Source organism: Podarcis raffonei, chromosome 16, assembly GCF_027172205.1.
Source record: "Podarcis raffonei isolate rPodRaf1 chromosome 16, rPodRaf1.pri, whole genome shotgun sequence".
In the NCBI taxonomy this organism is placed as follows: domain Eukaryota; kingdom Metazoa; phylum Chordata; class Lepidosauria; order Squamata; family Lacertidae; genus Podarcis; species Podarcis raffonei.
In genome coordinates this window covers 14,467,049-14,536,929 of record NC_070617.1, presented here as the reverse complement: position 1 = coordinate 14,536,929, position 69,881 = coordinate 14,467,049, and the positions used below count along the sequence as shown (strand labels likewise).

Genomic DNA, 69,881 nt, shown 5'->3' with positions numbered 1-69,881 from the left:
TCAGCGTGACCTTAACTCCTGTTCTGTTCTTGCAGTGGATGAATGAATTTGAACAGTTTGTTTGCATTTTGTAATTTTGACTATAATATTAATAAACATGATCTGTTCTGTGCACATTGATATTCAAAGGTTGTTGCCGTCTCAGCCTGACCTACCTTGCAGGGTAGGATGTAAAGGGAGAGAACCATGTCTGCCACCTTGCAGGAAAGGTGGGCTTATCATGTACAAATGTCCAGCTTCATAGCCAGCATCTGACTTTCCAAAAGCACCAGCCTGGCTGCAGTTAGAAACGAGTGGCGGTGCAGATAGACCTAGGATCTGATGCATTACATAATGGTGTCTTTTATATCTGCAGACGCATCCATTCTCAATTGATGCCCAGAGTCGGGGACCGTCTGCCTGCTTACCCTTATTTAATTTCTCTCCTTCTAAAAGCCTTAATTTGAAACAGAAGGCAGTTGTTTACAACCTTGCCAGGGGTCCAGCAAGGCCCCTGAAGGGAATCTAACACAGGGACATAAGGAGAGCCTGGCTGCTTCTGCTGGACCACACCAAAGGCCCGTCTAGTTCAGCATCCTTTCCTCACAGTGGCCAAGCAGGCGCTCCAACGGGAAGCTGGGAAGCAAAGCCAATGGTCAAGAGTAGGGTAGGGGCGCCATGTTTCTAGAAGGAAAATTCAGGACACAAAAGTTGTTAAGCTTTTTTGGGGGGGAATGAAAAATCGCACTAAAATGCTGATGGAATTTCACGAAGACTTAAAAACAAAAGATCAGAAACTGACGTAAAAAAAGTGGAGAAGTGAAATTAAGGCTGGAAAATTGAGAACCAGGAAAATCAAAACGGACAGATTCACCTGTCCCTTGCATGGGGTGGGGTGTCTTGACTTTTCCCACTTTTTTTTGCTGTGGGAAAGAGAAACCAGATCTTCCAAAAGCTATGTGAAGAGAATAAAACGTAGCACATGTGCATTGCAAAGCTTGCAGGAAACTATTGAGGCTGCCTTTGCTGGCAGGTGGTTAATGTTACTGCTGGGGGCGGGGGGCGGACTGGGGAAGTGAGCCCCCACTCAGCTCTTCCAGAGAAGTGGAACATTTGTCTCATATCTTCCCCATATAAGCTCTCCCTGTCTGCTTAAGCCACGTGCTTGCAATTCCACATAACTTGCGAGAGCTTCTAAACACTGAAGTGTTTAGAACTTTTCATTTGAGCGTGCAGGATTGAACCCCTGAACCTCTTTCCAGTGCCATGGCTTGGCCCAGAAAGACATTTGATTTGACTGATTATCTCTACACTGCTCCCCCAACAACGACACCGCGCTCAACGCAGCTCCAGATAATTACAAAGCACTGAAAATTAGCAAGCAACCTTTCTATCAGAGTAACCGTACTGAGCACAATAGCACAGAATTAAAGCAATGCGGGTGGCGCTGTGGTCTAAACCACTGAGCTTCTTGGGCTTGCCGATCGGAAGGTCGGTGCTTCGAATCCCCACCATGACGGGGTGAGCTCCCTTTGCTCGGTCCCTGCTCCTGCCAACCTAGCAGTTTGAAAGCACGCCAGTGCAAGTAGATAAATAGGTACCGCTGTGGCGGGAAGGTAAACGGCGTTTTCCGTGCGCTGCTCTGGTTTCGCCAGAAGCGGCTTAGTCATGCTGGCCACATGACCCGGAAAAACTGTCTGCGGACAAACGTCGGCTCCCTCGGCCAGTAAAGCGAGATGAGCGCTGCAACCCCAGAGTCATTTGCAACTGGACTTAACTGTCAGGGTCCTTTACCTTTACCTTTTAAAGTGATTCAGTTAACATGGAATGTTTCTTGGGGTGGTATGTGGGGACAAATTGTTATATGCATTTTCAGAAAACGAAAACTCAACGCTCCCTCGCAAGCAGCAGCACATTGTTACAGAAAGTAATGGTGACAGTGCCTCTGAGCATATAGTCACCTTGCTTTGGGGAGAGGGGGGATCCCATGCTTCTCTGTTCTGAGAATCCTTTACATTATAATGACACTTTTCCTTCTTGGACCGCAAGTGGCGTACATGGTTCTCTTCCCCTCTCCCAATTTTATCCTCACAACAGCCCTGAAAGGTAGGCTTGGGCTGAGAGATACTGGCGGGTCCAAGGTCCCCAGTGGTCTTCCATTTCTCAGGCCAGGGATGCTGAGTTGCGCCCAACATTGGAGGGGCCCATTGCGCATGCATGACGTCACACGTACGATGTCCCCCAACCCTTCTTGAGCAGGGGCAATGGGTCCCTTAATCTGGAAAAGGTGAGGTACACATAAAACAGCCTTCTTGGTAGTAATTCTGGGTTCTCTGTTCAAATGAGAACCAATTTGCTTGGAAGTAAATCCTTCTGAAATGAATTGGAAATGCTTCTGAGTGAGCCCGGTTAACAAACAGGCCTTCTCTTGCCCGTGGTTCCTCATTGTAGCCCACAACTGTTTCTCTTCTGCCATCTGACCTACGCTTGGGATGCAAACCACCCCCTTCCAACCTCCAAGGGCACAGGATGGGCAGGAAGCATTTCTGTGTGTCTGTTGAGGAAATTCTTTCTGTTGTTAAACAGCAAACAAAATTCTTTCCCACAATTTTTCATTTGATGGGTGAATGTCTCAGTTTTGGTTTCCCTCCACATTTTCACGGCGGTTTGTGAATGCTGTTTTTAAAGGGCTTGTGAAAATTCAATTTAGGATGAATTTCTCCTGCTATGCACATTTTTTTTTGGTATGCAATTTTGCCCATCATACACATTTTTCGCAAAGCAATTTCCTCTAATATAGTGCAATTTTTCTGCATGCTAATTTTTGGCTTTACATGCATAGACACACATTTTACCCCAGCGCTTCTGTTTTGGTACATGTCACTTGGCCCGAGAACTGCATTGCCATATTCTGAGAACCGTCAAGGTTTGCTGGGTTTGAATGAGGTAGGCTTGCCTTCAAATGCGAACAGAATCAAATTTGTCTTTCATTTCTAGGTGAACTGTGTTTATTTCTAATGAGCATCTAGTCTATATTAAATCTAACGCTACGTTCCAGAGAGGCAGCTGTGCTAGCCTATTCAGGCAAACAAACACAGAAAGAGCCTTGTGGCGCTATAAAACTAAACTCTTTATTGCGGCTGAAAGCTTTATGCCACAGAATAACTGTGGATGTTTAGGTCTACAATCCACCGACCATCAGTGATTTGACACAGACAGATACTATCAAAAGAGCTCAGTGGGTAATGAGGCTGGTTTTTAGGCCTGAGAGTCACTGTCCTGGGTCAATTCGTCAGGATTTGTCCCCTTACATTGAACAAAAGCATTTCCCAGGCATTTGTAATTTCCCCTTACATTGAGCAAAAGCATTTCCCAGGCATTTGTAATTTCCCCTTACATTGAACAAAAGCATTTTCCAGGCAGTCAACAGTTTTGGTAGGAATCAGCCACATGCTGGCAAATTCAGGTTGCGCAATTCAGGCTGATTTGGAGCATTTGCACAACAAACTCCCCCCCCCCGCCGCAATTCCCCCCAGACTTCTTTTTATAAGGAAAACGATAGGCAATGCACAATAAATTGTGGGATAGCCGTTGCTTTGATGCTACGCCATCTAACATGCCCACAAACAAATCAGAACAAGTGCTAGATAAATTGCCACGGTTGTCTTAGCCTCCCCGCAAACTTTGTGCAAACAAGGCAGGATAAATGCTCATGAAAACAGATTGTCTGGAAATGGCCTCAGCTGTGCCTTAGATTGTGTCGATCTCTAAAGGCTACAAGGCAGTTGACATGAATGCCTCACTTACCTTCCTGAGCCCTGACTCAGATTCTCGGATCATAGCCCATCCAGGTGAGATGCCTGCTGGCCTCTCTGGTTCCTTTGAGACCCACTGAAGACTTGCCTGGTCTCCAGCCGAGGGCTTTTGCTCTTTCTGGGAAGTCTGGTAGTGGGAGCAAACAGCAGACTGGAAGAAGAAGGGAAAAACACCCACCCAGCACTCCAATAAACCATCCTCCTCTCCTTCGCTCCCTCTGCTGGATACGAGACCAAGAGTGAGACTCCTGGCTTTGTGGGAGGATTTTAGAAGGTTGTTATGGAATTGACAAATACGAAATGGATTAGTAGCATAGGAAGTTGCCTTCGGCGGAGTCAGACCATTGGCCCATCTAGCTCCATATTGTCTGCACTGACTGGCAGCAGATCTCATCAGGGTTTCAGGCAGAGAAGCTGATCCTAACCCTATCTTGAGATGCTGGGGTTGAACCTGGGGCATCCAGCATTTAAGCTCCACTGCTGGCCTATGGCACTTCCCAGCTTTTTTTAAAAAAATCCTTACTTTAAAAAAAAGAAAACCACAAATATACCTCTGCTTTGGTAACTGGAAGCAGAAAGGCTGACTTTTGTTTAGAAGGCTGGGTGTGAGAAGGGGTGTAGCCATGGGCTTAGTGTATTTTTATTTATTTACTTTATTTGGGGGGCAGCTGCCCCTGGCTACACCCATGGTTGCAGCCTTGCGGTTGAGCATCAGTCGGAACTGGGACGTGGGTGGCGCTGTGGGTTAAACCATAGAGCCCAGGGCTTGCCGATCAGAAGGTTGGCGGTTCGAATCCCCACGATGGGGTGAGCTCCTGTTGCTCAGTCCCAGCTCCTGCCCACCTAGCAGTTCGAAAGCACGTCAAAGTGCAAGTAGATAAATAGGTACTGCTCCGGCAGGAAGGTAAATGGCGTTTTCATGCACTGCTCTGGTTCGCCAGTAGCGGCTTAGTCCTGCTGGCCACATGACCCGGAAGCTGTACACCGGCTCCCTCGGCCAAGAAAGCGAGATGAGCCGCAACCCCAGAGTCGGCCACGACTGGACCTAATGGTCAGGGGTCCCTTTACCTTTATCAGTCGGAACTGACACCGATGCTAACTTGAAGAACTAGACCTTGAAGAAATTGTGCTTGAGCTTGCTTTTCATAGAATCATAGAATTGTAGAGTTGGAAAGGGACCCTGACAATCGTCTATAATAATAATTTATTTATACCCCGCCTCAGCCACTTTGGGCGGCTTCCAACAGAACACTAAAATACAATCTAGTCCAACCCTGAGCAATGCACAAATATGCAGCTGTCCCATACTGGGATCGAACCTGCAACCCTGGTGTCATGAGCACCACACTCTAACCAGCCCATTCCTTTCCCCTCAAGTGCCATGTTTATTTTTAGCTGTGAACAGTCTTAATGCTATCCCCCTGCCCCGCAAGCCTCTCTGAGAGCCTTTGGCTAAAGGGGCGATTGATTTAAATAAATTAAATAAATATGGTTAGGCCTTAGTAGGAATCATTACAGTCAAACCTCGGTTGTTGAATGCAATCCATTCTGGAAGACTTCCGACTTCCGAAATGTTCAACACCCGAGGCACGGCTTCCGATTGGTTGCAAAAGCTTCTTGCACTCAAACGGAAGCTGTGTCAGACGTTCAGCTTCTGAAAAACGTTCAAAATCCGGAGCATTTACTTCTGGGTTTTCTGTGTTCGGGAACTGAAATGTGTGATAATGGAGGCGTTTGGGAACCGAGGTATCAGATTGCTTCATCTTATTAATAGGAGGTGTTTGTTCAGTCTAGTGATATTTGTCCGGCTATTTACTTTTTGCTACGTTTTGCAACTGCCGGCGTGTTATCCTGGAATGTTGCTGCCTGACATTTTATGGTGCAGAATTTATCTGATGTTGTGAGCTGCTTTGAGCATAGCTTGCCACGGAGAAGCAGCATTCAATTAAAATGATGCTTCTGGTGAATTCCTTGTAAACTAATATGCCTGCCTTGGTCTAAGCTAGTCTTCCCCCTATGTCATACCCTCCAGTTGTACTGGGGCTGATGGGAATTGTAGTCCAAAATATCTGGAGAGCACCAGGTCAGCACAAGCCAGGATATGCTGAACAGGTGCAACAGAATATGTGACTTGTCCATTCTTTAACAGTTGTGTCAGTGAAAATTTCAGCCCACGTTAGTTGCACTTCCTAAAACAGTATACAAACCAAAACTCTGCAGGTTTCATGATGCAGTTCTCCATCCAAAGACTGTGTACAAAAATATTTAATTTTGTTTTTAAAGAAATGCTGTTAGAGAAACAAATACAGGTAAGGCTGGAACAATGGGAAACTGAGAGAAACCAAAATTGGCAGACATCAGTAATGTGCCGAATTGAACTAAAAACTGGGAAAATAAGAAACTGAGTGAAACTGAAATGGACATATCTGTCTATTCCTGAGGACAAATAGATCTGGCTTCAGCTTCTTTGGGGAAGACCTTAGCTTGGCAAAGCAAACCATGGTGCCCTGTGCATCTCTGATCTTCCAAACCATGGTTAGCTTAAGCGTATGGTGAGGTGTAGCATCGGTGACACTGAGACAGAGAAACAACAATAAAAAGTTAGGTGAGTGGATCTGCAGGCCAGAAGCCCATTTCCATAGTCACTGTACAAAGCAGAGCAGACAGGAAACAGCTGTGAGATTTAAAATATCTCTCCTTTGTACAGAGTAGTGCTGTATGTGGGAACTCGCTGGAACACGGGCCTAGATTAATGGGGTGAGCTTGCCATAGAACACAGCTGGGCCTTTCATGGGGAGAAAAAGGTCTTAGCCGTAGAGAAGGGCTGCAGAAAACAGCGGAGATGAGAGTGTTTTATTTTCTCCTACATTTCTTTGCTCATTTCCCATTGGCAGGGCCTGTGTGCTCTATTCATATCCAGGAGCCTGGCTGGATGGAACCCCCAATTTGGCAGGCAGAAAAGCTCCACTTTCTTTTATTTTCACCAAAGCAATTTTTCCTGGCCTTTCTGCCTTTGTAGAAAGTTATTGGTGGAAGAGAGAAGGGAGTTTTAAGGTTTGATTTCTCATGGTTAGGAATTGGGGGGGGGGGGGGCCGGCGGCAGCGGCTTGATTTTGCTTGCATTTTAATGAGGAACTATGCAATTCACACATTTCTGACCTGAAAGCACAACTATACCTCAAATTCCACATGTCTCTGATTTTTGCAACACACTTAAGAGCCAGCCTGGTTTAGTGGTTAAGAGCAGTGGACTCGTAATCTGGTGAACTGGGTTTGATTCCCTGCTTCTCCACATGCAGCTGCTGGGTGACCCTGGGCTAGTCACACTTCTCTGAAGTCTCTCAGCCCCACTCACCTCACAGAGTGTTTGTTGTGGGGGAGGAAGGGAAAGGAGAATGTTAGCCGCTTTGAGACTCCTCAAAGGGAGTGAAAGGCGGGATATCAAATCCAAACTCTCTCTCTTTCTCCAACCCAACCATGTGTGCAAAAATGCACATATTAGGGGGTCTGTGTGCATTAAAAAATGCACACAAGGGTGAAAAATCACACCCAAAAAGGTATTACGTTAGGAGAAGATTGCTTGGGATAAAAGTGCATATTAGTCAAAACTTCACACAGAAACATTATCGGGAGAAATTTGCACCAAAATACTGACGAATCTTAATGAGCATTAAAAACAAAAATTGCAAATCACTGCAGCAATGTGAAGAACAGAATGTGAGACGGGGGGACGGGGACGGGGAATGAGATACTGAGAAAAACTGAAATTGATTGATCTATCCATTCCCTACTCATGGTCGAGAGTAAAATATCTGAATGTTGCAGCACTTCCAGGCTCCTCTGTGGCTGAGAGATTTAGCCAATGGTAGGTGGAGACGTTTGAGAATGTAGTTTGATCTTCATTTTTCAGCAAACCAGCCTGATTATTGGGCTACTAGATTGGACTAGCCCAGTAGTCCAATAGTAGTCTTCAGCTTCCTCCAGCCCCAGCATTGACAGTGTGGTGTAGTGGTTTAGTGGACTCGTAATCTGGTGAACTGGGTTCCCTTCCCCGCTCTTCCACATGCAGCTGCTGGGTGACCTTGGGCTAGTCAGAGTTCTCTGAAGTCTCTCATCCTCACTCACTTCATAGAGTATGTGTTGTTGGGGAGGAAGGGAAAGGAGAATGTTAGCCGCTTTGAGACTCCTTAAGGGGAGTGAAAGGCGGGGTATCAAATCCAAACTACTACTACTACTACTACTACTACTACTACTACTCTTCTTCTTCTTCTTCTTCTTCTTCTTCTTCTTCTTCTTCTTCTTCTTCTTGCCAATGTTCAGGGGTGATGGGAGTTGTAGAGTCTTAGAATTGTAGATTTGGGAGAGACCCAAAGGATCAGCTGGTTCAACCCCCTGCAATGCAGAAATCACTGCTAGCCCTGAATCTCCCAACATTCAGTGGTACCAAATGACCCAGCTGTGGTTTAGTATTATCAGGATGTGAGGAAACTGGTGGTTGTAGTCCAACAACAAGTGGAGGTCACAGGTTAAGAACGTAAGCATAGCCCACAACTGTTTCTGTTCATTGCCACTTAGGAATTAGTAATGAATGTCCACTGTGGGGAGCTGGATGCTGACGGCCTGGCAGCTTTTATGCATCTGTGTTCCCTGGTAGGGAGGATGGTGGCAGAGGTCCCGAGTGGCACTGCCCAACCCCCTCTGGGTCCTGAGATATGCCCAACCCTGCCCACTGCTGGTGCCAGCTTTGAGATTAAAAAAAAAATTAAAGTGGCTGCCCAGTTAAACTGCATGCCCTTTTAATCTCTGAACAGGTTTCCTTTGGTTCTGCTGATTAATTGACTCAAATTTACAGCTCTGGAAATTAAGGTCTTGCCCCTACACCGCAAGCTTCAATCCCTTGCCTTCCCCCTTCAAGCTTGCAGGTTTGTTGAGACAGCTTAGAGTTTTCTGTTCACTGACCTTGACCACCTTCGCAGGACTACAAGTCAGCAAAGTTTGTGATGTTGTCATGACCATCACCTGTTTGACCAGCCCCTGTACGCAACAGAGCAGGTGGAATCCCTGATCCCTCAAACTGTGCATGGAGGTGGCATGCCTTCACAGAGAAATGACAAAAAAGGACACCAAATAACATCTCTGTTTCCCCTGGGTCACTTTTGTGAGCACCAAGCATTGGCCCCAGGTACTTGAACTCCCTGCCTTCATAGTGGGGCTAGGAACTTGCTGCTTTTCTGTTTTAAAAAAATTGATTTGAATTAATTTTATAATGAAATGATTTTAGAATGTTGTATTATTTTATTGTTGTTAGCTGCCTTGAGCCTGGCTTCGGCTGGGGAGGGCGTGATATAGATAAAAAATTATTACTACTATTATTATTATTAAAACAAAAGCCAAGAACCCATGGGCGTCTTTGAACCTACTACAAAAAAAGGCTCTGCTCATCAGTCTTGCTCAGCCATGCACAACTTGTACTATAGAGTGGTCATTCAGTATACCTTGCGGAGAGTAAAGACCCAGCTAAGGTCATTGATGGCAGGGGAGATGTGCTTTCTGAGCGTGCACAGAAAAACTGCATTGGAAAAAAGGAATTTGAGAAGGAAGTGCTGAAAAGGTTTTCAGCAAATCCAAGAAAACTTGTTCTAGTTTAATTAAACAAACAAAAAGATGAAAAAAGGCATGTTCTTTGTAATTTTCCAAAATATACTTGACAACGACATGAAAGCTACTCCCTGATGTTAATTTTTTTATTTAGCTTCCCAGTTTTCAAATGACTGAATATTTTTACAGATATTTTTCTGAGCACTTGGGGTGAAAATAAAGTAATTTAAAACAACTGTTGTTGTGATGTTTCATTCCGAATCTGCTAGACAGAGCCAGAGAGAGGGTGATGACAGGTGGGTGTTCCTGCCCCCCTAACATAAATGCTGGCTATGCCCATGCAAGAACATCGGGAATTTTGCACCCCAAATGCCGGTTTCTGCATCGTTTTGCCACAAGCAAAAAGGCTCGGCCTGATCTTCTGCCTGTGCCCAGAGAGAGATGTGCTGCAATTGATTTCTTTGTTTTATTTGGTCCATTCATGTCAATTTCTGACGCTCCCTCGTCCCTCCTCCCTCCCTCCAGAGGATGCTCAAGGCATGGCGATTCCCAGCAGATGGCCAGCGGCTTCCTCTGCCCCCATCTTAGCACAGTCCAGGTTCCTGGGGCATCTCCTGGCCCACCTTCTGCAGCAAAACCTGCTCATGGTCCTTGGTAGGGAGATGTTGCTCTGGCACCTGTCTGTTGGGGGATAAAAAGGCAAGACATTGTCAGGGCATCTCAAGGCAGCTGCAGACTGCAGGGGCCATAGATTTGGACCAGGATCTCCTGCTCCTCCCCACCCCTCCCTTTAAACTCAATTTTATTTTTGTTTTACTTTGCTTACATGGCAGCTTTCCCTCTCAAAGTCAGCCTTAAGTTGCATCATAAATGAGCAAATGTGAATTTTCTGCAAAGTTGTGTCAAATGGGTCTGCAGCCAGAATCAAATGGGCCGTTTTTGCCCCTTTTCATGCCGCTTCCGGGTATGTGGCAATGTGTGCTGTCATTGTCACGCATGCCTTGACCGTGCATAAATGGGGAGTTGCCTGTGTCAGTTTGCATTTCTTAGTGCAGAAAGTATTGATCTGATGCGTGGAGATCTTTCCCATTCTGATTAATACAAGAGGGTTCTAGAAGCTACTAGAAGCTTCTCTGTGTGAGAGAAACAGGCAGAAGGTTCATGATTGTTTGGGTTATACCTTCTGGGAAGCTGGTTTGAACTGGTTCTCTTATCTCTTTCAATTAAGGTCATGCTGACTATAAATACAGGCCAGAAGGAGCCTGGGTTTTACTTTATCTTTCTATCTCTCTTCCTTCTGGTGTGGTGTTCTGTACATAGTGTGCTTAGTGTTAAGTTTCAGTTGTGTTATAAGTTTTTGTAAGTGCTGCAACTGAGTTTCTTATGGACTGTGCCAATCCTGAATGTACTGGATTAGTGACCATTACCCTGCCTTCAGTAGCAGTACAACTCTGCTGGATGAAATACAATTGCCTCTGGGACTTCCGGGTTGGTGCCTCCGGCAATGGCGGAGCTCCTCCAATCAGGAGGAACTTGCTCCGTGGAAAGCAGGGTCTGACCGCCACGGCGAAGGTGGAGACCCACTGAAATCACAGGCGGGAGAAGCTTGTGAACCTGGGATTCGGCTGGCACCTTTTGTGCCTCCCCTACTCACGGGGAAACCCTGTTTGGGGATCCGGAGCGACGTGGGGTGAGTGGCGCGGTGCTTCGAATTGACTGCTTCTTTCACGGAGTGAAGCCGTATTGCTGTTGCCGGAGAGCGGTGACTTTTTCCTGTGGACAATTGGATCTTAAACAACTACCCGTGAGTAGAACGGAAAATTGGATCTTTAAATACCTTAATTTGGCACCGAACGGGAAGGTTTTAAACAGGAAGTCCGCCTTCCTCTTTTGTAAATAGATTGAAGCAAAGATGTGACAAGCTAAAGTCTCGGAAAGCCTTTGGCAAAGGATTAAATTTCCATCGGTTTAAATTATCAAACCCCCCTTGGAAGCAGGAGAAGAGGGGGGAAAATTTGGACCTACCGAGCCTGCAGGAGAGAGTGAAAAATCAAATTACCACTGCTCTGAACCTGGAAACGGGCTGCCAGAAAGAGTGACGTTTTGGGAGAGTTCATTGACTGTGAACAGAACGTATTTGACAGCTAGCTAAACAAGAGAAATATATTGTTTCCATTGTCCTCTTCTGCGTTTAAAAAGGAGGAAAAGTAACTGAAAATTACTGAAACTATCTTTATTGCTTGAGTTGTGCTTGAAAGGATTGATACAAGTGGAGATTGTTTCCCTCTAGAGGGAGCTTTTGAAACTGTTACAGGAGTGTAACTGGGGAATCTCCAGCTGCAAGATAAGAAATTGTGAGAACCAGGGATTCACCTTGGACCATTTAAAAATGTTGACAGGAGAAGCCATAGTGACTGCATTATGTAAGATAAGCTATTTGCTGGAACAGCTTCATAAGAAGACGGATGATATGACTACTAAAATTGACAACTTGGGACAAAAAGCGATTAATTTGAGACAAAAAGTGAGCACCAACACAGAAATTATTCAGGACTTGGTACAGGAATCTACTTTGGCAGGACAAATTGTGGAGGAGAAGGAGAAAGCTGTTGTTGTCGAACCTAAAGTAATACAAGTGGGATCCTCAGCCTTACAGAAGCAAATTGAGGACTATAAGTTGAGGCCTTCTATGATTGAATCTAGAAAAAGTCAGATTTTGAGGATCGGAGCCCGGCTTGGATTGGAGAAGGAAAGTTGGAAAGATCCCTCTATGCAGGGATTAACGGACTTTTGGGACATGGACTTGGGTCTGGAGGAGATTGGAGTTCTGGGGGCCTTTGGATTTGGAGGAAGCTTGAAACCTGTCATGATACACCTTATAGACCTTAGTTTCAACTATGGAAATCTGGCTGACCTGTCCAGAAGGAACAAAAGCATTGTTAGGTTGGAGTCTCTCCGAGATCTGCTCTTTAGCATTAAAGAATATGAAGAAGACCTGCAGAAGGGACTTGGAAAAGAGTTAAGAGCCTCGGACATAAGATCTCCAGGTTGATGGACTATATGGAACTGACGGAAAGGACTGGCAGAACCCAAGACCAGGGAGAAGAGATGGTGGAAGAAGATTGGAAAATTTAAAGTTTATTTATAGAAATACTGTAAAATTAATGAGTGATAGAAAAATGTTGGAATGAAATTTTATGGCCTTAGTAGAAATGTTATAAGGAGTTAAGCATATACAAGTACTTTAGTTTTAATGGAAAATAAGGTTAAAAATATGTTAAGATATTTATAATATGACAGAAAATAGAGAAAGATGGAAAGGATTTGCTGAAACAATTAATAGAAGTGGAATACAAAAAGGGAGGTGAGAGGAGGTCGATGAAACAAGGGAATGAAAGATAGAGTATGGAAAAGGTGTGATGTATGTTTTTAAATTGTTTTTGTTTTGTTTTGTTTAGGGTTAGGGTTAGGGTTTTGTTTAGTTTAATGTGTTTAGTTTAATGTGTTAAGGTTGTGCCTTGTATTGTTTATATTTTGTATTGTATTGTTTTTTCTTTTGTTTTTTTCTTTTGTTTTGTCTTTTCTTTCTTCTTTTCCTTTTTTGTAAGCTTTAAAAGTAATAAATATTATTTTTTTAAAAATGAAAGGAATGGGAACCCCCCCCTTCCTTTTCAATAATAAAAAAGAAAGAAATACAATTGCCTCTGGTCTATTTTTTGGAATCTCTGCAACTTGTGAAGGTTTTCCTCCACACATATGACAGCCTGTGCATGGCATGGTTTACTCCCTTCTGTAAGTCACTTGGAGGAGTATAAAGAAATTTCTTTAACAAAATTCAAATGTATTAGGAAATGTCCACTTTGGAATAAAGTATATATTTAGAAATGCATAAAATTTTGTGAGGAAACACACTCAAAAGCATGCATTTCTAAATACAAATTGTGCTTTTCATTATTATTTTTTTAAACGGTGGAGAAATGCGAAGATGGGATGTGCTGTGGACTCATGAATGGAGACTTGCAAAAGTTTCCTGACCCCCTGGCCATGCCTTTCCAGGAGGCTACAAAGAGGGACTCACCCACTCTCAACTTCTTCGATGGTATCTGAGAGCGGTCTGTTGCGTGTCTCTGGCAGGAAGAAAGCGGCAATCCCAGACAGAATTGGGGCTGTCCCGTATATGAGAGGTGGGAGGTATGGAAAATATTCCCCGGTCATTTTTACCATCGGCGCCACTATGCCCCCCACACGAGCCAGGGTGCTTCCTAGCCCCATCCCGGTCTGTCTGCAAGTGTAGAAAACAACCTTTAAAGGAGAAACCATAAAATGGTAAAAAACAAAAGGTTGGTTTATCTTGGTTCTTTAAACAAGTATACAAATCAGAAAAAAGGAACCAAGATCTGGGTGTCTTTTTTGTGGGGGGATATTTTTTGTGGGACTTGATTATTCAGAGAAGCTGCTTTGGGGACTGAGCCACAAGTTGCTTGGCACTGCTTCTTTGGGCTGAATGTCTGAACAGGCACCAATGAGCATTAAAGGCTGTAATTTAGCAGCAGAACATCTGCTTTGTATGCCAAAGGTCTCAGGTTCAGTCCTTGACATCTCCAAGGAGGGTTAGGAAAGAGAGAGAGACCCCTGCCAGAAACCCTAGAGCAGCCTTTCTCAACCTGTGGGTCCCCAGATGTTGTTGAACTACAGCTCCCATCAGCCCTAGCTAGCAAGGCCAGAGCTCAGGAATGATGGGAGTTGTAGTCCAACGACATCTGGGGACCCACAGGTCGAGAACCGCTGCCCTAGAGAGATATTTCTGGTCAGCATAAGGCGATACTGAGCTAGCTGGACCAATAGGCAGCGGATGGCATGGGGTGCACAGGGGCGGTTGCCCCAGGCACAAAATTGTTAGGGGTGTAAAATGTCAACACCCCGTGCTGCCTCAATACAGCTGCATGCTGCCATTGCTGGGCTTTGTTGAAAACAGCTTCTCCATGCAAATCAGGAAGTGACCTCTCCAGACAATGGGGCAACTCTTCTTTTCTTTTCTTGGAGCTATGATCCCCTGGGTGATGTGGATCGCAAGCATAGTTCGTCTGTTTCCCTCCCTTCCATCCACCCCTTTGGTGTGGCCCTGATCGCTGGCAACCCACGCTACACCACTGCCAATAAGCTGTGCCATTTTAGGGCGGGTGAAGCTTAATTTTTGCGTATTTCTTCAGTGAGGGGCCTTAGAAATATGTTTTTGGGTGTGAAGAAATCAAATCTGCTATGATTTTTGTGGTTGGACATTTAGTCCCTATGGGACTAACTCACTGTAAGACAGCCTCCTGTACTCCTAAGTTATATGAGACAGCATTAAGTGAATGTTTGTGGTCTTTGATATCTCTGATCTCTCTTTCTCACAGACAAATAGGCACCTTGCTCACGTGGCATCCAAGTAACAAGCATATTCTTAATGAGCTTTTGCTACTGCCCAGGCAATTATTTCTGTGACATGTTGGGAATGGCTTTGTGCTGCTATATTAGGAGCCTGGATTCAGCACTGGTACTTGGTGACAGCTGCGTGTTCGGATGATTAAAGAGATATCATACTCTAGCGATAAGAAGCCCACTGGCTACAATTTTTCTCAAATGTTGCCATTTGTTCCATATAATCTAAAGGGGAGGTGACAGTCCGAGGTGCAGACTTACCTGATCACGGTTGGGTAGAGCTCGCCTGTGTAGAGATAGAGGCAATTAAAGGATGAAGCCAAGCATCCTTTTCCAAGCACTGCCAGGGAGGTCCTCAAGGTGTATAGATCTTGTGTGGAAAAGAGAGTCAGGAGACACACATGGGGTCATGATGAGTTTTCCATCCCTTACACCTTGATGGTTATTTTATTTTTCCTAGCTACCAACAAGTCCAGGGAACTGCAGGAGGATCTGCAGCTAAATCACAGAAAGCGTGGTGGCTAGATAGTCACCAACAGGGGACTCTACGATGTCACAGCCTCTAAACATTTGTTGTGGGAAGGAGAACAACAGAAAATGCAATTTATACTTCTTCCTGTCACTACACATTCTTTTTCTACTCTCAGATAATTCTGTATTGGTTTGCAGCCTTAGGCTGAGATCCCGGGCTCACTTATCTGGGAATAAGTCCCACTGAATATAGTGGGAATTTTGAGTAAACATGCATAGGGCTGCGCTGTGAATTCTGCTGATTTGAAATTATTTCTGAGTTGCTGAAACTCTCTAGATTAATACCCATTCTTTCATTGTACAGTGGTACCTCGGGTTACATACGCTTCAGGTTATATACGCTTCAGGTTACACACTCCTCTAACCCAGAAATAGTGCTTCAGGTTAAGAACTTTGCTTCAGGATAAGAACAGAAATTGGGCTCTGGTGGCATGGCAGCAGCAGGAGGCCCCATTAGCTAAAGTGGTGCTTCAGGTTAAGAACAGTTTCAGGTTAAGAACGGACCTCCGGAATGAATTAAGTACTTAACCCAAGGTACCACTGTATACTGTGTTAGTTTTATGATGTTAGCCACCCTGAGCCCGGCTCCGGCCAGGGTGGGCGGGGTACAAATAAAGATTTATTTATTATTTATTATTTTTCCTACCTGCAATGTGGGAAGACATTTCTTTGCTGTCCTCCAGAGAGCAATCTCCATTTTGAACTGGACTATTGACATTTTTAACATTTAAGGATTATTGCCTGCCTATTTTTTATCATAGGGACGCGGGTGGCGCTGTGGGTAAAACCTCAGTGCCTAGGACTTGCCGATCGCATGGTCAGCAGTTCAAATCCCCGCGGCGGGGTGAGCTCCTGTCTTTCGGTCCCAGCTCCTGCCCACCTAGCAGTTCGAAAGCACCCCTAACTGCAAGTAGATAAATAGGGACCGCTTTATAGCGGGAAGGTAAACGGCGTTTCTGTGTGCTACGCTGGTGCCGGCTCGCCAGAGCAGCTTCGTCACGCTGGCCACGTGACCCGGAAGTGTCTCCGGACAGCGCTGGCCCCCGGCCTCTTAAGTGAGATGGGCGCACAACCCTAGAGTCGGACACGACTGGCCCGTACAGGCAGGGGTACCTTTACTTTTACCTATTTTTTATCATGGCATCTCTTGAATCCTGGCAGGACTTCAATGTGAGTAAACCTCACATTTTAAGTATTCCAGAAAGCTCTCCCATCCAATTGTTCCTATCAAGGAAGCATCGACCAGAGTCATTCTGATGGATTAACCAACAAGCAACCATAACAAAGGAAAGCTATCCGGTGACTGTAGCAATATAAAAGAGAAGAGGGGATTTACCAACTAAGTGCCATCGGCCTCCAAACTACCTCATGGGACTGATTTTCAGAGCAATGGGTGCAAGTGGTGGCTATGCACAGAGCCAAGCAGCGATGACTTTCACCACTTCTGCCTGACATCAGCTTACCTTGCGGCACAAATATATTGGCCAGGATGGCTAAGCCAGCCAGGATGACAGAAGAGGCCTGTGTGGTTCTCCGTCCGATGTAGCTCATCCCGATGGCGGCCCCCAGCTTGGCCGGGATGTCGATGCAGCCAAATGCCACCTGGATCAGGTAGATGCTGAAGCCAAAATTCTGGAGGTCCATGACGAGGCCGTAGTAAGCGAAACTAGTGGCAAACCTGGAAACGGGGTGTAAGAAGGAGATGGCACAGAAAGAAAGGCAAGGGATGTGCAGGTTCTTGTTGTGGTGGGTAGCAAAATCCACACATCTCTCAGCTCCAAAAGCCATTACTTCTGACACAAAGTAATGGCTTTTGGAGCTGAGAGCTGTGTGGATTTTGCTTGTTACCAATTTGACAGAATGCAACGAGATTCCAGCAGGACGTAATCTTGCGTCACTCACACTGTTGATCACTCCATAGCCCTAAGATACAACCTGCCCTGGAAAAGATGCTACAAACACCAAATACAGTGGTACCTTGGTTGTCGAACTTAATCCGTTCCAGGAGTCCATTTGACTCCCGAAACGGTTCGAAAACCAAAGCACGGCTTCCAATTGGCTGCAGGAGCTTCCTGCACTCAATCAGAAGCAGCGGAAGCTGCAACAGATGTTTGGCTTCTGAAAAACGTTTGCAAACCTTAACACTCACTTCTGGGTTTGCGCCGTTCAGGAGCCAAAACATCCGAGTACCAAGGCATTTGACAACCAAGGTATGACTGTACCTTCTTTCTAAACTCTTCTTTTTTATATATGTGGGACAAATATATCATCTGATTTGGGGATAAACTTGTCTTCTAAAGGATCTGTCAGGGAACTGCCATCGGAACGAGAGGAGGAGGAGGGGCTCCACGACGATGCTGGAGAGGGGCCAAGTAGGGAGAGAGGCAGGTCTCCTGTTGGGGAAGAAAATCAGCGCGACACCAGGGATGGAGGGGGGCCAATGGGGGAAGCGGAGAGCAGGCTCAGAGACTCTTCACTGGACACCAGCGGAGAGAGCACAGGTCCTCCGCTACCCACGCCCACCCTGCGCAGAAGGCTTCCGCGCAGGGAGACTAGGAGGAGACTGGGCGTCAAACAACTTTTATGTTGGAAAAGGTTGAAGAAACGCCCACTGTCGGATTCTGCCAGCGACTGAACAGCCACGAAGTGAGGGGCTGTCCAGCCAGGAAAGGTTTAACCAGGCCACCCACCCAGGAGTGGCGGCAACTTACGCACGAGCAACCCCATAACCATTAGAGGATCAAAGTGTTGGTTTAACTCTATGAGCCGTAACATTTAATCTATGTAATTTTTCATAGGACTAAAGCAACTGTTCTGGAGCGGGGGCGGGGGGAGGAGGAGATCATTTGTTTTGGTTTTAGACAATGTACACTTATGTCACAGTGGATATGAAACTGGAGAGAAAGTTTTGATATATAATGCAGTAGAAAAAGGGGTTGAACGAAAACACTCTGGGGGTGGGGGTGGGAAGTCAATACATGAAACAATGTAACTATTCAATTTGAAAACTTTTTTGGGGGGGAATTGGAAATTAAATAAAAAAATTATATCGGAAAAAGGAAACTGGAGAGAAAGTGTGTGACAGCCATAGCTTAGTAAGCAGTTAGGTTAAAAATAATGTACTACTACTGTGGGGACACGGGTGGCACTGTGGGTTAAACCACAGAGCCTAGGACTTGGTGATCAGAAGGTCGGCGGTTTGAATCCCCGTGACGGGGTGAGCTCCCGTTGCTCGGTCCCTGCTCCTGCCCACCTAGCAGTTCGAAAGCACGCCAAAGTGCAAGTAGATAAATAGGTACCGCTCTGGCAGGAAGGTAAATGGTGTTTCTGTGCGCCGCTCTGGTTCGCCATAAGCGGCTTAGTCATGCTGGCCACTTGACTCGGAAGCTGTCTGTGGACAAACGCTGGCTCCCTCGGCCAGTAAAGCAAGATGAGCGTCGCAACCCCAGAGTCGGTCAGGGGTCCCTTTACCTTTAAAGCATTGCAGTCCTAAAATTTAGTAATTAGGAATTCAACCTCTTGATGATTTTAGTGTTGCATTTTGAAAAGAATCTTAAAACCAAGTTTCTAGCCCTGGTGAGAGTATTTGAATTTTAGGAGTGGAGGGATGAAAAGTAACGGTCAAAGCGTACCAGACACTGGAAATACAACAGGAGATCCGGCGCACGGTGGGTGTACGAACTAAGCTGACGGCTGTGTAGGATGATCGTGTCAGAGACAATTCTTTCTGCATGCTAGCTTTTAAGACCTACAGGAAGAAAAGGAGAACAAATGGTTGATCTTACTCATCACTGATGCAGAAGCTTTCCTGGACTGCCCCGATTTAAGGAAAGAATGAAGGCAAAGGCTGGCAGAGGCACTGGCAGCAGAGCCTAAAGGACCTCAGGAAGTCTCCCATTGGCCTTGGGTGACTGACAACCTTCACCAGTCCTATCTCTTGAGTTTCTGAGGAGTCACAAACCTGCTTGGGATTGTCCGTGTGTCACATAGTGCAATACTCCCTAAGAAGCGGCACGTAACCGCCAAACACTAGTACAGGGAATGATTCCCGTTTGCAAAGGTGGATAATGTTGGGTTCACAGTTTTTAAAAATATGTGCACTCCAGTAAATACACGTGTACTCAGCTGAAAAGGAGAGAAAGATAGAGTTTAGAACATGCCCAGAAATCCTGTGCTGGAGGCGTTTAAGTAGAATGTTGCCTATCTGTTAAGGTTGTTGCAAAACTTCGGGTGGGGGGCGGGCAGGAATGGGTGGACCACTTTGAGCAGCAGGCCAAGCTGTGCACCCATCTGTCACCTGGCATCATATGACCTCAGGTTCCCACCAGCGTGGTGTAGTGGTTAAGAGCGGTGGACTTGTAATCTGGTGAACCAGGTTTGATTCCCCGCTCCTCCACAGGCAGCTGCTGGGTGACCTTGGGCTAGTCACACTTCTTTGAAGTCTCTCAGCCCCACTCACCTCAGAGTGTTTGTTGTGGGGGAGGAAGGGAAAGGAGAATGTTAGCCGCTTTGAGACTCCTTCGGATAGTGATAAAGCGGGATATCAAATCCAAACTCTTCTTCTTGAACTGCAAAGGAATGCTCCTTTCCTTTTTAAATTGGCACCTTTCCTTGCTGAATTTAAGCGGCAGCTGCAAAAGAATGCTCCGTTGCCTTTGCAGATGCATTTGGTGCTATTTGAAACTGTTGCTTTAACTGTCCTGTGCGTGTCATCATGCGATGTCAGGTGATGGACAGGTGAGTTTGTAAGCTCAGTGACAGATGCCCTGCATGCAAAATGTCCCAGGTTCCTTCCCTGGCATTTCCAGGAAGGACTGTGAGAGACCTCGTCTCTGAAACCCTGGAGAGAGGCTGCCAGTCAGTGTTGACAATATTGGCCTAGCTGGACCACTGAGTGTTTTCTATTGTTCGTTTAATTTCTTTCTGGTTCTAACTTGCTTTTATTTGTTGTCTTTCATTTTGTCAGGTCACTTTGAGACTTTATCTCTTGTATAAAGTGACCAATAGATGTGATATATAAATAATGCTGATACTAATGTTGGCAATGAAGTATTTTCATTGAAGTATTCCCCGTCCCCCAATATGTTAATACAGTCATACCTTGGAAGTCAAATGGAATCCGTTCCGGAAGTCCGTTCGACTTTCAAAACGTTTGGAAACCAAAGCGTGGCTTCCGATTGGCTTCCAAAAGTTCCTGCAGTCAGTTTGGAAGACCTGTCAGATTTTCGGCTTCCAAAAGAACATTCGAAAACCGGAACACTCACTTCTGGATTTTGATCGTTCGGGGGCCGATTTGTTCTGGAGCCAAGGTGTTTGAGATCCAAGGTACAGCTGTATTGTGTTTCTGCTAAAGGTGCCCTCCAAATTGAGTCACATTCGAATATTTCAAAATTCAAAGATTCACATTAAAAAACGACAACAAATCCAGCCAACATAACAGACACGGATTCACAGAATGTGCGCATCCCTTGCTTGTGAATTTGGTTGCATCAACAACCTCAATTCGTCTTTGTACCTCTGTGCTGAGTTTCTCTCCCTCTTCCATTTTCCTGTTGATCTGCGCTACCCTCTTAAGAACTTTCACAGCCTGTTCCAGTCGGTTCGAGAGTATTAACCACCGTGCGGATTCTGCAAACCACCTAGGCAGGGTTTAAGAAAAAGTTAAATCTCAAACTGTGGGAGACACAATCACAGTAGGACCAGTACCCTGGGCAACTTCTGCTTTCTGCCTTAAGCATATCCAGCGCCGTGGTGCAAATATCTCTCTGGTCCTGCCCCCCCCCCGTTTCCCAGAGTTGTTGACCTTTCTTAAGGGGGGGGGGACTTCGGTCTGGCTCGTTTACATCGTGTGGTTCAAAGCATGCTCGGCGCTGCATGTAGGTAAGAGATACCCGGATCGCAGCCCAGATGGCCTCCCTTGCTGCCTCCCTCTAAGTGCCCGGTGCCCCTTACCTGCCCCCATCTGGGGAAGTCCGCGCAACAGGAGGGCCAGCAAGCAGGTCAGGTGGCTTGCCGGCTGCCCCATCCTCTCTTGGTGTCAGGATTGCACAGGGCGCTTCCCTGCACAGGGATTGCACAGGGCGCGGCCAGAGAGGGGCAGGAGAGAGGGCTTCCGGGTTGGCGCCATCTCCTAATGGCGGATTCCCTCCGAGCTCTGGAGGGAATCGGCTCAACAGGGGTCGGGTTCTGCCGCGGCGGCGACGCGGGGACCCTTAGAAACCACAGGCGCTGAAGCCTGTGGACCTGGCGACTCGGCGGGCACCATTTGCGCCCCCCTGACCCGTAAAGGAGCCTTTTTAAAGGCTCTGGAACGGGGGACGGAGAGCGGCGTGGTGCTGAGAGTTCGACTGCTTCCCCTGCTGAGTGAAGCCACATGCCATGGACGGAGAGCGCTAACTTCTTCCTTTGAACATTTGGATCAAAAGTAACGACCCGTGAGTAACACGGTAACTGGACTTAAAAGGGAAATTTTATCTTTGGGAATTCGGCACGATCGGGCAAGGTGCTAAAAGGAAGTCTGCCTGCCCGCCTTGTAAACATCGTAAAGCAAGGATTTTATTACTAAGGTTGTGAGAATACCTTTCTTTTTTTGTGGAGAAAAGCAATTAACTTTACGTTGGGGCAATTTAAGTGATTGTGCTGGAGGATAAGAGCTAACATTGAGAACGGAATTTACCCCTCCCCCAAGACCCGGGAGCGATCGGTGAGAGAGCCTGTGGAAGAGGTATAAAGATTTTGACAGCTGTCAAATTAGCTGTCAAAGTTGGAAGAAAAGGGATATGCTGTTTTTGCTGACTTTGCTGGTTATATTCGTTACAATTTGGCAACAAATTGTTAAAATAAAGAAGAAAAGGTTAACTTGGCTTTTGGGTGGGAAGTGGAAGACATTAAGTAACTAGAATCCCTCTAGAGGGGGTTCAGGACATTACAAAAATGGCTGTAAGTGGAAAAATACTGGCTGAACTGGAAAAGACCTTCTCTCTCCTGGGAAAACTGCAGGAGCAGACAAATGTTTTGACTGTGAATGTCACAATAATGAAGGGAGCAGTAAATAAAGTTGCTGAGCCTGGAAGGGATATGATTCAAGTTCCTGCAGATGAACAGGGAAGTGTTGTTGTTGATCCAAAAATCCTTACAGCCAAACAAGAGAAGGAATTTGAGTCATTTGAGGAGGTGTCTAAAGAGGAACATGAGGATCTGAAGGAAAAAGAAGGAGGTGCTGTGATGCTGCAGACGATTAAGGAGAGCCAGAGGCCTGTTAAGTTGGACACAAAGGAAAATAAGAACAGGATGATGAAAATTTGGTTGGAAGTGAAGAATGGAAATTGGAGAGATCTCCTCATATGGGGATCTGAATACAAATTTGGCTAATGGGGAATTTGGAGCCTTTGGGACATTTGGACTTATGAGAAGTAAGAAACAAGATCTTGGCTCCATTGTTAAATATGGAGGTCTGGCTGGAAGAAATATGGACCTTATTGGAACAGAGCTTCTTTGAGATTCGGAATTTAAAATAAAGGACTATCAAAAAAACCGGCAGAGAGAAATTGAGAGAGAGTTAAGTGCCTCGGATGTGAGGTCGCCAGGCTGATTGCAGATGGACTGATGGACTTTGGTTGGGGTTCGAAACCGGGAAAGGGGGTGGTAGGGCTTCAGGAATCCAAAGGGTGTACAAATATATTTTGTTTTAATTAAGTTGGTTTTGCCACTAACATAAAAATGGGGATTTTGGGGAAGGGATTTGGGGCCGACCTTAGAAAAAGATTGTTAAGAATAAGTATTGATGTATAAAGATTGAGGTTATTAAGTTAAAATGGGTTAATTAAATTGATGGGGTGAATTTAGGAAAAGTATTTTAAGAATAAGCTTTGAAACATAAAGATTGAGGTTTATAAGTTAAAATTGGTTAAGTAAAATGAATCAGAGGAAACAAGGTAAAGTGTGGGGACAAAAATTTGCTGAGCTAAAAATTGGAATTGGAATACAAGAAGGGCAGGTGTGGGGAAGTCAAGGAAATTGGGTATGGAAAGCAAGTAATGCAAACTTTTTCAACTGTTGTTTTTTCTTTTTCTTTCTTCTCTTTTTTTCTTTTCTGTTTTTCTTTTATATTTTTTGAAAATTTTAATAAATATATTTTTAAAAAAAACAATTATACTGAACTAGAAGAACCAAAAAAAACACACACAAAAAAAAAAAACAGAGAGGGGCAGGAGAGACATGCCTGCCCTGCACCCACCCCCGATTGCACCTGCCAGGCACCTAGGCAGCCCCGGCGGGAGGGGACGCAAAGAGGCTTCCCTGAGTCGGACGCAGTGCGTTCTGATGGGTGGCTGACGAGGAGTGGGCTGCCCCAGAGCTGGGAAGGGAGCAAGCCCTGACTCTGCTTCCTGGACACTCAGCCTGTGGCGCCCTCCAAAATCTGGCTCCCCGGCGCCCCACGCCACTAACATCTGTGGGCAAGACGCCCCTGGGTGGACCAGCCCTGCTTGTAGCAGGACTGCTGTGCAAATGAGCCATTTGGCCAAATGCTGGCATAGCAGCAATTCATGGCAAAAGTCACAGGAGCTGTTGGGTGAAACCCTGGCTGCTCTCTAGGGTTTAAGGGTTTAATTAAGGGTGTTTTCTGCAAAGGGATGATGTGTGCTCACCAGGAGTAGACAAAGAAGGCGAGAAAGGGCACTGAAACAGCAAACTGGAGCCAGCGCCAGTCTGGGAGGGCGTAGGCCAGTCCAGGAAGGATGATTTGCCCGGTGGTTGCAGAATATCCCACCACAGTCCCAGCAATCGTGCGCACTTTGGTCGGTACCCACTCGAGGACTAAAGGAAACACAGAGAGCGCGAAGATCAATCAATCATGATATAGCAACAGGGGCTGCATCTACACAGTTATAAAAAAACGCTCTGCAAATGATCTGGAAAAAACAATGTAAAAATTCATTCAGTTCTAATTTCAGCTCTACAGCGCCCTCTGGTGTCACAGTGTTACAACACACACATATATTTCACTGGGATCCATACATCTCAGCGCTGTCTACACTGAGTGGCAGAGTCTGCCCAGGGTTTCAGACAGGGAGCCTCTCCCACCTCTATCTGGACATGCCATCGGCGAATGAACCTGGGGCCTTCTGCAGAGATGCTCTACTACGGAGCTATGGTCCTTTTCATAAAAATAAAGTAAGATTCTAGTCTTTGTCTTTCTGGATAAAGGGCTGATCTAACTAGGAAGATAGGAATCATAGAATTATATGATTATTCTTTGCAGAAGTGCATGTTTATTAAAATAGGGGTGCAGCAAGGGTTGCCAACTCTCTTCCTGCCCTCTGCTCCCCTGCTTTTAACAGTGACTGGTTCTGCAGATATTACAAGCTGAGAATGCTACTTTTTCTTCATCCCATAGAAAACCTCCTCTGCTCCCTTCTGCACCTTGTCAAGCTGCTGTTAAGGAGCAGAAGAGCAGGCCAGGTTGTGTGTTTTTCCCATCAGTTGGCAAATCTAGCACAGGGCAGATCAAATGAGATATTGTTTTTCATTAATTATTCCCATATGACCAAACAAGCCTGGCATTTCTCTCCCCCCACAATTCGTCTCCAATGTTTCCACATCATGTGACCCACCCACCCTTTGCGCCTCTCCTCTCTGCGTGTGACAAAGCAAATGAGAGCCAGGTATGCCAAACCAGGGGGATAAATATTTGTACAGCTCAGCAACATGCTGAGGGCAAAACACAGCTAATGGAGTCAGGAATGCAAGAAAATGCAAACACGAAAACACTCTTCCACATGCCACCATGCAAAAGCAAGCTCTCCCCTGCACCTCCCGCAGCTGCTTGGCAGGCAGAAATCCAGCAGGTCTAGCTTCAGCCACTGCTCCATTTCCACACTGGAGTAAAAGCTGCACCCGTTACATAGCGACCTGTCTTGCAGGTGTTAAAAGCACCAGCCTCTAAGTCTGTGAGCGGAAATGTTTCGAATTACAGAGCAAGGGGCAGTGTGATTCAGTGGGTAGAGACAAATGAGGCTCAATGGGTGAGCCTGATTCAGTCTCCCCTCTCTCTAACCTATCCCCCCAGATTTTTGTGGGAGTGGGGGAAACAGGGAGAAGGATCTTCACATGTGGGCTTAGGGTAGAAATGGAACAATGTTGGGGGGGTGTTCCAGGATAGTCATTGCTGAAATTCTTTAACAACTTTTCAAATGGTTAATTCTCTCACAAGAGAGCCAGCAGTGGTTAGACAAGTGTAAAAACAGGACCAGGGAGTTCTGGGTTCAAATCCCCACTCACCACTGAAGCTTACCAGGTGATACCCAGTTAGTTACCATCTCTTAGACTTTTCTCCTTCACAGGGTTGTTGTGAGGATAAAATGGGGAAAACCATGTGTACCAATATGGGGAAGGCTCAGAATTGTGGAACCAGTTATGTTCATTGTTTAGCTACTACCCCAAGCCAGGAGCCAGGTACAAAGTAGTATCTCCGTCATGCAGAATAAAGGAACAGGGTGTTTTTTGGAACGCAGGCTAAGTCCAGAACCAAGCTTCCAAGTTGTTTTACATAAAAATCCACTCCTGGTTTTCCTCCAAGCATACTTTTTCAGCAAACTAATTTTGGAGAAAAACACCTGCTGCTCTTTGTTCGAACTGCTGGAAATCAGAACTGCTGGCCGACCCACTGCAAACCACCCAGAGGCCTATTAATCGATCCCAATCTATCTTCTGCCCATCCCTGAATTGTGCACCAACTTGAGCACCTCAGAGGAAAGGCGGGGTGAATCTAAATGGTAGATACTGAAAGGGTTTTGATGCTTCGTTCACAACAGGGGGCAGGGGCAGTGCTGAGGGAGAGAAAGAGCCAAGGTGATGGACACCAAAGCTCTATTTATGGGGCCGCCTCTCCTGGTATGCCCCGCAGAGGACCTTAAGGTCCATGAATAATCATAGTTTAGAGGTCCCGGGCCCTAAGGAAGTCAGATTATCCTCCGCCAGGGCCTTCTCAGTGATGGCTCCGACCTGGTGGAATGCTCTGTCCCATGAGACCAGGGCCCTGCAGGATTTAACCTCCTTCCGCAGGGCCTGTAAGACAGAGCTATTCCACCTGGCTTTCAATTTGAATTTAGCCTGATCTTTTATTCCCCTCCCTTCCCTCCCCCTCCCCTTTTTATGAAGATAATCCGCTCTGGGATCCCACAGCTAATTCTCCCCTGGCCTCCTTGCTGGCCCAAATAGGACTAATTTAGCCAGCTAGCCCTGGTGATCACCTAATCAGGCAGAATAAGGTTCCCTACCTCTGGTGTGGAGGAATCAAATTTACCTAGCTGATGCTGAACATCATAGCCTTAAAATCATGAAACAAGATTGAACGATGTTGCTGCACTAGTGGAAACCTCTGCAACTGGACTCCCATCCCCAAATCTGCTCGGGAGGATCAGGAGAACCCCAAGATCAGGACACTGGCAGAACAGGGTCGAGATGGTTCCACCTGACAAACAGAAATGCTTCCTTTGATGGAACTAGCACAAAGTTGAATTCCATCCAAAGTGGCCTTAAAGTTCCATTTGAAAATGGAGGGTTGCATTCAATGGAAGTCCTACTCAGAGTTCACCCACTGAAACGAATAGACATGACTAACTTAGGACCATTAATAGTAACGTGTCTACTCTGAATAAAGCTTAATTGGCATCAACCCACAAATTTGAACAAAATTCACAAGGTCCACAATCAAATTCTGAAATCTTATGAAATTTCAATTTTGTACCATTCCATCTACCCTGTTGCAGCTAGGGAATACAGTGGTACCTTGGGTTACATACGCTTCAGGTTACAGACTCCGCTAACCCAGAAATAGTACCTCAGGTTAAGAACTTTGCTTCAGGATGAGAACAGAAATCGCACGGTGGCGGTGCGGCGGCAGCGGGAGGCCCCATTAGCTAAAGTGGTGCTTCAGGTTAAGAACAGTTTCAGGTTAAGAACGGACCTCCAGAACGAATTAAGTATGTAACCAGATGTACCACTGTAGATGAATTTGGCTGTTTCCATTCTGTGTGAGTTTGCATACATGCAATCACTTCCACTCTGGGTTTGTGTGCGTGTTTTAATAAATGCATTTACTTTTTCTTTTTGGAGCATTTCCTGTAAAATGCGCATTGTTTAGAACCAAAAATTCCTTTGGAAAGGTGCATCATTGAATTGATAGATGCTTTCTAATCCAGGCACCCAAGAGCTTCGAATTGGGATGGCTTGCTTCAAAATGCAGGCCGAATCAGTTTCTCTGCCATCGCTGGGACTCTGAGCTAATGGTGCTCAACTGGCCCCATTGGTCTGGGCCTTGTGACGCTTACCTAAGGACATGCAGTTCAGGATAATCCCAGAGTACGACATGCCGACCAGGAAGCGGAAGACGCAGTAGGCTGTGAGATTCGGGGAGAAAGCGGTGCACAGTCCCGCAACAGCCATCTGCAGGTAGGACCAGCTTAAAACTGGCTTGCGCCCAAATCTGCAACACAGGACGCTGCATGAATATATTGCCATTGCTACAGTACCAACAATCTGAATAGTAACAGCAGGACTGGTCCCAGATTCCATTTTTATGGGGGGGGGCAGAGTCTAGCAAGGTGCCTCTCAAGCTGCAGGTTTCCTGGATGCTAGCAACTGATTTGGGAAACGGCCTGTCTGCGGCCATACTACCCTGAACACACCTGATCTTGTCTGATCTCGGAAGCTAAGCAGGGTCAGGCCTGGTTAGTACTTGGATGGGAAACGGCCTGCCAGTTTGATTTCCCACAATGCCCCTTTGCGGGAATAGTGCTGCTGAGGCCAGTGTTTTGTCAAGTCTAATTGAGACAGCAGTTCATGTCTTCATCAGTTCCCCCACCCTCCACCTGAGTTGTTTCGCCCACCAGGCCTGAGTTTCTCCACCCCTGAGCAGATATATTGAACCATAGATACCCACCTGTCAGCTAAGCTCCCAAACACGAGCGCGCCCACCAGAACTCCCCCCATGTAAATGGACTGTGCCATCTGTCTCCGGGTCCGCAGGTTACACACCAGATCCCACTGCATGGATGGAATGGAAGAGCGTTAAAATGCAGGCAAAGCAACCCTTTCGCACAAGAAGAGGAATCGCAGTCCACCTGTGTCAGTCGGTTAAATGCTGTAGGTATAACATCCCACCACTAGGGGGAGGTGTGGTTCAGTGTGTCGCCCCCTAGAGGAGAAGCTGGGTGGTGGGAGGTCTAAAGCAGGTCTGGGGAATCTGATGCCATCTATGATATTGTTGAATTCCCAACTTCCATCAGCCCCAGCCAGCATGGTCAGTGGTCAGGGATTATGGGAACTGTAATCCAGCAATACCTAGAGGGCCTGACAAGCTTCCCATACCTGATCTAAGCTGCTACACAACTTTTAGAAGACATCCAAAGGCAGCCCTGTATCTGGAGGTTTTTAATGTTTGATGATATGTTTTTATGTGTTGGAAGTTGCCCAGAGTGTGGAGGCATGCCTCAGCACACACACCGCTGCCCATCTGGATGCGGTCTGTGTGAGCGCAAAAGAATGTGATGCGAATATTGTCAAACAGAGAGCTAGCAGTGACAGTGCCAATCATCTGGTTGGGCAGGTGGGGCTGATGCTGAGGGCCGCCCCCAGCAGCTGATCAGACCTCATAGCGCTGAGATTCTGTTTGAAAGGAGAGAGCATCACACAGAGTTGTGTGCTTGCAGGATTCTGCTGTACGGTGGTACCTCGGGTTAAGTACTTAATTTGTTCCGGAGGTCCGTTCTTAACCTGAAACTGTTCTTAACCTGAAGCACCACTTTAGCTAATGGGGCCTCCCGCTGCTGCCGCACCGCCGGAGCACGATTTCTGTTCTCATCCTGAAGCAAAGTGCTTAACCCGAGGTACTATTTCTGGGTTAGCGGAGTCTGTAACCTGAAGCGTCTGTAACCTGAAGCGTCTGTAACCTGAAGCGTATGTAACCCGAGGTACCACTGTAGTAGTTGATGATCTCTGGGTCTGCCGCAGGGGGTGCCAACTTGGCACTTGAGGGCACTACAGCACCTCTGAGGTCTTCTCTCTGTGGTGATGAGATGGTGAGGATCGCTATCCATTTCTCTGTCAAAAAGCACAGAGAGCTAAAGGAGGAAGTTGAAAGAGTGACGCTCTTTCTCACTTCCTCTTTCAGCTCTATGCGTTTTTCAAAGCTCCGGTCAATTCTGCTGGATGGGATTTTTGCCCAGATCCTTTGGAAAAGTGAAGTAGGCAGGTGCTGATTTGGTGGAGCCACCGGGGGGCGGGGGAGCAGTAATAAGAGCAACCGATGCTCGTGGCACTTGCTCAAAAATCCAAATGTGCCCAAAGGCCTAAAAAGGTTGTCAACCTCTGACCTCCCATGCTTCCCCCTCCTCAGTGGAATTTTCTGCATGCTATTACCTGATATCACATCCCCTTCCTTTTGCTTGTTGAATTAAGCTGTGAGAAAAATGGTGAACTGAAACACAGGGTTGCTGCTGCTTTAGTACATTTTACCATTTTGCCACGTTAACCTTTTTTATATATAAAAAAAGAATTGCTACATGAAAAACAGGCAGATGGCATGCACAGAAAACATCAGTGTGTGTCAAATCAGTTGAAACGTTAACCTTCCTATGCTGTGGCAGTCAATGTGGCTGTTCCCGGCAGCATGTAAGCAAGTGTCCTGCTGAAAGAGAGCAGTAATATACATCTGGCCTAGTAACCCACTTCCAACGCTGGACAGCCAAAGTGCCTATGGAAAGTCCAGAAGCCAAACATGCAGGCAATAGCCCTCTTTCGCTGTTATTCCCTGGCCTCTGGTGATCAGAGGTAGACTGCTACTGACCTTGGCAGTTTCACTTTGCTCTTGTAGTTAGCAACTGATGGTGGCAGGATTTCAGTAGCCAAGCAAAATAAGATATAAAGCATGATGGTGATTGTATTTGCTACTTATACCAAATACGCCCCTCCTCCTTTTAAAAGCAGCCTAGCCCCCAGCCCTCCAATGTTAAGTACAGTTCTCCATATTTCTATGCCAGGTTGCAATTTTTTTAAAATAGTCCTCCTGAATATTTATCAGCAATTTGGTGCTAATTTCTCCCAATATTATTGATTCACGTATACAAATCTTTCTGTGGAATTTTGCCTAGTATACACATTTTTGCAAAACAATGTTCCCTAAGATAACACATTTTTACATGCAATCTTCACAAGCATGTACAATTTTGTATGCAAATTACTCCAGTATATATGTATTTGTGTGCAGGCTGCATGTCTGGAGAACTTCACTGTAAAATTCAGAGATGCGTGCCTTTCAAAGGATGGTGGCTGTGATTCAGTTTGCACATTGCTTTGGGACGTGCGAAGTTGGCAGGCTCACTTATAAATACGAACAGAATTGGCTTTCTACCCCGTGCCTACACTGGGGTCCCAGATTAGGAGCCTGTGAGGGCCAGCTGCTCCTCCAAGCCCTTGCCACGCCCTGTCTGCTTGGGCCCAGGCTGAAGAGGAACAGGCTTGCAGCCTTGAACCGGGGAAGAGAGAAGAGAGGTCTGTTCTGAGGTTTGGCACACTCCCCAAAAAGGCCACTAGCCACTTTCAGCACCCAAATGTTCCTTGCCAGCACATTGGGCTAGGACATGGGTAGGCAAACTAAGGCCGGGGGCCGGATCTGGCCCAATCGCCTTCTAAATCCGGCCCGCGGATGGTCTGGGAATCAACATGTTTTTACATGAGTAGAATGTGTGCTTTTATTCAAAATGCATCTCTGGGTTTTTTGTGGGGCATAGGAATTCGTTCATTCCCCCCCTTTTTCTTTTCAAAATATAGTCTGGCCCCCCACAAGGTCTGAGGGACAGTGGACCGGCCCCCTGCTGAAAAAGTTTGCTGACCTCTGGGCTAGGAGATAGTTAAATTCTCTCTGCCACGGATCCTGATAATTAGCAGCTAGTTCTAGTGGGAGAAAAAACCTGCCCATTAAATGCAAAGACACATTCAACGCCATGTCCGCCTTGGCCCTCGGATGTCTCCAATTAGCAGAGACTGAGCTGGGAGGGGGGGCTGTGGCCCTCAGGACTACAATCCTCACCAGTCCCAGACATCATGGGGCTGCAGGAGGATGTGGTGCAAGTCATTTATTAAATGCTTGCCTTGAAAAGCTATCCCCTATGAAACATCACTGCACGTGGAACCCATGTAGAATGCCGTGGCAGCCTGACCCCCACCCGACCTGCCGCCCAGGCCCTCTCACCTCCATGATGATAGTGTTGACAAAAACACTGTTGTCATAGATCCACCCATCATAGCATGGCTCCGTGTCCATCTGTGTCACATTGTGGCTGTCGTCGGCGCTGGAATTGAGGAGGTGCCAGCGGGGTGTAACAAACCGGCGACACTTCTCCGGCTTCCCGGCCACGTCTTTGGGGATGTAGATCCACAGGAGGTCCTCCTCTACCCCTGGCTTTTGAGTAGTTCTGTTTGCATGGCCAGGGTTGGTGGCGTTGCCGATCAGCCGGATCCGGCAGTGGTGGTCCGGGATGGCGGCGGAGAAGTTCTGCAGCAGGTTGTGGCTGGCGACCAGCAAGACAGGAGTGACCAGCAAGGCCACCTGCAGGACCTGGAAGCGGCCCATGCCCCCGATCTTCTCAAGTAGGTCGGCAAACGCCATGGTGGAAGAGGGAGGAACGTTTGGAGGGGGACGACTGAGTGGCTGGGCTCAGGAGCGATCTTTTGTGGCCGGGATCTCCGGAACGCATGCCAGCCCCAGGCAAACCCTTCCCACCCTCGCTGGAAGAAGTTTCCTCTCGCTAATTCAGGGTCAGGATCTTTCTCAAGGCAAAGCTGTGACGGCCCCCATCTTGGCCGCAGCTGAAAACATCGCAGGCCGGCCTGGCGGGGGAAATAAAAAACACATTTCCAGCAACCTGTTTTGTGAACTCAAGTCATCCCTGCAAGACTGTTCCGCACACAGGCTGTAAACTGCATGGGGTGTTTATGAGTCCCTTTTTTTCTCCTGTGTGTGTGTGTGTGCCATAGCCTTGAAGGGGGAACCAATGGAGCTAGGTTTCAGAAAAGGGGGGTTGTTCTCTTCTCCATGGGATTATGCAAGCCCTAATCACTTTACTTGGGTCAAAGTTCTAATGAGGCTTTGAAGGATTAGTCCAAAAGGGATAGGAAGGAGGAGAAAATGAAGGCATTCAGTAAATGTGGGGCAGGGTGTTGCATGGAACAAGTATTAGGTTTTTTTGGGGGGGGAGGCGTGTGGAGAAAGGAAAGAGGGGGAGCTGGCTGTGTTCTCTTGGCTACAGGAAGCATCGTTTTTTGTTTCTTGTTCCGTGCTCATAATCTTAAAAAGCGGACCGCTGGAGATCGCCTGCCCTGGAATGACAAAGGCAGGAGATGGCACAGCACTGGAAAGAATGATTGTTCTCATCAGGCAGTGGGAAGTGGCTCTGTGGTAGAGCATCTCTGTTGCAGCAGGCAGAAGGTCCCGAGTTCGATCCCCAGCATCTCTGGGTAGCACTGGGGGAGATTCCCCGTCCAAAAACCCGGAGGGCTGCTGCCAGTCAGTGTGGATAATAGTGAGCTCCATGGACCATTGGCTCTGACTCAGCAGAAGGACATTTCCTATATTCCCCCATCAGGCTCTGATTGGTGTGTGTGCAAACTTTTGAGCTACACAGAGCGCTTTATGATTTTGCCCCTTTCTGCCTGAGAGGCTGGAAAGGTGCCAAGAGGCAACCCAGGTGAGGCAGCTGCCTGCACCAGTGTCACAAAGGGCCCACGTGGGGAACAGTGCCAAATTCTCGTGCATGACAGTGAAATAAACAGGAGCTGCACAAATTAGGGAAGTTCATTAGCATGTGAGGCCTTCAAATTTGGTGTGGCTGTATCAATTTAAGGGGAGTGTGTGTGTGTAGATACCAGCCAGAAACTAGCCCAGGGGGTAATGTAGCCCCCAGGCTAAAAATGCTTCTGCAACCTTGTTTTATTCCCTATATTTTTATTTGCTGGCTGAAGACACTGTACAAAGAACAGAGTTGTGATTATTAACAACCTGTCCACTTTTTTGAAGGGGGAAAAACGGTTTCTAGCTTTCGTGGCCGAGATGCTAATGTGTGAAAAATGTGACTGCTGTGTTCTTGACAGACGCAGCCCAAAGCAGCCAAATAGTGTGGTAAGATTACGCAGCAGGGCAGTGTGCTTCATAATTTCTGCCTTTGGGGAGCACCAGCCACGTTGACTTCACCCTAAGTGTTGAAGCGTGGTGTTCCACTGTGTGTGGCAAAGGATTCTGGGACGTGTTCTGGGGTGTGCACTCAACACAAAGGGTACCTTGCCCAGGCTGGTTGAAGCTTCCTGTTGACTCAAGTGAGTGAAGAACAAATCCCCCCAGTACAGTGGTACCTCGGGTTAAGTACTTAATTCATTCTGGAGGTCCGTTCTTAACCTGAAACTGTTCTTAATCTGAAGCACCACTTTAGCTAGTAGGGCCTCCCGCTGCTGCCGCACCGTCGGAGCACGATTTCTGTTCTCATCCTGAAGCAAAGTTCTTAACCCAAGGTACTATTTCTGGGTTAGCGGAGTCTGTAACCTGAAGCGTATGTAACCTGAAGCGTCTGTAACCCGAGGTACCACTGTACATTTAATGCTGCTTTGCAATGTGTGCTTCAGGGCAAGACTGCCCTGTCCAATGAACCATGTTCACCATTTCCAGTCATCGTCTAGAGCAGGGCTAGCGGTGGAGCAAGCCGATCGGGCACCTGGGGCAGCACACATGCCCTGCACCTATGGGTGGGGCCAGCCGCCCTTGGGGGCGGGGCGAGCTGGGGCAGGATGCTCCGCCCTACAGTTGAGGGGGAAGCAGTGGGCGGACCGTTTGGGGCAACGGGGAGCCTGTGGGCACCCAAGCCACCGCGTCACTCCCAGGAGAGACGCGTGGCTCAGGCGCGCTGCAGGCCCCACGGTGAGTGCTGCCCAGCATTTTATCACCTCCCTCAGTGGTGACACGTGGGGCGGCCCGCCCCCACCGCCCCCCTTCCTCCAACCCTGAGCAGGGCTGTGGGCCCTCGAGGCCAGAGGTCAGATGTGGCCCCCAGGAGTTCTCTGCCCAGCCCTTGGGACTCCTCCCAGGCCACGCCCTCTCGCTGGCCCTCCTTCAGGGCTTTTGCTTGCCAGGATGTGTCCTTCAAGTCTGACCGTGCGTCTGCTTGCCTGGATGGGGAAAGAAGAGGGGTCTGCACAACCTCCTGGTTTCTGCCTGGCTGGGAAGTAACACATTATTTTTGCCCATTGTAACACATTATTTTTGCCTCCCTCATATGCCTGCTGCGATTATAAAAAGGAACACCCCCCCCCATTTATTTCACCTCGAGCTCCTTGGAGGAGAGTTGAATCATAGAATTGTAGAGTTGGAGGGGGCCACCCTGGTTCATCTAGTCTGACCCCCTGCAATTAAGGACTCTTTTGCCCAGTGTGGGGCTCAAACTCACAACCCTGAGATTAAGAGGCTGATGCTCTGCTGAATGAGCAATCCGTCAGGATGTGGGCCGAGTCTGAAAGTTCGTCAATCTTTTAAGCCATATTTTTAAGCCATCTTGCCGGGTGCGGGGGGTGCCTCTCCTTTTTGACAATTTCTTAACATTTTGGGGGAACTGAGTCGTGTGTTTTTTGTTGTTGTCACTGTCTTCGCTTGCCATTGCCCTCACTCGCTCTCAGTGATGTCATTATCAAGTCAGATTTGACAGGCTGCACAGAGTTGCGATGTCATTCTAAGCTAGGGTTGCCATATTTCAAAAAGTGTAAATATGGACACAAAAGTTGTTGAAGCCATCACGAGGAGCTCCGCGCCCCCCTTTCCCCACGCCCCTCCTTTCCCTTTTCTCTTCTCCAGCCCTTCACGCCCCCCGCTGAAGCCTGTCTCTGAAGCTTTCCGCCAAATGTGTCTGGAGAAACGGAGGAGGCGATTTTTAGGCTGGAACCAGGAGCTGCCTCTACAGCCGACCAGACCTCAGCAGAGCCACTAGCTGCAATACGGGCAGGAGAAGCCCCATGTGGAAGCTGAGGCTGCAGTAGGGTGAGAGTAGTGACGGGGTGGGAAGATGGTGTGTGCTTTTTGAGCTATTTTAATGGGAAATTGGCAAAAATGACACTGCCAATATGGGCTGCCATATGTCCTGATTTTCCAGGACATTTTCTTACTTATTTCCATCTGGACGCTGCTTCTGAGTCTGCCCTCCGCCAGCCCCCACCTGCCTGCCTTTTTTACTTACAAGCAGCCAAAGGGGCAGCCGTCTTGCAGAGCTCAGGAGGCAGGCGGAGGATGGGGACGAGGGATGGAACGATTCCAGTTCTCCCAGTTTCTCATTCTTAAATCCAGTTCCCCAAATTTTGCAACGATTTGAAATTTATTGATTAAAGAAAATTCCCTGTGAAAATTCACCAGCATTTTTAGTACGAATTTCTCCTAATAAACACATTTTCATATGCAGTTTTGGTGAATGTACACATTTTTGCAAGCAATTTCCCCTAACGCAATGCATTTTTGTGTCTTTTGTGTCTTTTTTTTACAAATTTCTTTATTTTTTTAAATGCATGCTTTCCCTTAAAATGTGCATTAAAAAAAAAAGGTTGGAAATCTGTAACCCGAAATTGGGAAAAGTGTGAATTTTGAAGGATAGCTCTGTTTCGGTTCACACGTGCTTTCAGAAAAGGCAAGTTGGATAGATTTGGCTTTGAATGCATACTGAATTGAATTCTTCCTCTGTCCCTAATGGGGCAGAAACAAGAGCTCCTTAGCTCTGCCTGCCATTGGCTGTGGCTCCAGCTGTCATTGACTCTGGCTCCGCCTATTTTGCCCTCCTTGCTTTCTGCTGGGTGCAATGGGCACCAGCTGCCACTGGGAGCAGGCATGGGGAACCAATGGCACTCCACAGGACTGTGAGTATGTTTGTATAGTTCAAGTATTTCCCGGCAGAAATGAGCACCCTGCTGAAAGTCCTTGTTTGACCCCAAAGTAAAAACTGGACACTATTCCACCCTAACCTGACAATAATTGAGAGTTGGCGCTCTGTGTGCTGTTGCATTGCTTTGATGGCTTCCAAATAAGTCCTGTTGTTTTGCTGAGCCTCACCTCCCAAGAAAACCCACATGATAAGGCAGGGATGGTGAATGACCCACTGGATCTGGCCATGGCTGGTTTTTCCCTCTGGCCTTATTTGCTGCCCTCTTTCCCTTGCTCCTCCTCACCTACTGGCTTCCTCTGCCCAAGTAGGGAGAGCTCATTGCTTTAAAGTGTTGATCTGATGGCACCTGCAACCTCCACTTGCACCTTAATTTGAACCAACCTCATCTGCACATTCTGAAACAATATGCAACCCAAAGCACAGGGTACCTCCCCTCCCCCAAAATGCATATAACTAGGAAAATCATGCCTTAAAATGCATGTATTTGTGTCCCTAGTATAACATCAACAGTGCGTTCTATTAGGGGATATTGCATTAGGATCGGGGAGAAATTAGATTCAGTTCTCATCTGAAGCTGAATCTATCAAATCTGCACTGTCTGAAACCCATGCGTGAACCAGAACACAGCTATCTGTTAAAATTCACCCTCATACGAAATTTGCCTTGCAGTTTTCCAAGTAAACAATTGTAAAAAAAAAGCATATGTAGAACCAAAATTGACAGCTCTTTCCATCTTTCTTTAGGAGTGCACTAAAATGCTGTTGAATTTTCAGGAGGACTTTTTAAAAAACACCAAAATGTTGTAGACATGCTAGGAACTGAACTGGTAAACTGGAGAAACGAAATTTGGTGGGTCCCTGCAGCAGAGACTAGCTTAAGCCCCTTCCACCTTAAAGTGTCCTTGCAGGGTGGAGGGCCATGGCGGGTCAGATCCTCAAACACAAGAAGCCCTTTAAGGAGATGAGGATTCCCCCTCCCCCGCTTTTTTGCAGGTCCCCAGCTGTGAGTTTTTCACACTTGGACATGTCAGCCAGGCTAGAATGGTGTCCTAGCCTATTACGATTAACAGAATGCCTTGACTTTGCTATGCTGGTGGAAGAAGGCACTGAGGGTTTTTTATTGTTGAAGGTGGTACATTGCAGGCAGTGGAGGCCCTGCTGCCCGTGGGGCTACACCTTTGATGCTCAGCTGCTTTTGGCTGGGTCAACGGCTCCCCCATCTCCTTTTCCTGTGTTTTCAAGTGGCCTGGGATCTTTAAACATTCTCATGTCCAGGAAAATGTCGTCCTGATGGGAAGGGGTTCCTTTGCAGCCCTCGTCGCCTTTCTGCTGCTCCAAGTTCCTAGAAGAAGACAAAATAATGAAGCTGGATGGGGATGGGGAGAGAGAGAGAGGATTGAGGGAATATTATGGGTTCCTGCAAATCCTCCTGCTTAGGTCCAGGTAATCTTACAAACTGACTCCTCCCCAGCTCAGCTCAATAAGAAAATGAGGGGCTGGGGATGGAGGGTGATGAAAACCCGCCAAGCCAGCTAATGTTTCACTGCTGCTGCAGGGCTGCTGCTCAGGACATCGAAGGTTCAGGGGGCTTAGCTGTTCCACCTGTACCACAACTGAAGGCGGCCCTGTTTAGGGAAGTTTTTAATGTCTGACACTGTATTGTTTTTAATATTCGGTTGGAAGCTGCCCAGAGTGGCTGGGGAAACCCAGTCAGATGGGTGGGGTATAAATTAATTTTATTATTATTATTATTATTATTATTATTATTATTAGTCTGTCTGCCTCTGCAGAGGGGAGCCTGGCCGGCTGGCCCTTGGCAAGGAGACTTGGGACACAGCGGGAAGGCTAGGCTCCAGGGTCCAGAGTCCTCCGGCGGCAGGCAGGGTGGGGATCCCTGCATGGGGGCGCCTGCCTCGTACCCCTTCAAAACCATGCGCCTGGGGCTACGGCCCCCCTGGCCCTCCCCCTGGATTAGAAGGCCCGGATGGGTCTTTAGAGCAGGTGTGCCTTAGCTGGTTTAACCTTCGTTCCCCCACATGGTCCTACTGGATTTGATACTAAAGGCCTCTGAACTCCAGGCTTGTGTTTCCGTTTTTTTAAAAAAAGTATTTCGGAAGACAGGGGATGTTTTAACAGGCACACAGAACCCTCTTGTCCGTGTAATCCAAGCTGACTTCAGCTGGAGATGCTGTTTGCTCAAGGGAGGTTGTTCTGCCATAAGAATGTAAGAAGATTCCTGCAGTATCAGGCCAAAGGCCCATTAGTCTCACAGTGGTCAGTCAGATGCCCCCGTGGAAAGCCCCCAAGCAGTACAGCAGCACTCCCCCCCATGTGATTTCCATGAACATGCCAGGTGATGTGTTGAAAAGCTTTCCTTGATTGACTTCCATCGCTTGCACTGCACTTCCTATATACATTTTAAGGAAGATTGTATCTGTTATTCTGTATTATTCCCATACAATCTCACACAAATCAGTCAATGAAATTTTACTAATATTTTCATATTGAGATATTTGTAGAATAAATTTGGAAGAAATTCTTCCAACTTTTCTTCTTTTCTCTCTCTATTTTTTCTTCTTTTTTCATTTTCTTCTTCCCCCCCTCTTTTGTTCTTTTTTTATATATGTGTACTTATCTGAAATATATATGTATGTATTTGCAATATTTTGCTTATATTTTGTAAGAATCATGTTAAATAAATTAATAAAAAAGAAAAAGAAAAGCTTTCCTTGAGTTCTGTACTGATCTGGGGTATTTTTTTTGGTTAAGGGGTATGTGCAGCCGACAACTGGACTGCTTCCCCTCACAAGCTAGTCTTTCAGCTAGCGGAGGAGCTGGCGACTGTTCTGCCGCACCCTTGGATTCAAATGTCAAGATGCTGATCAGCAAAGAAAAGAAAAAGCAAGCATCGCTTCTCTCTCAGGAATATGCAGCCATTCCCCCAAATTTGCAGGAGCGGACCTGCGGAGGAAATTTCCGTTGGGTCCAAGGTTATTCCATTTTTAGGCACCTTGAGTTAATCATTTGTCCCTGCAAATTAACGGAGGTAATCCAGGACCTGAATGCAGACTTTACCTTCACGCCAAATTGCTCAAAGCAATTTTAAACAGAAGATAAGAGTCACAGTGGGGTTGGATTAGATGACCTCCCTGTAGCGTTGGGTAGAAATTCGATTCCGTTTGCACTTAAAGGGGAATTTACCTTTCGAAAAACAAGATGCAAATCAACCCACAGCCATCTTTCGAAATGCACACTTTTCTGAATTTTGCAATGCTGTTCCTCTGCTAGGCAATGCGTACCGAAATGCATATACCGGTACTTCTGTACAGCATGCATATAAATTTGTATCTTAATGGAAATGACATGCAAAACTGCATGGTAAAAAGATGTTTTAAAGCAAACAAACCCGATTTATCTGACTGCCAAATCTGGTGCTAAGGGCAGCAGCTCTTGGTCCCTAAACTGTGGGAACCTATCCCTGGGCCTTTTTGTGGGAGTTTAATATCATGTCTACCATGTGACAATGGCAACAGCAAATTCAGCTTCTTTGCGTCATAAGCCAGCCTCATCTGTGTAAGTTGATTATCTGCACACTTTGTGGGTGATCTGCATGATATAGGCAGATAATTTATGCAGTTACGATTGGCATACATTGACAAGCCAAATGATGTCCATTCCATGTTTTGAATTAAGAGAGGGGGTAGCCGAAATGATGACAATTCCTGTGTATGAATCATGACATGAAAAGGCACAATCTCTTCTGTTTGTATTATAATAGCTCTATAAATGTTGCTAGCATAATTACCTTCACATGCCCTTTGACTATTTTAGGTAAAATGCAGGAATGTTGTGTTTTCCTTGGTGCAAGTCACTTCTCCCCCAACATAGACCTTGTCCCAGGCACTTATGGCTTACTAAATGGAAGGAAGGCAGTGTGGTGCAGTGGTTAGAGTGTCCAACTAGGACCTGGGAGACCAGGGCTCACATTGCCACTTGGCCATGAAGCTCATTGGGTGACCTTGTGCCAATCACTCTTAGCCTAGCCTACCTGATAGGGTTGTTGTGTGAATAAAAGGGGGGGGGGCAGTTATGCCAACTTGGGGTCATTGGATGAAAGCTCTTGGATACATGTAATGAATACATCTACTTTATGTTGGCTACATATTTGAACACCTTAAGATTATCATAAGCAAAGACCAAGGAGCAGGTTTCTGTCTATGTTTGGATACAGCTTGGTGCCATTTTGAGTCAACATGGAATAAGAGCCTAAGAAGAACCTTCTGCATTAGGTCAAGGATTCATCTAGTCCAGCAACCTGTTCTCACAGTGGCCAACCAGATGCCCCCCAGAGAATAAGAATTTAAACTCAACTCCTGGGGCTTTCTGTGTGCAAGCCCTGCACTTTGGAAGACAGGCTCACAGCCATTTTTTCTTTGTTAATTACAGTGGTACCTCAGGTTAAGTACTTAATTCGTTCCGGAGGTCAGTTCTTAACCCGAAACTGTTCTTAACCTGAAGCACCACTTTAGCTAATGGGGCCTCCCGCTGCCACCGCGCCACTGGAGCACAATTTCTATTCTCATCCTGAAGCAAAGTTCTTAACCCGAGGTACTATTTCTGGGTTAGCGGAGTCTGTAACCTGAAGCGTATGTAACCTGAAGTGTATGTAACCCAAGGTACCACTGTATATAGAATGAATATGTCCCCTTACCAATTCCCATCACTTTTCCAACTCTCCAATACCCTTTCTGAGCTGAGGCAAACTGAACCTTTCAAAACTGTGCCAATTTTAGCCACTGATTTTAAAACTGCACTGTTGTGAAGTCTTTTTGGTCTCTCAGAATTCCCAAACAGTGGCAGGTACCAGGGGTTGGTGCTGATAAGCAAACAAATGTGGTTAAGGAATGAGGAGGGGAGAAGGCAGATCTACTTACTGGTTCTCCACGTCTTCAATGGTATCAGGCAGTGGCATGTTCAGGGTCTCTGGAAGGAAGCAGGCGGCAATGCCAGAGATGATGGGAGCTGCCCCATAGATCAGAAGGGGGAGAGATGGGGAATACTCGCCCGTCATCCTCACCAAGGGAGCCACGATCCCGCCGACACGAGCAATGGTGTTCCCAAACCCCATCCCGGTCTGCCTGCCATGCAATGGACAGAAAGTTGACAAAGGGGGAAAGCCTTAAGCCTGGGAAACCTGTGCTGCCCCCACAGATGACCCCAGACTTCAACTCCCATCAGACCCAGCCAGCATGGCCAATGGCCCAGGATGATGGGAGTTGCAGTCTAGCAATGTCTGTAGGGCCACAGGCTCCCTATTGCTGGCCTAAATAAATTGGTGCCTGGTGCTCATTGGGACTGGTAGGGCAAAAGGCAGGGAGCCCAACACTAGGGGGAGCCAGAGCCAACGACAGGCAGGGGCGACTCATTCTGGTTTTGCTCTCCTCTTCCTCCCTGCTGAGTTCTACATGGAGCAATACTGAGATTGAGATTGAGGAGGAGGAAGCTACCAGGCAGTGCCAATCCCTGGGGTGGCTGGGAATATGAAGACTGGTGGAAGGCGGCTGGCATATGGCAGACTGAGATTGGCAGGGCAGCGCCCCATTCACCCGAATGGATCAGCCTCCATGGCAGCCAGGTTACTTGAAGGATGGCTCCACCTGCCTGTTTTAAAAGATTGGCCTGCCTTAAATAGCTTGGGTCTACGGGGCTTCCGCAACCGTGTGCGCTCAGGCCACAGAAGCCACTTTAGAAAGTAAAAGGAATAGCAGTGGGCAGCATTGTATACCCATCAACTGCCCTGGAAAAGCTGGGACATCTCATTTCCCTACATCCCACAAGAGTGCGGCGGCCATTTTGGGTGCCTCGCTCTCACATGACTTTGGGCTGATATCTTGCGCCGAAAACAGCATTTCCGGGTCCGCAAGATGGGGCTCGCTCTGATCAGAGCCCCGGCCTGGTTCTGACGGTATTCCAGGATAACCGCCCATATAAAATGGCCCACAGTTAAGAGCTTCCGCTAAGTCTGAGGTACCTGATCACCGTGGGGTAAAGCTCTCCCGTGTATAAGAAGACACAGTTGAAAGAGGCTGCCAAGCACCCTTTCCCAAAGACGGCAAAGACAGTGCGCAGGATCTGCATATCTGGGGAGAAGATCAACTCGAATGATTTTGCAAACAACTATTGTTCAGAGCCCTCCAGCCCCCCGACAAATTCTGTTACCGTTTCGACCTTTGGTTTCTCGCCATTATTTGACTTCCTCTTCCACTTTGCATTTGGCATACATTTCCCGCCCCCACCACCTCAGTCTTAAGATAAGGTTTTCTCCCTCTGTCTCCAGCCAAATGACCTTTCGCAGTTCGTCAATGTGTCACCAGCAGTCTTCGCCTCAGAACCATTAGAGCATTTGTGAACATTCTGTGTCTCACCTGCAACTCAGCCAATAACAAGGGTGGCAGCCTGAAGGTGGTGCTGCTTGGTGGTTTGCCACCCTGGGCTGCTTTAGGAAGAAGAAGGGTAGAGTGGACGTTGAATAAATAAATAGGTGGATAAATAAATAAAGTGGATGAAATCATTCTGTATCCCTAGTGCAGCATACTTATGTCTTTATATATGTTGGAAGCTGCCCAGAGTGGCTGGGTCAGCCCATTCAGATGGGTGGGGTACAAATAATAAAATTATTATTATTATTATTATTATTATTATTATTATTATTATTATTATTACCCACTTGAAAAAATAAGATGCCGTGGGATCTTCTTAGAGGAAGAGCCATGGGATATAAATTTAATGCATAAAGCAAATAAATAAGAAACAGACTGTTTGCAGTTTGGAAAGTGATGGGGACGTACATTGAAAAGTATGGTGTGGAATAGTGACTAACAGGAAGATGCATGAAAAACCCTGCAAACAAAGCAGGATGAACATTCGTTGTCAATGTATAACCTCCCAGGAAACGAATTGGAGCAAGTGCTCAATAAATCCAACCTCCGCATAAACTTTGTGCAAGCAGAACAAACGCTCAATGGTCTGGAGGAGCCCCTAAACTGTGGTTTATCTGGAGTCTCACCTTGGGGGACAAAGATGTTTCCAGCAATGGACAGGCCTGCTAGGATGAGAGTCAATGCCTGGGTGATCCTGCGGCCAAAGTAGCAAATCACAAGGAAGGCAATGAGTTTGGCTGGGATATCGACAGCCCCAAAGATCACCTGGATGAGGTAGACGCTGACCCCAAAGTTCTGCAGGTCCATAGCCAACCCATAGTAGGCGAAGCTGGTGGAGAACCTGGTGGCGGATACAGGGAAAACACACAAATAAGCCGAGGGTTGTGGCTCAGGGGCAGAACATTTGCTTTGCGTAAAGAAAATCTCAGGTTCAATCTCCAGCATTTCCAGGTAGAACAGAGGGACAGCCCCATCAGAAACCAGGTGAAATCCGCTGCCTGTCAGTGTAGATACTGAGTTAGCTCAATGCTCTTCAACCTTTGATCCCCCAGATGTTTTTGGACTCTGTTTTCCATCATTATTCTTTATGCACCATTATTTATTAAATTTGTTAGTCGCCTTCCAACCCCAAATGACTTACAACCAACCACCTATCGTTCCATTTACAGTGGTACCTCCGTTTTTGAGTGTCTCAGAAGCCGAACGTTTCGGTTTTCAAACGCCAAAAACCTGAAAGTAAATTCTTCCGTATTCAAATGCACCTCAGAAGACAAATTGGCTTCCACTGCGTGTTTTTCAATTTTCTCCATTGAAATTGAAATTCTCCCTTTGTGCCTCAGTTTTTGAATGTTTCCGAAGCTGAACGGTCTTCAGGAAAGGATTACATTCGAAAACCAAGGTACCACTGTTTATCCCAACATTTTCTCCACAGAGCTCAAGGTGGCACGTGTGGCTTCTCCTCTCATTTAGTCCCTCACAACAACCCTGTGAGGTAGGTTAGTCTGGGAAGGAGCCTGTGGGGGGGCTGGTTGCACCCCCTCTCAAAAAAGCACCCGGGGGCATGGCCCCCCAGCCCCCCACTCTACACCCCTGCTCTAACCAACTGAGCTATTCCCCCCCAATACTGAGCCAAGAAAACGATCTAGCTTTTCTTCTTCCGCTTCTTTCATTCCCTCTCTTGCCTTCCCCACCAGCTGCTTCCACCTCAAACTTACCAGACGAAGCAAAGGCAGCACGTTACCCGTCGCACCACAGGCGATCGCACCAAGTCAGCTGCCGTGAAGTTGGACTTGGCGGAGGGCGCCTCTTTCTGTAGGCTGGCTTTCAAGACCTGCAAGAAAAAGACAAGCAAGGGGTTGCCTGCCGCCTGCTGTGGTCTCCGGCCAAATTCCGCACATTTAGGGATGGAATCACGAGATGCCTGGAAACTTACTTAATGTTTAAGGGGAAGGACCATAGTTCCACATTCAATCCTCAACCTTTTCCGGTTCAGCCTTACAGATCAGCAGGCTAGTGAGGGTGGAGGCCAAACAGGCGAATCCACAATTTGCACCCCGATTGCAGAATTAGTGTATCCTGACTGCGGAATCAAGACTGCTGCAAAATATGCACGGCCATTTCTTGGATGGCTGGTCCACCTCATATTCTTCCTAAGGTTGCTACCATTCCCCACCTGCACTCCCAGGCAGGCTCCTGTTCCCTGTAGATGTTTGGCAGGCAGATATTCAACTGGTGCTGATTTTTTTTTAAACAGCAGAGAGGTGTGTTTTTGTGTGTGTGTTTTGGGGGGGGGGCAGCTGGCACTGCTGAATCTCTACCTGTTGTGCAGATGCTAAAGGCTTAGGAACGTAAACCAGGAAGAAAAGGAACATTTCTTTCTCTCGCTACCTCGAGGCTGAGCTTCTGCCCTTGCTCCTTCTGCCCATTTATCCGTGCCACTTTTTGCAGCTCCTTGAGTGCCTGGTCCAGTTTGCCAGCTGTGGCATACCACCGGGCAGACTCTGTAAACCACCTGGGCAAGAGAAAAACAGAGAGGCAGGAAGGTGGGGGAACAGGGACACGGTGAGGTGAAAGCAGGTATATACAACCCCTAGGTAATGCCCATCCTGCTCTACAGAAGGAGCCCTTGGGTATTTGTTTAACAGCTCTGCCCTGCACCCCAACATCTCCTCCTCCAACAAGCCCCTCCCTAGGTTCAGCTAGCTTTCCCCCCCTTTTAGGGTTTATACTTCTGTGCCTCCAATGGCTGTAAGCAGGGCGCCAACTCCTAGAGGTTGAACCCCTTTGAATCCCCACCCCAATATTTGTTAGCGGGGGACAGAGTCCCCACAATGTTTGTCTGGGATACGGCGGCTCCTCCCCCTCCCCTCCCCCTTCCATGGTGGGGGAGCAGCCCCAGCTCATGGCAGTGGCAGGAGGCGGTGGCAGAGGAGCCGCCCAGACATTGTGCACGATGGCATTGTGTCTTGGTGTCATGTCAGACGTCTGGGCATCACATGCAGCATCACAACATCGCGCATGATGCCCGGATGCGACTCGTGACATCACAGCATCACACGCGATGTCAGCCGCACCAATCACCCTCCTGAGTTAGCACGCTTGGCTGTAAGAAAGGCAGGAAACCAACAGTTGAAGCTTCCCTCTGAAAATGTGCTGGGGAAGCTTTTACTGTTGAACTGCTGTTTGTCAATGATGCAAACACAGGACCTGCTCTTTAAAGCTGAATCAGAGCAAATGGCAGTCCGGGTTTTCTGCAGATCGCTGTTTGCTCTTATTCAGCTTTAAAGAGTTGGGTTTTTTGTGGGAAAAGCTTCGGAGAGAAAGAAAGAGGGTGCCCGGACACAGAGCTTTAAAGCGTGGGTTGTTCCTGGAAAGCGTGGATAAGCCCTATATCTTTTTCTTTAAAGTGGCATGCTTAAATGGGGACTGCGAGAGAGGAGAAGAGACATCCCCTTTTTTCCTCCTTGCTTGTCCAGTCTGCCCTTCCAGAAGCTTCCTTGTGACACTCCCCCTGCTCCTCAAATGACCGATGTCCTCCTTCGCAGCTCCCTCCTTCCTCCCCAGCTCCTTTCCCACAACCTCAGCTTTCCTTGCCTTCACCCACCAGTTCCCAGCCTCCCCACACAATTAATGTCAACGTTTTGGGCCAGGAACTCCCACCACTGCCGCTCACAGCAGACAAGAGAGCAGGGCCACAGCGCCACCTACCAGCCGTACAGGAAGAAGGCGAAATAAGGGAAGGAGACGGCCAGTTGGAGCCAGCGCCAGTCGCGGATGGCATAAGCTATTCCGGCGAGGATGAACTGCCCGACGCTGTAGCTGTATCCAGTCACCATGCTGATGGTGGCCCGGGCATGCATTGGGGTCCACTCTACCGCTGGAAGAGGAAAACCCCATGTTGCCGTCTAGCAATGTTCAAAGGAGTGAACACCCACCTAACTGATTCTGGGGTTTCTAACAAGAACTTTGACATAAAATCTGTGTCAAACAGAAAATATAAAACCAGTACTTTTTTCCTGGAAGTACTCAAGGTTACACAGTACTGGCACCTTCTGCCCCCCTCCCCATGTTAAAAGTGTGGTACTTACTGTAACAATTTCATGGTGAGTACCTCTCCCCCCCTTTTTATATAAAAAACCACCGTATAAAACATCTGGGACAGATTGAACTTCTCCAGTTCCTCTGGGACATAAATGTACATCAAAAGGAACACCAGAAAACCTTATTTGCAGCAGTGGAGAAGTTAAAACACAAACCTAGCTAACGGTAAGGCACTGCTATATTTAGGTAGATTTATCACTTCTAAATATTTTGGCAGTTTAATCCCATGATTTGAATTCACACATGTAAATAATGAAGAACAGGTTTTGTTAGTCCGATATCGTATGCTCTAAATGAGTGGAGATTTAAACCCAGATATCCCTTATTCTGTGCAACACTCACTACAACACAACATAGTGCCTCAGGCTGTGTGTGCACAAATCAGACCTGAACCCAGATCACAAGGCTGGGAAGTAGTCATCACTCATTTTACCCCATTGGTAATGAGGGATGAGTGTATCTGTCAATGATGATTGGCGTTTCTCTCGGGTTCTCATTTTTATCCTCATGAAAATTCACCAGTGTGCGTAGGCGGCCATTTTCTCAGAAAAACAACAACTGAAAAAAGAGATTCCAAGAATCAAACTCTCTCTCATCTGTAACTGGTTGTCTTTGGTGGCTATGACTGCCTGTGATTAATGGGAGAACAATGCCCTTTGCACATGCCCAGAGGCCTCAGGTCAGATTTGCAGCGTGCTTAGCTAATGTTTTAAGCCTTGGAACCAGTCACCAGAGGAAACTTACTTACACAGCGACACGCAGTTCAGCCCAATGCCTGAGAGAGCCATTCCTGACAGGAAGCGGAAGATGCAGTAAGCTGTGAAGCTGGGGGCGAAAGCAGCGCAGGACCCCGAAACAGCCATTTGGAGACAGGACCAGATCAACAAAGCTTTCCGGCCAAACCTAAACCGGGGAGGAACGAGTCTTGTTATAGACAGGGTGGTGGTCTCTGTGTGGGTGAAATCTGGAAGCGGTGGGAATGGAAGAATGATCTGGAAAAGGAGTGGGGGAGCTTTTACAGCCTGAGGGCCACATTTCCTTCTGTGCAACCTACCAGGGGCCACATGCCTGTGGTGGGCAGGACCAGAGGCAAAAGTGGGAGGAGCAAGGAATGTAAATATTATATTTGTACGACGGGCCAGTTTCTGCACACGCCTCTCTCCCCTCAACACAGACAAGCAAGAGGCGGTATCAGAGTTTGAGGGTGCACTCCAGCCAGGCATAAACACTCAAGGATGGTCTGGCTGGGGTGGCCTGGGGAGGCTCCTGAGGGCCAGAAAGAGAGAAATGGAGGGCAGAATTTGTCCCCCGGGCCTAAGGCTTCCCACCCCAGAGCTACTCTAGAAGCACCAAGGCATAATGGCTGGAGAATGGAAAGAGAACACACCGTAGCTGCCAGCATCCTGGGAGGGCAAATCAGGACATGACCTCGCCCCGCATCTGGCCGCCCGCCGCCCCTTACACGTCACTGCCACCCATCGCCCTGGGTTTCCCAAGGAAAGTGGCAGGATAAAACTAAAACCTTTGAGGATCATGGGACAAATTGAAGAAATTACGGGGCAAATGAAAATGTAGATGAGCCCAGAGTCTGATACTTTCACTGGCCCTGAGCCCACAGTCTGTACCTCAGGTTACAGACGCTTCAGGTTACAGACTCCGCTAACCCGGAAGTAGTACCTCGGGTTAAGAACTTTACCTCAGGATGAGAACAGAAGTCGCGCAGCGGCATCAGTGGGAGGCCCCATTAGCTAAAGTGGTACCTCAGGTTAAGAACAGTTTCAGAACGAATTAAGTTCTTAACCCAAGGTACCACTGTAATCCGGATAAGACTCTGGGACTGGGGGAAAGTCAGTTTCTGGCTAGGAAAAAAGTGGTCCTCTTCCCTGCACACACACACACTGAGTTGACCCCAACATGGGGGGGCAGGCGTGGCGTGACATCACACATGCGCCGCCCTCCCAACCCGGCCAGGCCGACTTGGCCCATCATGCCCCCCCCACCCCAAACAGCCAGATTAGCTTCATGAAAGGGATGCGCCAAGGCAAAGACTCTTCATCCTGGCTCATCCTTTTGAGGATTGTCACAAAATTCCCTTGAAATTCCCCCCCTTTGATGGCGCCCCGGTCCCCACAACCCACCATTTGCCATTTTGCTTCTACTAATCTAGTATGATTTTTAAAAACAAACAAACAAAGGATTCCTTGGCCCAGCTAGAACCAACCGCTTTGACGTGCATTCGCGGCGTGCTTTCAAAGCGCGAAACGCCTTACTTGTCTGAGAGGCCGCCGAATGCGACCGCACCCACCAGTACCCCCGCCATGTAGATTGACTGGGCCATCTGCTGCAGCGTCCGAAAGTCACACACCAGGTCCCACTGCGGGAGGGAGGGGGGGAGGGCGGTTAACACAGAAGCATCACCATTGCTTGGCTTTTCCAAAACGCGAAGCAGAAAAGTTGACTTTGGGATATGTATCTATAAAGCTCCATTTCCTATTCCAACTTTCCATCTCACACAGAAGATGGTGTGTGCTCAAGCTCCGCAGTTCCAAAAGGCATTCCTAGAACCATAGGTGGCCGAGGCAGTTTTTACTGCAAAAACTTTAATCCTTAAATCCCGTTGGCAAGAACAGTGGTACCTCGGGTTACAGACACTTCAGGTTACAGATGCTTCCGCTAACCCAGAAATAGTACCTCAGGTTAAGAACTTTGCTTCAGGATGAGAACAGAAATTGCGTGGTGGCGGCGCGGCAGCAGTGGGAAACCCCATTAGCTAAAGTGGTACCTCAGGTTCAGAACAGTTTCAGGTTAAGAACGGACCTTCAGAGCGAATTAAGTTCTTAACCCAAGGTACCACTGTATTGTGGCAATTGTGTTGAGTAGGAAATTGCTGAATTTAGACAAATGCAGGAGACCCCAGATACAGAACCTGGGATTTCCCCCCTGCAAAGCTGGTCCTCCACTTCTGAAGCATAGACACCCCCAACTCCCCCATATTTATATGGAGACTCTTTGCAGAGAGCTTTCGTGAATGATGGATTAGGAGAGGGTGGGGGGTTTTTTGCAGGGGGGGGGAGGATTATTTAAATCACTAAACTTTTGCAAATAGATAATCACAATTTAGCATTGCTCCCTACAAATCAATCTTGGGCATAGTCATATTTCATATTGAATGTGGACATGTGGCCTATCTCTCCCCTCCCTTTATTTGTGCAAAGTTTTGTTACAGGAAGTCATCTACATCATTGTTGGGGACCCTCCAGATTATTTAATTATTATTTGTATCCCGCCTTTCCACCAAGGAGCTCAAGGGGCCAAACATGCGTATCCCCCCCTCTGCTTTCTCCACACAACAACCTTGGGAGGTAGGCCAGTCTAAGAGAGAGTGACTGGCTGAAGGTCACCCAGCTGTGTGGGGATTTGTACCCTGGTTTCCCAGGTCCTCTTCCCACACACTTAACTTCTGCACTGACTGTGATTCCCATCACCCCAGACCAGGGACTGTAGTCTAGCAGCCAGTTCCCCCCGATCTACACAAATCCAGCATCCAGAATCCCACTTCAGTCCCAATCCAATCCCAAAAAATGTGGCGAGGCATTGCTGATCCTCACCTAAGGCCTCCCTACCTCTGTCACAATGGTCGACGTGAAGACTTGGCCATCGTAGGTCCAGCCGTCAAGGCAAGGCTCCAGCTCTGCCTCTGTCCTCTCCAGCTCCGTGGAATTGGGCTCAAGGAAGTGCCACTGGGTGGTGACGAAGCGACGGCACTTCTGCAGCACCTGGTTGCTGTCTGTCGGGATGAAGGCTCTCAGGGGATCCCGACAGTCTGCGCCTTCGGTGATGTTGCTGCCGCCGCACGTGCCGTTAATGCCAGTGCAGCAGCGGTGCCCGGGGACGGCTGCTGTAAAATTCTGCAAGAGGTTGTGGGCTGCCATGAGGACCATCGGGAAGCAAAGCAGCAGCACGTTGAGGACCTGGAAACGGCCCATGCCGCCAACCTGATCCAAAAGTTGGGCAAAAGTCATCGCGGCCCAGAGACGCAGACGGGCCCGGCTGAATCGGACGAGGCACGTTGGCCGATGTAGATGCAATGGCAGCAGGGGAAGGAAAAATATATATATACTTGCAAACGTTAGGTGTTTGCTTGGCGATCTGGAGGTGCAAATCACAAAGGGACTTGCTAAAACGTAGAGATGGAAACCTCCAAGAACCGGCCCGGTGGAGGCTGTCAAAATGATTCCACGGCTGATTTCCTTTGCAGTGGTCGGAGCTGTACTGAAGGAATGAAACAGTTAAGAAGGACACTTCCCATGCCTCCTGCCGATGGGCAAACAGACGGGACCTCTGCCCTCCTGCGTGTGCATTTCATATTTGAGCCTGCTCCAAGGTCACCCAGAAATGCACTGCCGCTTATGTGCAGTTCCTACGAAGGAACCAGTAGGGCACCTTTCCCTCTCCCCCCTCTGCCTGCAGGAACGAAAGGTAGAATGAGGCTGAAAAGGCCAGAGCTCGAGGAAAAGGCTCTGGAGAGGGGCTTGTTTTTCTGTGCTTCTGATTAAGCTCCTGCTGAGTTTCAGACGGCTTAGTCGGTTCCATTAGACCCACATCTCCTAAGAATGGAGGTATTAGTGAAAAGGGAGGGGTGCACATTCGCTTCCAGCCAACTTGGGCGAGATGGTGGTAACAGGCGAAGGAATGAGCTGAGTCAGGCCTGGAATATGAACTTTTCCCCTTGAAGTCATTTGCATTCCTGGTATCAAAGAAAACATCACAACGATTAGCTTTATTTATGGGGGCTGTGCAGATCCGGGGGGGGGGGATCGTTTGCTGCTCTGGGTGTTTGGTAAGACTTTTTCCACCCTTCCCTTGGTCTGCGGTGCTTCCCACTGAGGGCGCGTCATGAATCCCCAACCCTCCGATGAATGTATCAGTCTGCACGGTGAACCCTTCTGCCTTTGACACATCCACATGTCACGAAAAATGGGGCTCTCTCAAGGGAGACCCTGCAATGTCCGCTATTGGTCAATGGAAGGAAACAGAGTTGACAGCCAGCTAAAATGAAAGGAAACTGCCCAGCCCTGTCAGAAAGACTACCCAAAATGTAATGAAAACATCAAAAAGAAAGAGGAGGTGTTTAGTGACAACGGAGCACACATGAGTACATAGTTTCGGAACTTGTCAATCACAATACTTTGTGAATTGCCTGTCTTGAACCGCCATTCAAATTCAGACACATTTTATTCCCCTCTCCAGGCATCTAAACGCCCACTCTCCTTCTCCCTCCCAGATCTATTCTTCTTGCTCTTACCCACATTCCCCTCTTTGATAAGCAAATGACAGTTCCCTCTTCTGTGGACAAGCAACCCTCTCCAACTGGTAACACATTCACAGCTAGCTGAGGGGTTTCCTAGTTTCCTGGCTGTGTGACTTCGGAGGTGGCTGCTGGGGTGAGGTGTGGGCCAAACACTGCTCACTTTTGGGTTTTACTATGTCATTTGACATGAGTTTCATTCATAAACAAGGTTTTCCATTCATAAAAAAACCTTCATAAAAACCTATTACTTCAGAGGAAAAGGTTATGAAGTTATCCTTTCTGGGTGGTGCATGTGGGGTGGTGCATGCCCTCAAGTTACAGGGCAACCAATAATTTCCTTGGTGTGTGCTTGATGGGAGGTGCTGACGGGCATTAATTTGGTGTCTATACAGCTCTGCAAAAGTGCTCACAACTGCAAGGAAGAGGTCTGAAATATAAATTAAATGTTCAGAAATGTACAAGGCAAACACATGCATAAGTATATAAACCACGTGTCTGAAATAGTACAGGACAGCAATCCTGAAGCCATTTTGATTCTCCCAAATTGACCTCAAATATTTCTCTGCAAGAAGGAAGGAAATGGAAAAGCCTCCCCATTGTCTTTTGCTTACAAATCCTGTCTTAAGGGTGTATTTGTGTATGAATAGGGTGAGCCTGTGACCTCAATTCAGGAACTAAAGTATTAGCCATCACAAAAGAATGGCCAGACTGCCCAGGTAATGCAACCAGTGACCATTATCAGGTATCCTGGCAGACAGGATTTCTGCTGTAGGTTTCAATTATACGCAATTTCACTGATGCGCACGGTGCCTCGGAATGTAACCCCCACATAAGGGGGGGGGGGAGAGACTGCCTGTACTTCTGAAGATGATGTTACCTGTGTTGTTTCTGCTGTAGCATTGGAGAAAGCATTTAAACTTGCTAACGTTTATGGTCTATTCACTCCAAAAAGGGGGGGGGGAGAATTTTAATTGCTTAATACTGGCACATTTTATAAAATGGCAAATGTTATTGAATACATAAATTGTTCAGACCTTGGCAGGAATCCACCCAGCACTCTTGGGGAAATGTGGCGTGATCTCTTGGAGTAATCAAATGAAACTTTAACATGTGGCATGATAAAAGTCTGTAATTTTATCAGGACAAGTTACTTGTTGCTTACTGTTGTAACAATTGTTTTCTCAAAATTTATCTTCTGAACCATGAAAATAAATAAAATCAGTTGTTTTTTTAAAAAAAATTAGTGGCTTATTTAAAGCTCCAACAACGTATATTTCCCATGCTTTGCAAATGTTGCATAGATCTGTGTTTTCAACTCTGCTAGGGACTGTTTTTGCTAAAGAGTGAGTCAAGCCTCGCACCCTTTTCCCCCAGCCATTTTTTCTTTGTAGTTCCCCACACACATGGGACTTCAGGATTAACTGGTATTCCCCAGTGATTTCCAACCAAAACAACAGTCCACCAGTTTGGCGGCAGCCCTCCATATCAAGTACCTTTCTATGTTTCTGTCTAGATCAGCCCTTTATCCAAAGCACCAAGGGCTGCTGCCATGGATTGAGCTAAGAGTCCAGTGACATCTTAACGGATTTATTATCACAGTTTCCAGAGGAGTAGCTGTGCAAATCAAAAATGCTGTCTGTTGACCGCAGCTACTACTATGCCATAAGATCCGCTGTCCTGTAATATCACATATGAGCTTTAACTTTTGATGAAGCCCAGGACGGCAGAACAAGGCCAATATTCCGGAAATCCTTGTCTTAGACTCTGTGAGAGGATTTTGTGGAACTGTAACAACCTTTCATGTGGATGGTTTGGAGTTTATGGAATAGACACCATTACATGGATGGACCTTATGCATGAACTGACTAGAGAATGATCTGATCCACTGGATCTTCTGCTTCGTTTGTTTGTTGAACTTTATGAGTTACTTCTGTTGAAATTTATAATTTGGTACAATGAATAGTATACCTTATTTATCTAAGAACATAGCCGGTTACGTCTTGTGTGTTTATTGAGCATGCTTTACGTGACCATAGGTTTGTTTGTTGTTGTTCTGTTGAAGCAAAGCAATGCAAAATGAAATAAAGAGCCTTGTGGCACTTTAAAGGCTAACACATTTATTATGGCATTATATGCATGAAAAAGCCTCTCATGGCCGACACACACACATATATATAGGTATAGAGAAAACTGTAAACAGTGGGGCCCAAAGGCCACAGGATGCAGAAAGTACAGTCTGACATTTCTTCGCAAATCTCAGATGTATACAACACAATAAGCACAGTAACCATTTTCATCAGTAGCAACTGGCAATCTTCCAAACTTTGTTCCATTAATTACACACTAGGTACAAGAGGAAACCCTGGTTCCAATTGAGCCCCAGACACACAGAATCAAACTTGCCGCAGAAATTCTAGTTCAGTCAGAGACTGCCTGGTGTGGAGTCAAGTCAAGTTGCAGAGCGTATCCCTGAACAGCTTTGGCAGGCGAGAAGCCTGCGGTCCTCCAGATGTTACTGAACTACAACTCCCATCATCTCTGATAAGGGATGGGGAAGGAAACTGAATCAGTTTGCATTTAAAGACAAACTCTAATTCACACTTTCCAAAACAGTACATGAATCATAACACAGCCACCTTTTGAAATTCACACTTCTCCAAATTTTGCCGTGCAGTTCTCCAGCGAAGTGATGTGTACAAAAATACATATACTTGGGCAAAGCGTGCATAAAAATGCATATATTAGTGAAAGTAGCATACAAAAACACATTATACTGGAGAAAATTGCTTTGCAAAAACTATCTATTTTGCCAAAACTGAATAAAAAAATGTGTATATCAGGATAAACGCACAATAAAATGCTGATGGGTTTTCAAGCAGGCGTTTGAAAAATAAATAAATTGCATGCTGATGCAGAAATGTGGAGAACTGAATTTAAGACTGGAAAGAGTGCGCTGACATTTTGCGTCCACGCGAGCACATGAAATTTACATGCCTGTACCGTAGGTGTATGCATATCCCACTGCTTCCATCAATTCCCTCCCCACTGAGATTTAACTTTGAGAGGACCTGGGGAGGGGTCTGAAGACTGAAGACTGGGGTGGGCAGGTGAGGGTGGAGTGAAAAAGCCCCTGTGTCTTTTGTCTTCTTAGCTACCATCTTTGATGGGATCAGACTTGGTGGAGGCAAGAAGAACCTTCATTTGTTGTTCATCCTCTCGGAGGGGTCTTGACCTTAAAAGTAAAAGCAATTGAACAGAAATAAGCAATACAGGAGGTAGCAAGGACAGTGATCATGCCCTATGCGGAAATGGCGGAAGGAGATGGTCATGTTTATCTAACCGTCTTAGAGACTCCACTCTGGATTTGTGTAGGGTTTACTCCTTTGCCTTTTCTTCTCCCAAAGATATCCCACAAGGCATTTACTGTTCACTAAATGTGTATAGGCTCCTGCCAACCTAGCAGTTCGAAAGCACATCAAGTGCAAGTAGATAAGTAGGTACCGCTACAGCGGGAAGGTAAACGGCATTTCCGTGCGCCGCTCTGGTTCGCCAGAAGTGGCTTAGTCATGCTGGCCACATGACCCAGAAGCTGTACGCCGGCTCCCTTGGCCAATAAAGCGAGATGAGCGCCGCAACCCCAGAGTCGGCCACAACTGGACCTAATGGTCAGGGGTCCCTTTATCTTTAAATGTGTATAGGATTCCAGCCTAAAAGTCTTATAAATTTGTCAGTTAAAGAAGGGAGGGGGTGCTTTTTTTTTTAAAAGTGTCTCTGAGTAGTATATAGAATTCTGTTTTCTTTCTTAAAGGTAAAGTTAAAGGACCCCGGACAGTTAAGTCCAGTCATGGACGACTCTGGGGTTGCAGCGCTCATCTTGCTTTACTGGGCGAGGGAGCCAGCATTTGTCCACAGACAGTTTTTCCGGGTCATGTGGCCAGCATGACTAAGCTGCTTCTGGTGAAACCAGAGCAGCACATGAAAATACCATTTACCTTCCCGCCGGAGTGGTACCTATATATCTACTTGCACTTTGACGTGCTTTTGAACTGCTAGGTTGGCAGGAGTTGAGACCGAGCAACAGGAGCTCACCCCGTCATGGGGATTCGAACTGCTGACCTTCCGATCAGCAAGCCCTGGGCTCAGTGGTTTAGACCACAGCGCCACCCGCGTCCCTGTTTTCTTTCTTAGCCAGCCCAATGTGAGGGCAGGGCCACCAGGGCAGAAACCTCCCCAAAGCATTAGATATATCTTGAAACTCACCGTCTCTCCACTTCCTCAATTGTCTCTGCAAGCGGGACATTCCGGGTCTCTGGTAGAAAACAGGCAGCAATGCCAGAGATAATGGGGGCCGTTCCATAGATTATCAGCGGCAACGGTGCGAATATTTCCCCAGTCATCTTCACCAGAGGGGCTATCATGCTACCCACACGGGCCATGGTACCCCCCAGGCCCATCCCGGATTGCCTGTGGCAGGAGAGGAAGCAGACGTGAAGATCTGCAGTTTTCAGCTCTTTTTAGAGCTTCTGGTTTGAATGTGGATTGCATGACCGTCAGTTTGCTTAGAGTTTTCTAGGGCAGCATCACAAGATACAAAATCAAAATGCAGGGCTCTTCCAGATGACCTGTTTGTTGAGCAGTCATCCTGATTTGCTCACACAAAGCTTAAGGGGCAGTTAGACAGCTTTACTGAACTTTTCATTCTGATTTCTTGGCAGGGAGACTATACAACAATGCATTCGCCATGACTTGCTTGTGAGGCATTTGTGCGTCTTCCTGTTAATCCTTAATTAACTCCACACTTTTCAATAGGGATAAAGGAGAAGTTCTGTTTTCATTTAAAGGCAAATCTACCTTAAACACACTTTTCAAAACAATACACAAACCGAAACACAGCTAGCCTTCACAGTTATCTGAATTTTGCATTGTAGGTTTCCAGGACTCCCTTTGACCCACCTGACCACAGTTGGGAAAAGCTCTCCAGAGAAGATGTAGGCGCAGTTGAAGGAGGCCGCAAGGGAGCCTTTGCCGATCACAGCAAAAACCATTCGCAGATTGCTCAGATCTAAGAAGTAAGAGAGAATTGTCAGTCGGAAGCAAAAATTCACAGAGGATAAGGCTACCAATGGCTTCTAGCCATGATGGCTATGCTGAAGCTCTTCTGTTGGAGGAAATATGCATCTGAACACCAATAGCTGGAAACTGGAGGTAGGGAGAGTTGCTCGGGTCTTGCTTTTGGGCTTCCCATTGGAACATCTGTCTGGCTGCTGTGAGAACAGGGTGCTGGGTGAACCATTGACCTGGGCTCTTCTTCTGCCTGGGATTGAGGTCAGTGGGGAGGGGAGACACTATATCTTTGCACTAACCAATTTCTGTGCCGCGCTCATAAGAAGATCCTCACCTGAAGGCACAAAGATGTTGGCCAGGATGCAAAGCCCTGCCAGGATAAGTGACGAAGCCTGGGAGAACCGCCGGCCCACAAACGTGATGGTCAACACTGAGGCCAGCTTGGCTGGGAAGTCAACAGCGCCAAAGACCAGCTGGGTTAGGTAGATGTTGAAGCCAAAGTTCTGCAGGTCCATGGCCAGCCCATAATAGGCAAAGGCGGTGGAGAACCTGGGGTGACAGATCACAAGTCAGGATGATCAACCAACACGCCCCCAACTTCCTTGCTTCCCAACAATGCAAAAGCTCTTTCTGTCTTGTCTGAAATGGATTCCAATAATCTGTTGGTTTCAGTTTCTGACAGTTCTTTCTTTAAAATCTTACATTCCGTTCTCCACATTTCCATATCAGTTTGCAGTTTTTATTTTATTTTTAAGCAATCTTGCGAAAGTTCACCAGCCATTTAGTGTGGATTTCTCCAAAGAGTCACATTTGTATGTGATTTTGCACATCTTCGTAAAGCAATTTCCCCCTGGAAAATACAGTGTTGTATGTGATTTTCACTAATATAGGCATTTTAGTGCACACTTTGCCCTAGTATATGCATGTGTGTACACATTACCCGGCTGGAGAACTGCCTTTCAAAATTCAGAGATGCGTGAATGATGGTGCCTGGCACCATCCCTAGGGAAAGCATTGCTCAAACAGGGAGCCAACACTGAAAAGGCCCATTCTTCAGACTTCCTTCTTGAGAAAGATAGTTCAGGTATATGCATCCACCCTGCACCTGCCACTGTGAAGACAGATGCAAATAATTCATTCAGCCCCTCTGCATTCTCCTTATTCCACCCCCCCTTTTGCATCCCCTATTTCTTTGCTTGCATGTCAGGGCTGGGTCATTGGCCGGTTAGAACAGAGACTCAAAGTAAAGCTGGCTTTTGATTCAAGAAAATAGCATAAAAGCAGGGAGCACGCAGGCATGGCTGCTCTCAGTGGCAACGTTGCCAAGACTAGCTCTTGGCTCCTCCTCCTTCCACCTAAATCTTCTCCTCTGGATGTCTCCCAAACTGGCTCAAACTCTGGTGGGCCCTTGGCTTCCTGATCTTTCTGTTCAGTTACATGTAAAGCCCTGCATGGCCTTGGAGTCAAAGCGGGAGGGGAGCTCAATGCAGAGGGACCAGGCAGCTGCTGCAAAGCTGGTGCAGCTTTTGTCCTTTCCACCTTCTCTCTTTCAGGTCCAGGGCCTGATTTGTCTCTCTCTCTGTACCCGTATATCTGTACCAGTATATCTGAAGGAGCGTCTCCACCCCCATCGTTCTACCTAGACACTAAGGTCCAGCGCCGAGGGCCTTCTGGCGGTTCCCTCACTGCAAGAAGCCAAGCTACAGGGAACCAGGCAGAGGGCCTTCTCGGTAGTGGTGCCCACCCTGTGGAACGGCCTCCCATCAGACGTCAAAGAGAACAACAACTACCAGACTTTTAGAAGACATCTGAAGGCAGCCCTGTTTAGGGAGGCTTTTAATGTTTGATGTATTACGGTATTTTAATATTTTGTTGGGAGCTGCCCAGAGTGGCTGGGGAACCCATCCAGATGGACGGGGTATAAATAAAAAATTATTATTATTACCCTGTCTTGCTCTCAAAGGGCTTTCTGCCTCAGGCTCTTCTCTTTCCCTCGAGCCTGTTGCTCCTTGCACTTCCCAGCCTCCCTCCATCTCTGACCTGTCTTCAGAGCCCCACCACCACAATCTTGGCTGTGAGCCTTCCTCCGCTGCTCTTTTCCTGGGGGAGTTATTCGGCTGAAGCCTCCTAGCGCTCCTCTTCATCCAGCCAGTCCCCAACAGTACATTTGGGGAGGGGGCAAAGTTTGTGTTTCTTTTTTTTTTTTTTTGCCCCAGCAAGAAGAAGAAAAGGAGGCACTTGCCAGACAAGGGAGATCCCGCAGGAGATTCTGCGAATAGCAGGTGTCCACACCAGGTCGGCCATGCCGTGGCTGGCTTTGGTGGCAGAGGAGAGCTCCTTTTGCATGCTGGATTTCAAAACCTGAGCAGGAAGAGAGCAAAGTTGGGATAAACCAAGCAGGGGACAGAAGGTCACCAACGCAGCCCTGCAGCTGGATCAGGCCCAAGGTCCATCCAAGCCAGCATTCTGTTCTCCCAGTGGTCAATCAGACACCTCTTCTGGAAACCCCCTAAACAGGACCTGAGCACAGCCGCAACTCTCTCCACCTGCGATTCCCACCAACTGGCATTCAGAGACATGGTGCCCCTAACTGTGGAAGCAGAACATAGCCATCTTGGCCCATGGCCACAGAGGGCCTAATCCGCCAACACTTTGTCTCCCAAGACTTGTTGCAGAATGAGAAAACAGGGTCATGAAATGCTTTACAGCTCCCGACACAAGTTGGCTGACAGTGAACCTGAGCTGTGTAGCAAAGCGTTTTGCTTTGGAAATCAAATTTTAATCTAGCAAGCTAATGCATAGCATATATAGAAAGGTGGAACACAAATTAAAAGTGGAATGAAATAGTTGAAAGGCATTAAAATATGTTGGCAAATGAGGGACTCGCCAGCCTCCCAAGCTGGATTCGTAATGGCCAAACGATCTCATGGTTAGCACATTCCCACTAAATAGGAGTTTATTTGGGAACACTCATGAATGAAAAATGAATAACTGAATGAAGTGAACTGAAATGGCTGAGCCCTAGGGATATATGGAATAATACTTCTGAGCATGCTCAGAATACCTTTCCATCACAGCCAACTGCAGCCAGTCCTCAGGTGTCTCAGGACGGGAGGCCTGAATTTGAACTCTACCGATTAGTTTGCTAGTGCTGTTGCACACACGGCTGCTTCCTAATTTTGTGCCTGTGCAAGAAGTTGCATTTCTTCCTTGTCCTGCATCCCCAGCGTGATGTACCTCCACACTAAGCTTGTCTCCTTCGTTCTTCTTCCCGTTTATTTGGGCGGCTCTCTTGAGGCCTTTCACTGCCTGCTCGTGTTTTCCTGAAATTGCCAGCCATCGTGCCGACTCCACATACAGCCTGCAGACCAAACACAAGGAAAGGGGGTTCTTTCAGTAGCTCTCTGAGGGAAGGAAGGAATGGCTAGAGCAGGGAGCAGCGATGGGGTATGTGAAGTTAACTCTTTATCAGAAGAAATGCCTGCTCAGGGGAGCCAGGCCTAATGAGCACAGCAACTCTTTTCCGTTGGTCTTGCCTTTATGAGGCAGTTGTGGAGGCTGAATGTCTCTGCCTTCCCACAGCTGCCTACGTCCCCTCCTCTCCCAGATCCTTCCCAGACAATCTGAGACTACACCAATGTGCCTCTCTCTGCTCTTCCTTCTTCATAGCGCTTCTGGTCCTGGGAGACCATGGGGGAGGGGAGTTTGGTGCAGCAGGAGAGAGAGAGAGAGACCCTGAGTTCCTCACCAGCCTGACTCATCTCTGCCTTTTGGGCTCCCTCCACTCCTGCTTCCAATTCTGGTCTTCTCTCTGCCACCGAATCTCCCTGCTCACTAAACCCTGTTACCTCTTCTGCTTCCGACACCTCCTCCTCCCAGTCTGCTCCCTCCGTCCACCTCTTATCATCCCACCACCACTCCTCGGTCTCTGAGCCTTCTTCCCCTGGGGGTTCCCTTGGGGATTCCCCAGCTTGTGCCTCCCACCATTCCTCTGCGTCCCACCATTTCTTGACTGCCTCTGCCTGCTAGTATTTGTCCTCAAACTGTGATTGTGCCTCTTGCTTGCCTGGATGGAGACGTCTGATTTTAGCGTGGCTGAAACATAGCCACCTGGAGAAAGGTAAGATTCACACCTGCTGCCACGCCCTCTTTTCCCTTTGGCCCCGCCCACCACTGTCATGTGGCCCCAGGGAAGTCGTTCACAAGGAATGTAGCCCTTGGACCAAAATGTTTTCCCACCCTTGTTGGAAGGATATACTGGGACCCATTTAAAAATGCAGAGTAACCCACAGTGAGCTTGGAGCACCTTCCACTCTCCGTGTTTGGGATTGGGACCTGCAGCGAGCAGCACCCAGCCATGTGTATTACTTCACTTGCTGCAAAATGTGTCAAGCCAGCCCTGTTGTACAGGGTGGCCTGAGCCCTCCTGCTCCTGCGCTTTGGGCTTCTCTGCCCCAAAGTCCTGCCCTGGTGGCGCCACAGCCAGCAGACCACATTGACCTACCAGGAGTAGAGGAAGAATACAAAGAAAGGCAGGGAGACTGTCAGCTGCAGCCAGCGCCAGCCAGGGATGGCATACGCCAGTCCAGCCAGGATGAACTGCCCAGAGGTGTAGCCGTAACCGTTGATGGTGCCAACAATGGCACGGTACTTGGTCGGAATCCACTCCATGCCTGGGGAAGGAGAAAAGGAAACATTTTTTTAAAATGCTGCTTTTTTCAGGTTGGCAACCGATGTCAGAGGAGCAGGGTGAATAAAAACAATAAAAGTGTGCAGGTAACAATTATGGGTACCACTTTCTTGCCGCAATTCTTGCTGTTCAGGGTAGGAGCCGTACATTAGTTGCCTAGCTAGGATATCATTTTCTTTTCCCCATGATGCACCTTTTAACCTGAGCTGTTGACTCAAATTCAAGTTGATTAAGTGCCATGGGAGTTGATTGAGTGGACAGGGCACCGAAACACAGAGCTGTTATAGTCATGTAGATTAAAATGGGGTAGGTTGTTCTTTTCAAATTGGGAGCAATGTTTCAAAATACAAAAATAAAGTGTGTAGAAGTGCTGGCTTAGTACAGTTAAAATATAAACTTTTACCCTTGTAAAGTAGGCTTGTTTCAAAATACACACACACCCTCTCCATTTTCCATCCGGACAATCATAGAATTATAGAGTTGGAAGGCACCACAAGAGATTCACAGAAGATTGGAAGAAATACACAAACTATTTGAAGAGCAACTGTAATCAACAAATTACGCTAGTAGGACTTCAAGAAGTTTTGTAAGGAGGAATATATGAAATATTGCAAAGAAGATATAGAAGAGAGACATTAGTTATGATTCTTAAATGTAATAGTGAAAGTAAGAAATGTAAATTAAGTGGAAAAGATTGGAAAATTTTCAAATGTGGTTGATGGAAGTCAAAAAAATTGTATAAGATATAAAAGTATGTTTAATAACTGTTGAAAATGATATGTTACAAAACTAATTATATATATATATATATATATAGAGAGAGAGAGAGAGAGAGAGAGAGAGAGAGAGTTGGAAGGCACCACAAGGGTCATCTAGCCCAACCCCCTGCAATGCAGGAATCTTTTTGCCCTATGTGGGGCATGAACCCACGACCCTGAAATGAAGAGTCTCATGCTCCACCAACTATCCACAAGCAAGAGGCAAGGGCACGTTCCCTCCAGGCAAAAACCCCTCAGGGCCAGCGAAAGGTATTTCCTAGGGAAGGGGGGGGGGAGGTGTCTGAGGAGAGTCATGGCGGCCAGTTAGACAGGCCTTGGGGGCTACACTTGGCCCTGGGACCTGAGGTTCCCTATCCCCGGTTTGTAGGATGAAATGGAAGTGGGCCTGTTCTTCTCAGGTGGCTTGTGAAGGGCTGCTTGAGGACTCGGCCAGCGAGAGAGGAGCGTCGAAGTACTCACACAGCGAGACGGAGTTAATCGCTACCCCTGACATGGCCATTCCACACAGGAAGCGGAAAACGCAGTAAGCCGTGTAGTTTGGGGCGAAGGCAGTGGAGGTGCCCGCCACCCCCATCAGCAGGTAGCTCCAGACGATGAGGGCTTTCCGGCCAAACCTAAATGATGGGGTTGAACATGTATTAATGTGAAGCTAAGGAAGGACAGATCCTGAAGTTGAGGCTCCAATACTTTGGCCACCTCATGAGAAGAGAAGACTCCCTGGAAAAGACCCTGATGTTGAGAAAGATTGAGGGCACAAGAAGAAGGGGATGGCAGAGAATGAGATGGTTGGACAGTGTTCTCGAAGCTACCTGCATGAGTTTGACCAAACTGCGGGAGTCAGTGGAAGACAGGAGTGCCTGGCGTGCTCTGGTCCATGGGGTCACGAAGAGTCGGATACGACTAAACGACTTAACAACAACAAACTGCCTTATATACCACATCAGGCCGTTGGTCTATCTAGCTCACTGTTGTCTCCATGGACTAGCTTTGGCTCTCCAGGGTTTCAGGCAGGGGAGGTTCCCAACCCTACCTGAACACACCTGGGATGAAACTGGGAACTCAGGTGTGCAAAACAGATACTCTTCCATTTGGCTACTGCCCGTCTCCCTTCTTCACTGCAGGGATGGGACCCTCCTGATGTTTTTGCCAGTTTGCATTTCTTAGTGCAGAAAGTATTGACCTGATATCTAGAGATCTTTCTTAGTCTAATTAATTCAAGAGGGTTCTGGAAGCTTCTCTGTGTGAAAGAAGCAAGCAGAAGGTTCCTGATGTTTGGGTTATTCCTTCAGAGAAGCGGAGTACAGCTCGTTTAAATGGGTCCTCTTATCTCTTCTGTCAAGGTCATGCTGACTATAAAAGAAAGGTCAGAAGGAGCCTGGGTTTCATTTTCTCTTTCTATCTCTGGTGTGTTCTGTATACAGTGGTACCTTGGTTCTCAAATGCCTTGGTACTCAAACAACTTGGAGCCCAAACACTCCAAACCCAGAAGTAAGTGTTCCAGTTTGTGAACTTTTGCGGAAGCCGAACATGCTCTGTTTTGAGTGTTATGCTGAGGTCTGTCTGTTTTTGCAATTTATTTTGCATTTTTGTGGCTCTTTTTGGTTGTTTTTGTGACTGTGTGGAACCCAGTTCAGCTACTGATTGATTGATTGATTGTGTGACTGCAGTACATTGTTTGTTGCTTTCATTTTATGGATCAATGGTCTCGTTAGATAGTAAAATTCATGTTAAATTGCTGTTTTAGGGGCTGTTTTTAAAAGTCTGGAATGGATTAATCCATTTTGCATTACTTTCTATGGGAAAGCGTGCCTTGGTTTTGGAAAGCTTTGGTTTTGGAACGGACTTCCGGAATGGATTAAGATTGAGAACCAAGGTATCACTGTATAGTGTTAAGGTTTAGTCTTATTATAAGTTATTGTAAGTTTAAGTTAAGTCTGCTGCAACTGGATTTCTTATGGACAGGGCCAATCCTGAATGTATTGGATTTGTGACCATTATGCACATTTGCCTTTAGTAGCAGCAAAGCTCTGCTGGATGAAATATTAATCGCCTCTGGTCTATTTATTTATTTATTTATTTCTGGCAATCCTGCAACGTGGTTTTCACTCTGCTAACTATATGTTGGAATCTGCTCTGGATCAATACTGAGTAGAATTCTATGACAGTTTTGGGGCTACCATCGTCTCTGCCCACAGTAGCTATTTAGGATTCCTAGAGGTATTTGGACTTGCGGAGAGTTTAAACTTTCAGCATTGCTGGAGCCTGATAGGTCCACTGGCTTCACCATAATACCTGATTTAGGCTCCACCCCTTGACCCAGGGGGCCACGCAACAGGCCACGCCCACATCCCTCACCCACAACCCCAACCACATTGATTTCAAGAGCTGTTATTATACCCCAGAGGAAGGGGACAACCAACCCCCACAGATTGAACTGGGGAATGGAGGCGGGGGGGGGGGTCCACCCAGCTTTATTGTTCGTAGCCATGGCAACCGGCCTTGGACCTCACCTGTCCGAGAGGTTGCCAAACAGCACCGATCCGATCAGCACTCCGGCCATGTAGATGGACTGGGCCATCTGCCTCAGGGTCCGGGAATCGCACACCAAATCCCACTAAAAATCGAGGGGGGGGGGAGCAGAGACTGTGTGAGAACAAAGGTGGACATGACATTTGAGGCAGCCTCACAGCGGGGCTTAATTTCTGAGCCTGGAAATCTATTTTCAGTGCCTCGCAGAATCTGTTTCCAGTGTCCCAGGGGAAAAATTCTGTGACTGGTGAACTTCAGGCTTTAGGCGAAGGCAATGAAAACAATGACTCATATCCTTATCATACTTAAATACCCCCCTTTAGATAATATAACTGTGAACAAGGCAGAGTGCTGAAAGGGGATAAGGAGTAACTTAGGGAAGTCATCATTTAAAGAAGCTGCTTATTTGTTTGTACATTTACAAATAGGTGCAAACATTTTATGTCCATGTTTCTGATGCTACCGATTCATCCTACCTACTAATAGTAACCTCGCTCTCTCACGCATCCAAAATCCATGCACAAAGAGGGAGCAATCTGGCTCAGAGGAACACCCCCCCCATAGTCCAATTTGCACTTAGCATGCTAGCTGGTAGATTGGGGGGAAATAATAATAATAATAATAATAATAATAATAATAATAATAATAATAATTATTATTATTATTATTATTATTATTATTATTATTATTATTATTATTTATACCCTGTCCATCTGGCTGGGTTTCCCCAGCATTAAACATTAAAAACTTCCCTAAACAGGGCTGCCTTCAGATGTCTTCTAAAAGTCAGATAGTTGTTTATTTCTTTGACATCTGATGGGAGGGCGTTCCACAGGGTGGGCACCACTGCCGAGAAGGCCCTCTGCCTGGTTCCCTTTAACCTCACTTCTCGCAGTGACGGAACCACCAGAAGGCCCTTAGAGCTGGACCCCAATGTCCAGGCTGAACAATGGGGGTGGACACGCTCCTTCAGGTATACTGGACTGAGGCCGTTTAGGGCTTTAAAGGTCAGCACCAACACTTTGAATTGTGCTCGGAAATGTATTGGGAGCCAATGCAGAATGGATGGGATCTCTGAGGAAAGGCATGGCTGGCAGGAAGCTTGGACATTTTGCTACAGATCCCACTTGTAGACACTGAAATACAGATTCTTAGGCTTGGAAAACGCCACAGCATTATGTGCCAGATGTGAAGAAATCCCTCCCTTTCGCTGTTACATTTTGACTCCACACACTCTGAACCTCTGGCTGTTATAGCTGACACCCCTGACAGATCCGTTGCTATAAGGTGCTTTGGGTCTACAAAATTTAATGAGGTGGACAAAAACTGATTTGCTTGCACAAGGTTTATGCCAAAAATATAAAATGTTCAGTCTTGATTGAGCATCTGTTCTGATTTCTTTTGTCTTTTAAAACGGCTCTTTAGAATTCAGCATTTTGGTGTGACTCTCTCTTCTAATATACATATGTGTAATTTTGCCCAATGTACACATTTTTGCAAGCAATTTCCTCATATAATGCAATATTGCATGCTCTTTCTGCTAACAGATAGATTTTTATGTGCCCCTTCCCCCAAGTCACATATTTTTGTTCACGTTATTTGGCAAGCGAACAGCATCCAAATGTCTGGAGAAGTGCGAATTTTGAAGGACAGCTGCTTAGGGGTTTGCATATTGTTTCGGGAAGTGCAAATTAGGGTGAAAGGGTGAACGCAAGCCTATCCTCCAGCACTATGACTCTTTTCATCTCTATGAAAAACTGTTGCCTCATTTGTCCATGGCAGGGCAGGAACCTGCCTTACTTACACCAAGTTACACCATTGGTCTATTTGGCTCAATATAGTCTACACAAGGGTTTCCCAAACTTGGGTCTCCAGCTATTTTTGGATTACAGTTCCCACCATCCCTGACCATTGGTCCTGCTAGCTAGGGATGATGGGAATTGTAGTCCAACCACAGCTGGAGACCCAGGTTTGGGAAACTCTGGCTGCACTGACTGGCAATGGTTTTCCAGGTGCCATTGGGAATTGAAGCAGGGACCTTCTGTATGTAAATAATATATGCTCCTTTTCCTTTTTTAAAAAGTTAAGATTCTAGACCTCATGGTTCTTAACAAAGGAGCTTGGGAAGCTGCCTTCTACTGAATCAGACCACTGGTCCATGTAGTGGACTTGCAGTGGCTCTCCAGGGTTTCAGGCAGGGGACACTCCTTCTACACTCCAAGCAGGTGCACAATGGACCTCCCAGCAACTTATCCTCAACCCCACTCTCTCAAGGATGGTCCAGATAGAGGGCTGCTCTCTCTCTCTCTCTCTCTCTCTCTCTCTCTCTCTCTCTCTCACCTCGCTGATGATGGTGTTGGTGAACACGCTCCTGTCGTAGGTCCACCCGTCGACACATGGCTCAGTGTCCACCGCGGCGTTGCTGGGGAGGGTAGCATTTGGATCCAGGAGCCGCCACTGGGTGGTGACGAAGCGGCGGCACTTCTCTAACTGCTTGTTCTCATCCATCGGGATGGAAATCCGGAGGGAGCTCTCGGCTCCCAGCTGCTGGGTGAGGTTGCTGGCATGGCGGGTGTGGTTGGCCGTGATGCGGGGCCGGCAGTGGTGCTCGGGGATCCCTGCCGTGAAATTCTGCAGGAGGTTGTGGTTGGCCAGAAACATCAGAGGGATGGCCAGGAAGGCGACGGACATCCTTTGGAAGCGGCCCATGCCTCCCAGGTTGTCCAGGATATCTGCAAAAGTCATGGTGGTGTTGATGGTCAGCCGAGTAGAGTTCCCTGGAGGAGAGGGGCTCCCAGGAGACCCTGATGGGATTCAAGCCTCTGCACGCTGGTTGGAGTTTACAGAGAACTGGCCTCCTGTGTTTCAGAAGGCAGCAACGTGGCAATCCACAGTTCCCAGATGGCGTGGCCTGAAATCACCCAAAGCCCGTTGTCGCCCCTTGCTTTTCTCTTCACCTATCCATAATATTGCTCTTCTCTCCAGCTCTCCGTTATTCCCAAGAGAATTTAAGAACAGGGCCTCTACGTGTTGATGCTGAGAAGATGCCTTCAGTATATAGGACCCTCCTGGCCAATCCACATGCTTTGAAAAGCCAGCACTTTGTATAAAAGCTTCGGGCCGGTTAATTTTTTACCGCTGAGAGCAGTTTCCAAGGGGGCGGTGGCAGCTTAAATGGAAGATGCTCCATCTATTGGGAAAGGGGGAAGTGGACCGGAGCAGTGGACCTTGGCATGTTACATCACACGGGTGACATAACAAGAGCTATCGCGCTAAGTCATTCTCAGAGAAGACCTACAGAGATGAATGGGATTCAGTTATACCCATTAATCTCAGTGGGTTTGCTTTGAGGACTACTAGTGGTGGCTACAAAGCAGAGAGATGGAGCTAGGGATTAGATCTAGGGCTTTGCATCCAGTCTGGATGAATCCTGGATCCTGAAGCTACCAGGGGCTGGTCCATGGATGGGTTGAAGCAGCCTCTGATCACCCCATTGAGTCAGATTCACCCAGAGTGATCTGGAGCTGTGAAAATGGAGGAGGATATTGGGCACTTAGGGTGCAGGAGAGACCCTTTGTTGCAGTCTTCCCTCTCTCCTGACTCTCTTCACCACTGAACCCTGAGGTTCACCACCCCTGACCTAGAGTGTGTCTCCTTCCAAACTTGGATCTGGAGGCATCAGTTTCAGCTGAGATGCTTTGCAAAGCTTTGCACCTGAAATTCAGGATGAAGAACACTGCTCTCTTGGCCAGGCTTCCAGTATTTATAACATGCCTGGCCAATGCTAAGGCTTCGTGCTGCCAGCCAATCACAGGATCTGGTGTTGCCCACCCATATTCCCTTGCATGCTTGAGCAGAGCTCCAGAAGGTGAACATAATGTGTGCCAGGTAGCACACTAGGTTAGCCATAAGATTCCTCGTTCTAGATCCAGAGACCCCCTGACATCAGTAACCCACTGACCAATGCCTTCCCCAACCTGGTGTTTTTGGACTACAACTCCCATCATCATTGGCCACATTGGCGTGGCCTGCTGGGAATTGTAGTTCAAAACATCTTCAGGTTACCAGGTTGGAGAAAGCTGACCTAAATCAAGGGTTGGGAAACTTCTTCAGCCAGGGGGCTGCATTTCCTTCCAGGAGCCACATTCCAGTGTTGGGGCTGGGTCAGATGCAAAAGTGGGTGGGGCAATGGATGTGACCCTTCCTTTTGCCCATAGGCAACTTTGCGGCCATGGGAATGCCAGAGGGTTCAATGTACACAGGCCACACTCACCTCTCTGTCCTCCAGCAAGCGGCATTGTCAGAGTTCAAGATCTGGTTCTCAAAGGTTCCGTGGAACCAACTCAATAATGCCCAGGCTTCCCAAATGGCAATACCGCAAAGACTGCCTCTCCCCATATGAACCAGCCTGGACCCTGCAACCATCACCTGAGGTCCTTCTTCATGTTCCTCCTCCTCCATGAGAGGTTCTGAGGGCGGCCACAGGAAAACAGGCCTTTTCTGTGGTGGCTCCCCATTTGTGCCATGCTCTCTCCAGGGAAGCTTGCTGGGCACCTTCATTGTACACTTTTAGGCACCAGGCGAAAACGTTCCTCTTCAACCAGGCCTTTGGCTGTGTCCTTTTAGATGTGTTTGTGGGACGGAGGGTTCTTGTTTTG

At 47.2% G+C, this 69,881-nt stretch overlaps 3 protein-coding genes across 4 annotated transcripts; all 3 read right to left on the bottom strand.

Annotated features, from left to right (window-relative positions):
• Positions 1 to 9,524: 9,524 nt before the first annotated feature.
• LOC128403888 (solute carrier family 22 member 6-A-like) lies at positions 9,525 to 32,343 on the bottom strand. 2 transcript variants are annotated; one of them, XM_053369027.1, is made up of 10 exons: positions 31,597 to 32,341; positions 28,288 to 28,391; positions 27,677 to 27,831; positions 23,993 to 24,161; positions 20,860 to 20,983; positions 18,977 to 19,092; positions 16,808 to 17,022; positions 15,075 to 15,183; positions 13,471 to 13,674; positions 9,525 to 10,073 (listed from the first exon to the last, which is right to left on the bottom strand). In XM_053369027.1, the coding sequence occupies exons 1-10, from the start codon at positions 32,011 to 32,013 to the stop codon at positions 9,977 to 9,979; spliced, it is 1,710 nt and encodes a 569-aa protein (XP_053225002.1). In that variant the 5' UTR covers positions 32,014 to 32,341; the 3' UTR covers positions 9,525 to 9,976. The 2 variants fall into 2 exon arrangements, with proteins under 2 accessions (XP_053225002.1, XP_053225003.1); XM_053369028.1 differs by lacking the exon at positions 9,525 to 10,073 and having other exon boundaries at positions 13,560 to 13,694; positions 31,597 to 32,343.
• Positions 32,344 to 37,397: 5,054 nt separating this feature from the next.
• On the bottom strand, positions 37,398 to 51,429 carry LOC128403977 (solute carrier family 22 member 6-B-like). The gene is made up of 10 exons (XM_053369191.1): positions 50,474 to 51,429; positions 49,121 to 49,224; positions 47,599 to 47,753; positions 46,458 to 46,626; positions 45,138 to 45,261; positions 44,465 to 44,580; positions 43,376 to 43,590; positions 42,341 to 42,449; positions 41,244 to 41,447; positions 37,398 to 37,651 (listed from the first exon to the last, which is right to left on the bottom strand). Exons 1-10 carry the CDS (start codon positions 50,870 to 50,872, stop codon positions 37,495 to 37,497), a joined length of 1,752 nt encoding a protein of 583 aa, XP_053225166.1. The 5' UTR covers positions 50,873 to 51,429; the 3' UTR covers positions 37,398 to 37,494.
• A 2,861-nt stretch (positions 51,430 to 54,290) lies between these two features.
• Positions 54,291 to 68,275, bottom strand: LOC128404077 (solute carrier family 22 member 6-A-like). The gene is made up of 10 exons (XM_053369376.1): positions 67,564 to 68,275; positions 65,205 to 65,308; positions 63,154 to 63,308; positions 61,730 to 61,898; positions 60,463 to 60,586; positions 59,468 to 59,586; positions 57,560 to 57,774; positions 57,115 to 57,223; positions 56,422 to 56,625; positions 54,291 to 55,393 (listed from the first exon to the last, which is right to left on the bottom strand). Exons 1-10 carry the CDS (start codon positions 67,966 to 67,968, stop codon positions 55,309 to 55,311), a joined length of 1,689 nt encoding a protein of 562 aa, XP_053225351.1. The 5' UTR covers positions 67,969 to 68,275; the 3' UTR covers positions 54,291 to 55,308.
• Between the last annotated feature and the right edge of the window lie 1,606 nt (positions 68,276 to 69,881).

Coding starts and splice junctions, on each gene's coding strand:
- LOC128404077 (XM_053369376.1), bottom strand. CDS start 67,968: ATGACTTTTGCAGATATCCTGGACAACCTGGGAGGCATGGGCCGCTTC. Junction 57,224..57,559: donor CAACATCTTTGTGCCTTCAG/GTGAGGATCTTC, acceptor CTTACTTCTTAG/ATCTGAGCAATCTGCGAATG. Junction 55,394..56,421: donor ATTGAGGAAGTGGAGAGACG/GTGAGTTTCAAG, acceptor TTTACTTTTAAG/GTCAAGACCCCTCCGAGAGG.
- LOC128403888 (XM_053369027.1), bottom strand. CDS start 32,013: ATGGCGTTTGCCGACCTACTTGAGAAGATCGGGGGCATGGGCCGCTTC. Junction 19,093..20,859: donor GAGAGAAACTCAGCACAGAG/GTACAAAGACGA, acceptor TTCTTCCTGTAG/GTCTTAAAAGCTAGCATGCA. Junction 15,184..16,807: donor CAATATATTTGTGCCGCAAG/GTAAGCTGATGT, acceptor TTTCCACACAAG/ATCTATACACCTTGAGGACC.
- LOC128403977 (XM_053369191.1), bottom strand. CDS start 50,872: ATGACTTTTGCCCAACTTTTGGATCAGGTTGGCGGCATGGGCCGTTTC. Junction 44,581..45,137: donor GGCAGAAGCTCAGCCTCGAG/GTAGCGAGAGAA, acceptor TTTTTCTTGCAG/GTCTTGAAAGCCAGCCTACA. Junction 41,448..42,340: donor CTTTACCCCACGGTGATCAG/GTACCTCAGACT, acceptor ATTGCATGGCAG/GCAGACCGGGATGGGGTTTG.